The sequence below is a fragment of the Lichenostomus cassidix genome, chromosome 1Aa, assembly GCF_008360975.1.
Source record: "Lichenostomus cassidix isolate B80296 chromosome 1Aa, HeHo_3.0, whole genome shotgun sequence".
In the NCBI taxonomy this organism is placed as follows: Eukaryota; Metazoa; Chordata; class Aves; order Passeriformes; family Meliphagidae; genus Lichenostomus; species Lichenostomus cassidix.
In genome coordinates, this window is record NC_139480.1 from 53440140 (window position 1) to 53509035 (window position 68896).

Here is a 68896-nt window from a genome sequence, read left to right on the forward strand (position 1 = left end):
CAGCAGGTCTCACTGAGCCTCTGGCAGGGAGGGAGGCTTTGATGAGTGAGGCTCTCTGGGGGAACGGAGACTCCTTGAAGGTGCTGGTTTTCCAAGGGCTGAAGGTTCTCAGAAACGGGGAGGCTTTCGGACAGAGGGAGGCTTTTAGAGGGCCGGAAACTGTCAGAGGGCGTGGAAGCTCAAGTCCAGTGTCTCCTCCAGGTGCCACAGATGACCAACAGGCACTCCAAGACTGATTCCCCTTGGACTTCCCCTAGCACAGACACACCAGCAGGAACTGGAGCCCAAGAGCACATGGCAACAATTGTCTTCCCACTCACCACTCTCTCCACATTTTCCCTTCCCAGGGGGATGCAGGTGCCATCCTCAGAGGCAGGAAAACTGCCCTGCAATCCAGTACCAAACCTGCCCGGAAAGCCCAGGATGCCAGCAGCCATTTCTCTTGCATTTCCTCCGTACAGGCATTTTAAGCCTGCTTTGCCTCACAGATGCCTTTCTGACAAGGGCATCCCCAGCTGTTTTTATCCTGAATCAAGGCTTGGAAGCTGAATTTCGTGAGAACTGGTTCATATTTCGATGATTCTTAACTTGGAGTTTCCCTTGGAACCAAAAGCAGTGGATAAACCCAACATGGACTTGAAGGGCCATAAGATCCCAGATTTGCAATCCCCAATTCCCTCCGGAGTTGTTCACGGAAGCTTTTCAGGGCTCGTTTAGCAAACTGAAGGTATTGGCAGTTTCACGATCAATGCAACAAGAAATCTGTGAAAAAGAAACTTCACTAAAGCTGGCTTAAAGCGATCCCTGCTGACAACTAATTAAAACAACTCCTTCAAAAGGAGGTAGGACTGATGAAACACTCAGCAATTAAACATTCACCATCTTGCCAAGATCAGAGTTCTCGGCCCACCAAGGACACAGCAAGCAGGAGCGACATTTCCCCCACTCTCCAGCAGAGACCTCCTCCCTGCGCATCCAGGGAGTTGCCGTTTCACTCGGGCTGAACCCAAGTGGCCACGTCACTTTGAGAGGGCAGCTGCTGTTTCACTGCTGCATTTCTCCGCTTGTTAAAGCCCCTCCTACCTGTGCTACAGCCCGTGCTTAAAGACACCAAACTACCGTCCTGGAGGTAAGGCTTCAAAAGCTTGATAAAGGCTGAAAGGAACACTGTGATTACCCCTTGGCCAAAGAGGTTTCTTTAGCTGAACTTGCTAACAGGAACTGCACTTGACACTGCCGAATGCTTCTGTCATTGTTTTATTTTTCGGGTCCTCAGTCCTGGGAGGGACTGAGGAAGTGGGTGCTGCAGAGGCTCTGGCAAGGCATCAAAGACGCCTGCCCAGCACCCAAGGGTGGCACGAGATCTCCTCCAGAGCTGGCCTGTCCTCAGGGTGCTTGGACAGACACCAGCGGATCAGCTGCTGGCACTCTGCGGAGAGAAGCCAGAAAGTGCCGGTCACTTGCCAAAGGCTCCTGCCCGGCCAGTGCTGCGTGTGCTCAGAGCTGCGCCAGCCTCCCAGCGCGCTCTGTACTTGGCGGGAGAGCGGCACGGCAGGAAGCAGCGCCACCTCCTTCAGCCCGGCGTGCCACACTGAGCGGCCCCGTCACGGGCCACCTCCCGCGGCACATCCAGCCCTTGACGGCACATCCACCTGCCGCGGAGCTGCGTGAGCTGGGCCACGCTGGGCTGTGCGCAGCCACGTGCCAAAGCCTGCCTTCTTCAGGCCGCATACCTACCTGGAGAGACCTGCTGCCTGAAGCAGAGCTGCCCCGACACGATTTCACGGTCGTCGTGGAAGGGGATGTTCCCACAGACCATGACGTACAGCAGCACGCCCAGGGACCAGATGGTTGCCGAATGGCCGTGGTAGCGGCCGTGGCGGATCCACTCGGGCGGGCTGTACACTAGTGTTCCTAGGGGAGACAGGCGGCGCTGTCAGGGCGCAGGCTGTTGGCTTCCAGAGCCTGGGCCCAGCCTCGTGGCCGAGGCAGGGGCTGCAGCGGTGGCCGTAGCTTCCCCGCAAGGCCGCAGCCCCTGCTCCAGCACCCTGGCCAAAGCCAAGAACCGATTCTGCCAATAGGCAAAGAAGGGCAGCGGTGCAGCCCAAGCCCTGGTGGGCCGGCCAAGCCGAGCAGCTGGGGCCTGCCTGGCTTTTGCAGCCGTGCTCTGTCGGCAGGGCTGGCAGCACAGCATCCTGGGGCACAGCATGCGCCCCGTGCCAAAGGGCAGCAGGCTGACTGCCGCAGCCCGGGAGGGAAGGAATGGGGCCGTGCAATGCCTGACGCTGGGAGCACGGCCCCGGCTGTGGGCTCACCGGCAAAGTAGTTGAAGGGCTGCTCCTGGAGGAAGGTGCCGCAACCGAAGTCGATGAGCTTCAGCTCGCCGCTCTCCGGGTCCACGAGGAGGTTGGAGGGCTTGATGTCCCGGTGCAGGACGCCGCAGGCAGTGCAGTGCCGCACGGCCTCCAGCACCTGGCGGAAAAGCCAGCGCGCCACCTCCTCGCACAGGAACTCCCGCTCCGTCAGGAAGTGCAGGAGATCCTGCGATGGCTCCGGACGCTCCATGACCAGCAGGAAGCTGTCAGGCAGCTCAAACCAGTCAAGGAGCTGGATGACGTTGCGGCAGCCGGAGCCCACCTTCTCCATCAGCACGATCTCCATTGGAACACGTGTGCCGTCGGGCTGTGAGGAGGAGAAAACGCCTCCAGCAGGCCTGATGCTGCCCTGGGACTCTGCTGTCCCCTGCCTGCCGTGCCCCAGTGCTCCCTCGGGCAGCCTCCCTGGGCTTTGGGCTTCCTCCCGCCCAGGGCACACTCAGGGGTTCCCCCCTGCCCGGCCACTCCACCGCTGTCCGGCATCCCCGGCATCCCCGGGCCCGCCGTGCTCCCTCCGGCTGGCTCGCCGAGCCCGCGCCCGCTCCCCCCGCCATCTCCCGCCTCCCAGCCTCGGGGCCCCGCGCTTAGCCCTGCCCGCCGCGCCCCGCTCCGTCCCGCTGGCCCCGCTCGCTCACCAGCTCGTGCCACCGCGCCACGCTGTCCCGGGGCACGCGTTTGATGGCCACCTGCAAGCCCACGAGAGAGGCGGGCTGAGCTCCAGCCCCGGGTGCCCGGCCCCGGCCCGGCCCTCCTGCCACGCCCGCCCGTCCCGCCCGCTTACCGGGCTCCCGTCCGAGAGGCGGCTCCCCGAGAAGACGGTGCCGAAGCCGCCCTGCCCCAGCTGCGGGCCCAGCCGGTACAGCTCCTGCAGCTGCTTCTTTCGCCCTGCGGCCGAGAGCGAGCCATCAGCCTTCCGCCCGGGGCACCCCAGCCCTGAGTGCCCGCCAGCGAAGCACGCCGGGCCACCGCGGGCCACCTCGCTCTCACCTGCTTCCCGCTGCGGCCACCGCCTGGCAGCCGTGGGGCTGGCGAGCGGCACAGCTGGGCCAGGGCAGCGCGCCCGGGTGGCTGCAGGAGCCGCAGAGCAGCGGGGCGGGGCGGCACCGTCGCTGTCCCCGGCGTCGTGAGCTGGACGCTGCTCTTGAGGACGGCCGGGGCTCCAGCCCGAGGCTTCTTCGCACAGGGGCGTCCCAGGAGCGGCTGCAAAGCAGAGAGGCGTTTTTGGAAGCCCAAAAGCAGCCCGTCAGAGGCGCTGGAAGCAGCCAGGGACTAGGCTGCTCTCGGGGGCCCTGGCCTGGCCTGGGGCTGCCCCTCAAGAGCCCCGGGGGAGCCTCAGAGAGCTGCTCAGAAGATCTCACCTGCTACCGGAAAGGCCTTTGCTAGACGCGGTGGCCGCCTGGGAGCAGCTTCCTGCAGACGGAGGAACCTCCAGGGTCTCTTGGGGATCGTCTCCGCCACCAAGCACGGGCTGTTGCCAGCTGGCACAGCCGGCACAGCGTCCTGGCTGCTGCGGGCCGGCAGCTGCTGGCTCAGCCGGCATGCTTGCTGCTCCGCCACCTGCTCCTGAGAAGGCTCCTGTGCCTCGGGCTGGGCTCCCACTTGGACTTGGGGGCTTTCCCTGGTCACAGCAGTGCTCAGGGATGTGCCCGTGCTGGTCAAGTCCAGGAGTCCAGGGGAGCTGGGAGACCTGCCCACGGGCTCTGCACCTTGTGCAGGCTGACAGGTCTCACTGAGCCTCTGGCTGGGATGGAGGCTGTCAGAGATAGCAGAGGCTCCCAGAAGGATGGAGGGTCTCTGACAGCCGGAGGCTCTTGCATGGATGGCAGATGTCTGATGGTGTGCCATCCTTGCAAGGGCTGAGGCTCTCCCAGAGATGGAGGTTCTTGCTGGGAGCAGCCTCTTGGAGGGATGGAGGCCCCTGGAAGAGCTGGACGAGCCACAGCAGGGCACGTGGCCTCGCTTCAGCAGCTCCTCCAGCTCTTTCAACAGTGCCTGCCACATCCCTGAGTAAAGCGGCTGGCGTGTCCCATTGCGAGCCCACAGCAGCAGCATGAGTTCCTGCAGCTCCTGGGCCACAGCCAGGCAGGGGCCACAGCTGCAGGGGCTGTGCAGGGGGCTCGCAGGAGCACGTGGCCGCTTGCGAGGGGTCGCCAGAGGCCTGGAGCACCTGGGAGCCACAGGGGCTCCTCGGCTTTTCCGTGAGCCTCTGGGTTGGACCCCGGGGCACTTGCCTCTTGTTGTTGTTCCTGCGTGCTGCCTCCGTGGTATCCAGTGGCCAAGAGCCCACCAGACAACCACAGAGGCCAGCAGCAGGAAAAGCACAGGCGCGAGGACACCAACGGCGCTCATGGCTCCAGTGCGTTCCGTCGCGACTGCACTGGCAGGTGCGGCTGCTGGCCCCTCTTATATAGCTAGCCACGGCACTGTGAGCTCACAGTGCTGTGGGCCAGCAGAGCCCTGTGACATGCCAGCCCTGCCTGGCGCCAGTGCTCAGCCCCTTTGTGCCGTCACAGCCCCGCCTCAGCCCAGTGCTCAGCAGTGTGGCAGTGGGGGAAAGGGGCTTCCCGTGGGCACTTGAGGGCCCTCCGGAGCAGGGTGGGTGGAAGATTCTTGGCTAAGTAGCACACAGAGATGAGGAGGGGAATGATGATGGTGTCACCTCCTTGTTGGCAGAGCACAGGACGTGGATTGTCCAACGGGACATTGCCAAGTCCTGAAAGAGGGCAAGCCCTGCTCAGCAGCAATGAAACCCTCCTCGCGCTATTCCCCACATTCCCTCCCTGAATCCAAACCCAGCTCTGCGCCGCTTACTGGCAAGCAAATGGATCCTATCCCATTGAAAACCAGCACATGGACCAGTTCTTCAGCCAGCACACCCTGCCCCTGCACATCTCACAGCTGGACACCTGCTCCAGAGAGATTCTTTGAGGGACAGCATCCAAACTCCTCTTCAAATCCTGAAATGGAACCTGCACTGCCCTCCCATCACCCAGGAGCTGCGTGACCTAATGGCAGCAGAATAATCCATCGTTGAGACAGGAATTTCGCTCTGGTATCTCATGCTGCCCATGGCTGATGCTGTCTCTGTCTTTGAAGCACTTCCCAGGAGTGCCAAGTAGGACCATCTGCAGCATTTTTCCTGCTACTGAGATTAGATGAACAGGGCTAGAGTTTCCTGGCAGGTCCAAGCCCTTCCTGTCAATTGGGAAACCGCTGGAGAAGACTGAGCCAGCATGCACCTCCTTGGGCTTTCAGGAGCTTGGGTAGAGGCGGCATCAGAGGAGAATCATGAAACCTTTAGGTGAGAGCCAGAGGGGCTGGGGCACTGGCATTTGGCATCCCGCCACGCATCCAGGATCCCACTCCCTCTCCTTGGCAACTTCCAGATATCCTGGGGCCCCATGGTGGTCTCCATCCACGAGCTGGCTTCCAGCACGGGTGACAGGATGTCCTGGCAGTGCCACAGTGCTGGGAATGCCCCCCTCAATGAAGGTGGGTGGCCCAGGGTGGGGGGGCACCTACAAACCACCCGCTGGGGAGCACATCCAGGCCACCTGCAGCTCCTGCTGATGCCACTGAAAGACGCTGGGAGCCACCACGGAGCAATAAATTGCCGTTCCAGCATATCTCTGGTATCTCTCTGTGTGTCCCTGGGAGCGGCAGACAGGGCTAAAGTAGGAGACCCATTGTATCCCCAGCCTTCAGGACAGGCTGTTCCCACAGTCCTGCCCCGGGGTAACTAGAGGAGGAAGCCAGCAGAAGACACCAAGAGCCCCTAGGGCACAGGAGACAGGGATCCAGCAGGGGACCCTGCGGCAGGTTCCCTGGTGGGGCCAGGGTGGAGGATTTGGGTTATAAACCCCAGGAACCAAGGGGACCCCCAGGACGCAGGCAATGGGGTTGGCGGCACCGAGCAGAGCCGAGCAACACCGCGATGGGGAAGGGATCAGTGCCATCGGCAGGCCACAAGGACGCTGGAAGCAGGACTGACTGCAAAGCGACCCGCTGATGAAATGGATTGTTAGGGGTGTAAGGGGCTCCCATTAGAGCAGGGACTCACCACACTGGGGCCCTTGAGAACAGGCAGGATGGGTCCAGAGCGAGAGCAAGTGTGTTCCCTGGGACACACGGCGCCTCTCGATCCTCTCTGAACTTTGTGCCTGATGGGGGAGAAACTGTCCAAAAGTTCTTTGATTATTCAGGGGGTGAGCGGGACAGAGGAGCAGGTGGATTTTATTCAACCGTTATTGGTAAATGTGGGGGATAAATTTGAAAAGCATGAATTTCTGTTTGTTCCTACTCATGCCTGTAATTTCGTGGGAAGGGATTTGATGGCTAAACTGGAAATGGAGATTACTGTTGCGAAAGTTGATAAGGAAGCTACCGCCATGGTAACTTTGTGTCAAATATCTGAGAAGGCCTATGTTGAAGTAAACCCAGAAATAGGGGCAGTCCCAGGGAGATGTGGACAATCAGGGACGGAACCTCTCCCAACCACTTTGATGCTACCAGGACAAGTGGTGTCTAAAGAGCAATAGCGTATTTTAAGGGAAGGGAGGAAGGAAGGAAGGAAGGGGTTACATACAGCCTGTTCCTGAGTCCCTGCTAAAGGGAGGTCTTTTGGAGCCACGGATGTCTCCCTGTAACACTGCTATCCTGCCGGTTAAGAAGCCAGCAGAATTTAGAAGTGGTAACAAACAGGTGAACTGAGTTCAGGTTCCCGCAGTGAGGGACACTCTCCACACAGAGCCTGCTTCTGATTCCTTGCATCCACAGCACTGGTTTTCCTGGATTTTAGCCAGGGCTTGGCCTGTGTAAGGGACTGGGATGAGCAGGAGGACTGTGTTGGGCTGCTCCCCGCCATCGTTAGTGGTTTTCAGGCCCTCAAAAGCTCCCGCGTCTCTCTTTTTTCCGACAACAGCCCTCTGTCTCCTCTTCCCCGACGTTTCCCCTCAGCGGTGCGGAGCCTTTTCCCGCCCTTTTTCCCCTCAGCGCTAGCCCCGCCCCTTCAGACCACGCCCCGCCCCGCCGAGGCACAGACCACGCCCACCGCCCTGGCCACGCCCCCTCGGCTGCCAGCGGCTCCCCGCCCTCCCCTCCGTCATTAGTGCCCGTTAATTGCTCCCTCGTTAATAGCTCACTAATGAACCGCTGGAGGCCAGGAGCAGGGCTTTGGAGGAGCTCTGTGGGACACCCTGGCTGCGTGGGGCAGGGCGGACATGCCCAGTGCTGCCCCCCGCCATGCAGGGTTCCCATCCGGGCCATTGCAGCCGCCTGGGAAAGATTCTCCATCCCGGCGCGCAGCTACACGAAAGGGAGAGGAGGAAAGCAGGGTGCCAGGGACAGAGAGCCCCGCAAGAGTCCCCCAGCCGTGTGCTCTTCCGCCCCTTGCAGCACAACGCCACGTTTGTAGAGGCTCAGAAAGCGGAAAAAAGAGAAACCCGCTCCGCAGGGAATTGCTGGAAGAAAGTCTGTCAAGGAGCACAAGGCTCCTGGATCTCCTTCCTGAATAGGGGGGCTGTGGTGAGCACGGGAGTGGGGAGGGGCAGCCTTGGGGACAAAAGAGCTGCACACCGCTCCCTCCTGGATCTCCTTGGCACCCCTGTCCCAGCCAGGGATGGTTGTGAATATCCTCCTGGGTCTGTCCCAGGAAGCCCCCTGCTCCCTGCTGCGGGATGGAAGGGCTAGAGGCGACCCTCTCATACTCATCCTGTTCCTTCCCCCCTGTGCTGGCTTTGTCCCGAGAGTGCTGAGCTTCAGTTTTAGGGCGTCCAGCCCTGCTCCCATGGGGAGGGAGGGAGGGAGGGAGGGATCCTGGCAGCAGCCGTGGGCACAACCAGCCTTTGTGGGAGGTTGGGAGCACAGATGAGGGAGGGGGCTGTTCCTGATGACCTGAAACTTGGCTCCTGCAGTGTGCCGGGGGCTTTCAGGCTGCTGGGCTGGGGGGACACCCTCTCTGAGCTCTGTGACACCCCCAGCCCCACGTCCCCTCCTTCGCACAGCACCTCCCAGACAGCATCCGCTACAGACGCGTCCCCTGCTACAGTCCCTTGGCCAGGGGCCTCGTGGCTCATGCCAGAGCCTTCTTCCTCCCCAGAGAGCCTCCTCCCAGGTGAGGGGGGAGCTCCCCACAAGCCAGAACTCTCCAACACAGCCCCTCGAGCCAGGCCTCCATCTGAGTCCCAGGTGCCCTTAGCTGAGTGGGGATTGGCGGCCGTTTTGGCCACCGTGACCACAAATAAATGGAGTATCAAAGCTGTGACAAGAGGAAAAGTGTCAGCAAAACCTCAGCTCTGGGAATGAGGAGAGCACAGTGCAGGCTGCTCAGGGAAATGGGAAGCAAGGTGCCCAGGGAAAATGTTTTTTGCGCGTGCTGGGGTCCACCAGTGCTGCTCACTTTGGAAACGTCACCTCCTAAGGGTATAGGAGCAGGCAATTCCCAGATGTCAGAAGCCAAGCAGGCCAGGCAGAAGGCTGGCTTGTGTGAACAAATGTCTTGTGTAGGAAAGAGGATGGAAAAGGAAGCTGTGCGCCCAGTGCAATCAAGGGCGGGAGAAGAATACAGAGATGCTGATTGCAACTGTAGGGAGCAATTGATTGTGGTGAAAGCTCAGCTGGAGATGAAGGTGGCCAGAAATGTGGGGCACAATAAAAGAGTATTCTTTAACATATTAATGACAAAATCTCTGTGGAAATAACATCAGCTCCTTCCAGGGTGCGGAGGGTCACCTCACCAACAGGGACAGAGACACGCTACAGGTGTTTCATGCGTTCTTTGCCTCTGTCTTCAACACTCACTCCACCCTCCCCGGTGAAAAACACGGATTAACCCACTTGAGAGCCCAGAAGAGGGCAAGCCCTGCTCAGCAACAACCAAAGCCTCCCTGTACTATCCACCACATCCCATCCTGAATCCAAACCCAGCTCTGTGCCACTTCCTGGCTAGAAAGGAACCATATCCCACTCATATACAGAGCAGTGGAAACACTCAGACAGCTCTTGGGGAAAATCCTAGTTTATTTAACACCTTCTGCTCCTCAGATCTGACCTGCTACCACATAGACATGCCTCGTATTTGGTGGCCGTCTTGGGGCAGCTTCCCGGAGATGGAGGAACCTCCTGGCTCTCTTGGGGCTCGTCTCTGCCACCAAGCAAGGAGTGTTCCCAGTTGGCACAGCCGGCACAGCATCCTGGCAGCCGTGGGGTGACAGCTGGGGGCTCCAGGATACTTGCTGCTGCACCACTTGCTCCTCCTGAGAATGCTGCGCAGGATCGGGCCGCGCTGCCATTTCTGCTTCTGGCCTTTCCCTGGCCACGTCAGCGCTGAGGAATGCGCCGGTGTGGTTGAGATCCTTGGCTCCAAGGGAGCTGGGAGAGCTGCCCATGGGGTCACGGCTGTCCTCAGGCCAGCAGGTCTCACTGAGCCTCTGGCAGGGAGGGAGGCTTTGATGAGTGAGGCTCTCTGGGGGAACGGAGACTCCTTGAAGGTGCTGGTTTTCCAAGGGCTGAAGGTTCTCAGAAACGGGGAGGCTTTCGGACAGAGGGAGGCTTCTAGAGGGCCGGAAACTGTCAGAGGGCGTGGAAGCTCAAGTCCAGTGTCTCCTCCAGGTGCCACAGATGACCAACAGGCACTCCAAGACTGATTCCCCTTGGACTTCCCCTAGCACAGACACACCAGCAGGAACTGGAACCCAAGGACACATGGCAACAATTGTCTTCCCACTCACCACTCTCTCCACATTTTCCCTTCCCAGGGGGATGCAGGTGCCATCCTCAGAGGCAGGAAAACTGCCCTGCAATCCAGTACCAAACCTGCCCGGAAAGCCCAGGATGCCAGCAGCCATTTCTCTTGCATTTCCTCCATACAGGCATTTTAAGCCTGCTTTGCCTCACAGATGCCTTTCTGACAAGGGCATCCCCAGCATTTTTTATCCTGAATCAAGGCTTGGAAAGCTGAATTTCGTGTGAACTGGTTCATATTTAGATGATTCTTAACTTGGAGTTTCCCTTGGAACCAAAAGCAGTGGATAAACCCAACATGGACTTGAAGGGCCATAAGATCCCAGATTTGCAATCCCCAATTCCCTCCGGAGTTGTTCACAGAAGCTTTTCAGGGCTCGTTTAGCAAACTGAAGGTATTGGCAGTTTCACGATCAATGCAACAAGAAATCTGTGAAAAAGAAACTTCACTAAAGCTGGCTTAAAGCGATCCCTGCTGACAACTAATTAAAACAACTCCTTCAAAAGGAGGTAGGACTGATGAAACACTCAGCAATTAAACATTCACCATCTTGCCAAGATCAGAGTTCTCGGCCCACCAAGGACACAGCAAGCAGGAGCGACATTTCCCCCACTCTCCAGCAGAGACCTCCTCCCTGCGCATCCAGGGAGTTGCCGTTTCACTCGGGCTGAACCCAAGTGGCCACGTCACTTTGAGAGGGCAGCTGTTGTTTCACTGCTGCATTTCTCCGCTTGTTAAAGCCCCTCCTACCTGTGCTACAGCCCGTGCTTAAAGACACCAAACTACCGTCCTGGAGGTAAGGCTTCAAAAGCTTGATAAAGGCTGAAAGGAACACTGTGATTACCCCTTGGCCAAAGAGGTTTCTTTAGCTGAACTTGCTAGCAGGAACTGCACTTGACACTGCCGAATGCTTCTGTCATTGTTTTATTTTTCGGGTCCTCAGTCCTGGGAGGGACTGAGGAAGTGGGTGCTGCAGAGGCTCTGGCAAGGCATCAAAGACGCCTGCCCAGCACCCAGGGGTGGCACGAGATCTCCTCCAGAGCTGGCCTGTCCGCGGGGTGCTTGGACAGACACCAGCGGATCAGCTGCTGGCACTCTGCGGAGAGAAGCCAGAAAGTGCCGGTCACTTGCCAAAGGCTCCTGCCCGGCCAGTGCTGCGTGTGCTCAGAGCTGCGCCAGCCTCCCAGCGCACTCTGTACTTGGCGGGAGAGCGGCACGGCAGGAAGCAGCGCCACCTCCTTCAGCCCGGCGTGCCACACTGAGCGGCCCCGTCACGGGCCACCTCCCGCGGCACATCCAGCCCTTGACGGCACATCCACCTGCCGCGGAGCTGCGTGAGCTGGGCCACGCTGGGCTGTGCGCAGCCACGTGCCAAAGCCTGCCTTCTTCAGGCCGCATACCTACCTGGAGAGACCTTCTGCCTGAAGCAGAGCTGCCCCGACACGATTTCACGGTCGTCGTGGAAGGGGATGTTCCCACAGACCATGACGTACAGCAGCACGCCCAGGGACCAGATGGTTGCCGAATGGCCGTGGTAGCGGCCGTGGCGGATCCACTCGGGCGGGCTGTACACTAGTGTTCCTAGGGGAGACAGGCGGCGCTGTCAGGGCGCAGGCTGTTGGCTTCCAGAGCCTGGGCCCAGCCTCGTGGCCGAGGCAGGGGCTGCAGCGGTGGCCGTAGCTTCCCCGCAAGGCCGCAGCCCCTGCTCCAGCACCCTGGCCAAAGCCATGAACCCATTCTGCCAGCAGGCAAAGAAGGGCAGCGGTGCAGCCCAAGCCCTAGCGGGCCGGCCAAGCCGAGCGGCTGGGGCCTGCCTGGCTTTTGCAGCCGTGCTCTGTCAGCAGGGCTGGCAGCACAGCATCCTGGGGCACAGCATGCGCCCCGTGCCAAAGGGCAGCAGGCTGAATGCCGCAGCCCAGGAGGGAAGGAATGGGGCCGTGCAATGCCTGACGCTGGGAGCACAGCCCCGGCTGTGGGCTCACCGGCAAAGTAGTTGAAGGGCTGCTCCTGGAGGAAGGTGCCGCAGCCGAAGTCGATGAGCTTCAGCTCGCCGCTCTCCGGGTCCACGAGGAGGTTGGAGGGCTTGATGTCCCGGTGCAGGACGCCGCAGGCAGTGCAGTGCCGCACGGCCTCCAGCACCTGGCGGAAAAGCCAGCGCGCCACCTCCTCGCACAGGAACTCCCGCTCCGTCAGGAAGTGCAGGAGATCCTGCGATGGCTCCGGACGCTCCATGACCAGCAGGAAGCTGTCAGGCAGCTCAAACCAGTCAAGGAGCTGGATGACGTTGCGGCAGCTGGAGCCCACCTTCTCCATCAGCACGATCTCCATTGGAACACGTGTGCCGTCGGGCTGTGAGGAGGAGAAAACACCTCCAGCAGGCCTGATGCTGCCCTGGGACTCTGCTGTCCCCTGCCTGCCGTGCCCCAGTGCTCCCTCGTGCAGCCTCCCTGGGCTTTGGGCTTCCTCCCGCCCAGGGCACGTTCAGGGGTTCCCTCCTGCCCGGCCACTCCACCGCTGTCCGGCATCCCCGGCATCCCCGGCATCCCCGGGCCCACCGTGCTCCCTCCGGCTGGCTCGCCGAGCCCGCGCCCGCTCCCCCCGCCATCTCCCGCCTCCCAGCCTCGGGGCCCCGCGCTTAGCCCTGCCCGCCGCGCCCCGCTCCGTCCCGCTGGCGCCGCTCGCTCACCAGCTCGTGCCACCGCGCCACGCTGTCCCGGGGCACGCGTTTGATGGCCACCTGCAAGCCCACGAGAGAGGCGGGCTGAGCTCCAGCCCCGGGTGCCCGGCCCCGGCCCGGCCCTCCTGCCACGCCCGCCCGTCCCGCCCGCTTACCGGGCTCCCGTCCGAGAGGCGGCTCCCCGAGAAGACGGTGCCGAAGCCGCCCTGCCCCAGCTGCGGGCCCAGCCGGTACAGCTCCTGCAGCTGCTTCTTTCGCCCTGCGGCCGAGAGCGAGCCATCAGCCTTCCGCCCGGGGCACCCCAGCCCCGAGTGCCCGCCAGCGAAGCACGCCGGGCCACCGCGGGCCACCTCGCTCTCACCTGCTTCCCGCTGCGGCCACCGCCTGGCAGCCGTGGGGCTGGCGAGCGGCACAGCTGGGCCAGGGCAGCGCGCCCGGGTGGCTGCAGGAGCCGCAGAGCAGCGGGGCGGGGCGGCACCGTCGCTGTCCCCGGCGTCGTGAGCTGGACGCTGCTCTTGAGGACGGCCGGGGCTACAGCCCGAGGCTTCTTGGCACAGGGGCGTCCCAGGAGCGGCTGCAAAGCAGAGAGGCGTTTTTGGAAGCCCAAAAGCAGCCCGTCAGAGGCGCTGGAAGCAGCCAGGGACTAGGCTGCTCTCGGGGGCCCTGGCCTGGCCTGGGGCTGCCCCTCAAGAGCCCCGGGGGAGCCTCAGAGAGCTGCTCAGAAGATCTCACCTGCTACCGGAAAGGCCTTTGCTAGACGCGGTGGCCGCCTGGGAGCAGCTTCCTGCAGACGGAGGAACCTCCAGGGTCTCTTGGGGATCGTCTCCGCCACCAAGCACGGGCTGTTGCCAGCTGGCACAGCCGGCACAGCGTCCTGGCTGCTGCGGGCCGGCAGCTGCTGGCTCAGCCGGCATGCTTGCTGCTCCGCCACCTGCTCCTGAGAAGGCTCCTGTGCCTCGGGCTGGGCTCCCACTTGGACTTGGGGGCTTTCCCTGGCCACGGCAGTGCTCAGGGATGTGCCCGTGTTGGTCAAGTCCAGGAGTCCAGGGGAGCTGGGAGACCTGCCCACGGGCTCTGCACCTTGTGCAGGCTGACAGGTCTCACTGAGCCTCTGGCTGGGATGGAGGCTGTCAGAGACAGCAGAGGCTCCCGGAAGGATGGAGGGTCTCTGACAGCCGGAGGCTCTTGCATGGATGGCAGATGTCTGATGGTGTGCCATCCTTGCAAGGGCTGAGGCTCTCCCAGAGATGGAGGTTCTTGCTGGGAGCAGCCTCTTGGAGGGATGGAGGCCCCTGGAAGAGCTGGACGAGCCACAGCAGGGCACGTGGCCTCGCTTCACCAGCTCCTCCAGCTCTTTCAACAGTGCCTGCCACATCCCTGAGTAAAGCGGCTGGCGTGTCCCATTGCGAGCCCACAGCAGCAGCATGAGTTCCTGCAGCTCCTGGGCCACAGCCAGGCAGGGGCCACAGCTGCAGGGGCTGTGCAGGGGGCTCGCGGGAGCACGTGGCCGCTTGCGAGGGGTGGCCAGAGGCCTGGAGCACCTGGGAGCCACAGGGGCTCCTCGGCTTTTCCGTGAGCCTCTGGGTTGGACCCCGGGGCACTTGCCTCTTGTCGTTGTTCCTGCGTGCTGCCTCCGTGGTATCCAGTGGCCAAGAGCCCACCAGACAGCCACAGAGGCCAGCAGCAGGAAAAGCACAGGCGCGAGGACACCAACGGCGCTCATGGCTCCAGTGCGTTCCGTCGCGACTGCACTGGCAGGTGCGGCTGCTGGACCCTCTTATATAGCTAGCCACGGCACTGTGAGCTCACAGTGCTGTGGGCCAGCAGAGGCCTGTGACATGCCAGCCCTGCCTGGCGCCAGCGCTCAGCCCCTTTGTGCCGTCACAGCCCCGCCTCAGCCCAGTGCTCAGCAGTGCGGCAGTGGGGGAAAGGGGCTTCCCGTGGGCACTTGAGGGCCCTCCGGAGCAGGGTGGGTGGAAGATTCTTGGCTAAGTAGCACACAGAGATGAGGAGGGGAATGATGATGGTGTCACCTCCTTGTTGGCAGAGCACAGGACGTGGATTGTCCAACGGGACATTGCCAAGTCCTGAAAGAGGGCAAGCCCTGCTCAGCAGCAATGAAACCCTCCTCGCGCTATTCCCCACATTCCCTCCCTGAATCCAAACCCAGCTCTGCGCCGCTTACTGGCAAGCAAATGGATCCTATCCCATTGAAAACCAGCACATGGACCAGTTCTTCAGCCAGCACACCCTGCCCCTGCACATCTCACAGCTGGACACCTGCTCCAGAGAGCTTCTTTGAGGGACAGCATCCAAACTCCTCTTCAAATCCTGAAATGGAACCTGCACTGCCCTCCCATCACCCAGGAGCTGCGTGACCTAATGGCAGCAGAATAATCCATCGTTGAGACAGGAATTTTGCTCTGGTATCTCATGCTGCCCATGGCTGATGCTGTCTCTGTCTTTGAAGCACTTCCCAGGAGTGCCAAGTAGGACCATCTGCAGCATTTTTCCTGCTACTGAGATTAGATGAACAGGGCTAGAGTTTCCTGGCAGGTCCAAGCCCTTCCTGTCAATTGGGAAACTGCTGGAGAAGACTGAGCCAGCATGGACCTCCTTGGGCTTTCAGGAGCTTGGGTAGAGGCGGCATCAGAGGAGAATCATGAAACCTTTAGGTGAGAGCCAGAGGGGCTGGGGCACTGGCATTTGGCATCCCGCCACCCATCCAGGATCCCACTCCCTCTCCTTGGCAACTTCCAGATATCCTGGGGCCCCATGGTGGTCTCCATCCACGAGCTGGCTTCCAGCACGGGTGACAGGATGTCCTGGCAGTGCCACAGTGCTGGGAATGCCCCCCTCAATGAAGGTGGGTGGCCCAGGGTGGGGGGGCACCTACAAACCACCTGCTGGGGAGCACATCCAGGCCACCTGCAGCTCCTGCTGATGCCACTGAAAGACGCTGGGAGCCACCACGGAGCAATAAATTGCCGTTCCAGCATATCTCTGGTATCTCTCTGCGTGTCCCTGGGAGCGGCAGACAGGGCTAAAGTAGGAGACCCATTGTATCCCCAGCCTTCAGGACAGGCTGTTCCCACAGTCCTGCCCTGGGGTAACTAGAGGAGGAAGCCAGCAGAAGACACCAAGAGCCCCTAGGGCACAGGAGACAGGGATCCAGCAGGGGACCCTGCGGCAGGTTCCCTGGTGGGGCCAGGGTGGAGGATTTGGGTTATAAACCCCAGGAACCAAGGGGACCCCCAGGACGCAGGCAATGGGGTCGGCGGCACCGAGCAGAGCCGAGCAACACCGCGATGGGGAAGGGATCAGTGCCATCGGCAGGCCACAAGGACACTGGAAGCAGGACTGACTGCAAAGTGACCCGCTGATGAAATGGATTGTTAGGGGTGTAAGGGGCTCCCATTAGAGCAGGGACTCACCACACTGGGGCCCTTGAGAACAGGCAGGATGGGTCCAGAGCGAGAGCAAGTGTGTTCCCTGGGACACACGGCGCCTCTCGATCCTCTCTGAACTTTATGCCTGATGGGGGAGAAACTGTCCAAAAGTTCTTTGACTGTTCAGGGGGTGAGCGGGACAGAGGAGCAGGTGGATTTTATTCAACCGTTATTGGTAAATGTGGGGTATAAATTTGAAATGCACAAATTTCTGTTTGTTCCTACTCATGCCTGTAATTTCGTGGGAAGGGATTTGATGGCTAAACTGGAAATGGAGATTACTGTTGCGAAAGGTGGTAAGGAAGCTACCGCCATGGTAACTTTGTGTCAAATATCTGAGAAGGCCTATGTTGAAGTAAACCCAGAAATAGGGGCAGTCCCAGGGAGATGTGGACAATCAGGGATGGAACCTCTCCCAACCACTTTGATGCTACCAGGACAAGTGGTGTCTAAAGAGCAATAGCGTATTTTAAGGGAAGGGAGGAAGGAAGGAAGGGGTTACATACAGCCTGTTCCTGAGTCTCTGTTAAAGGCAGGTCTTTTGGAGCCACGGATGTCTCCCTGTAACACTGCTATCCTGCCGGTTAAGAAGCCAGCAGAATTTAGAAGTGGTAACAAACAGGTGAACTGAGTTCAGGTTCCCGCAGTGAGGGACACTCTCCACACAGAGCCTGCTTCTGATTCCTTGCATCCACAGCACTGGTTTTCCTGGATTTTAGCCAGGGCTTGGCCTGTGTAAGGGACTGGGATGAGCAGGAGGACTGTGTTGGGCTGCTCCCCGCCATAGTTAGTGGTTTTCAGGCCCTCAAGAGCTCCCGCGTCTCTCTTTTTCCCGACAACAGCCCTCTGTCTCCTCTTCCCCAACGTTTCCCCTCAGCGGTGCGGAGCCTTCTCCCGCCCTTTTTCCCCTCAGCGCTAGCCCCGCCCCTTCAGACCACGCCCCGCCCCGCCGAGGCACAGACCACGCCCACCGCCCTGGCCACGCCCCCGCGGCTGCCAGCGGCTCCCCGCCCTCCCCTCCGTCATTAGTGCCCGTTAATTGCTCCCTCGTTAATAGCTCACTAATGAACCGCTGGAGGCCAGGAGCAGGGCTTTGGAGGAGCTCTGCGGGACACCCTGGCTGCGTGGGGCAGGGCGGACATGCCCAGTGCTGCCCCCCGCCGTGCAGGGCTCCCATCCGGGCCATTGCAGCCGCCTGGGAAAGATTCTCCATCCCGGCGCGCAGCTACACGAAAGGGAGAGGAGGAAAGCAGGGTGCCAGGGACAGAGAGCCCCGCAAGAGTCCCCCAGCCGTGTGCTCTTCCGCCCCTTCCAGCACAACGCCACGTTTGTAGAGGCTCAGAAAGCGGAAAAAAGAGAAACCCGCTCTGCAGGGAATTGCTGGAAGAAAGTCTGTCAAGGAGCACAAGGCTCCTGGATCTCCTTCCTGAAAAGGGGGGCTGTGGTGAGCACGGGAGTGGGGAGGGGCAGCCTTCGGGACAGAAGAGCTGCACACCGCTCCCTCCTGGATCTCCTTGGCACCCCTGTCCCAGCCAGGGATGGTGGTGAATATTCTCCTGGGTCTGTCCCAGGAAGCCCCCTGCTCCCTGCTGCGGGATGGAAGGGCTAGAGGCGACCCTCTCACACTCATCCTGTTCCTTCCCCCCTGTGCTGGCTTTGTCCCGAGAGTGCTGAGCTTCAGTTTTAGGGCGTCCAGCCCTGCTCCCATGGGGAGGGAGGGAGGGAGGGAGGGACCCTGGCAGCAGCCGTGGGCACAACCAGCCTTTGTGGGAGGTTGGGAGCACAGATGAGGGAGGGGGCTGTTCCTGATGACCTGAAACTTGGCTCCTGCAGTGTGCCGGGGGCTTTCAGGCTGCTGGGCTGGGGGGACACCCTCTCTGAGCTCTGTGACACCCCCAGCCCCACGTCCCCTCCTTCGCACAGCACCTCCCAGACAGCATCCGCTACAGACGCGTCCCCTGCTACAGTCCCTTGGCCAGGGGCCTCGTGGCTCATGCCAGAGCCTTCTTCCTCCCCAGAGAGCCTCCTCCCAGGTGAGTGGGGAGCCCCCCACATGCCAGAACTCTCCAACACAGCTCCTCGAGCCAGGCCTCCGTCTGAGTCCCAGGTGCCCTTAGCTGAGTGGGGATTGGCGGCCGTTTTGGCCACCGTGACCACAAATAAGTGGATTTTCAAAGCTGTGACAAGAGGAAAAGTGTCAGCAAAACCTCAGCTCTGGGAATGAGGAGAGCACAGTGCAGGCTGCTCAGGGAAATGGGAAGCAAGGTGCCCAGGGAAAATGTTTTTTGCACGTGCTGGGGTCCACCAGTGCTGCTCACTTTTGAAACGTCACCTCCTGCAGGCATAGGAGCAGGCAATTCCCAGATGTCAGAAGCCAAGCAGGCAAGGCAGAAGGCTGGCTTGTGTGAACAAACGTCTTGTGTAGGAAAGAGGATGGAAAAGGAAGCTGTGTGCCCAGTGCAATCAAGGGCGGGAGAAGAATACAGAGATGCTGATTGCAACTGTAGGGAGCAATTGATTGTGGTGAAAGCTCAGCTGGAGATGAAGGTGGCCAGAAATGTGGGGCACAATAAAAGAGTATTCTTAAACATATTAATGGCAAAATCACTGTGGAAATAACATCAGCTCCTTCCAGGGTGCGGAGGGTCACCTCACCAACAGGGACAGAGACACGCTACAGGTGTTTCATGCGTTCTTTGCCTCTGTCTTCAACACTCACTCCACCCTCCCTGGTGAAAAACACGGATTAACCCACTTGAGAGCCCAGAAGAGGGCAAGCCCTGCTCAGCAACAACCAAAGCCTCCCTGTACTATCCACCACATCCCATCCTGAATCCAAACCCAGCTCTGTGCCACTTCCTGGCTAGAAAGGAACCGTATCCCACTCATATACAGAGCAGTGGAAACACTCAGACAGCTCTTGGGGAAAATCCTCGTTTATTTAACACCTTCTGCTCCTCAGATCCGACCTGCTACCACATAGACATGCCTCGTATTTGGTGGCCGTCTTGGGGCAGCTTCCCGGAGATGGAGGAACCTCCTGGCTCTCTTGGGGCTCGTCTCTGCCACCAAGCAAGGAGTGTTCCCAGTTGGCACAGCCGGCACAGCATCCTGGCAGCCGTGGGGTGACAGCTGGGGGCTCCAGGATACTTGCTGCTGCACCACTTGCTCCTCCTGAGAATGCTGCGCAGGATCGGGCCGCGCTGCCATTTCTACTTCTGGCCTTTCCCTGGCCAGCCTCCTGAGGAGAGGGCTCATCCTGACCCTCGTGCCCCCCTGGGGAACCCCCAGTGTTGTCCCAGCCCGTGTCGGGGCTCCAGCGAGGGTGGGGGTTCCGGGCTCCACCCTCTGGGTTTTTTTCTCCGGCGCCCCCAGCCCCGCGGGTGCTGGGAAAATAGGGAGAGAGGGGGATGGAGGAAGGGATTAGCGGTCAGAGGGGGTGGTCAGGGTGGGACAAGGACGGAGGCAGGTGGGGAGAGGAGGAGATGGGAAGACGGGGAATGAGGAGGAATAGCAGAAGATTAGGAGGGGTAGGGAGAGGGGTTGGCGTACGGAGTGAAACTGGAGGGGACCGGAAAGGTCCGGTTGGGAAAATAGGGAGGGTGGAAAGAGGAGGGGGAGTAAAAGGGGTAGAGGAGTAGGGACAGGAGAGGACGGAGTGGTGGGGGTGGGTTGTGTTTGGGGAAAAAAGGTTTGAGGGGAGAGGGAAGGGGAGTGTCCTAGGTTGCAACATAGATGTAGTTAAGTATTCTATTACCACCAGCTGTGGGCCGTTAGCTGCTATCACCTGCTAATGACCCACTCCGGATGACAGGCAATGGGCCATCCGTTAGCTGTTACCAGCTGCTAATGACCCACCCCGCATGACAGGCAATGGGCCATCAGGGACCCACCGTGTGACTCATGGACTTATCTCATCCCATTGTGGGATGCTCTGCCCAGGAGGGAGGAACCAGGTGTTCCCACCTGGATATAACCTGGCCTTGGAACTGCCTGAGCTAGCCCTGTCTACTGGGTTCCCAGAGGACGAGAGCTACCACTGGATCTTCAGCTGGAGACTAGACCTTCACAGGATCACCACTTCAACTGGACTACTTCAATTGGACTGCTACTACCACCCTAACAGGGTGTTAGGTTGTATCTGACTTTGTCAGTGCTTTTTCCTTGTATTATTTCACTTATTTTTAATTTCAATCTTGACTTGTGATCTCCCACTGGTTTGTTTTCAAACGAATACATATTTTGGCGCCCAATGTGGGGCCCGACCTGGGGAAACTCAGAAATCCTATCACCATGATGCTCAGCTTATCTATATGGGTGCTTTATCTCGCTCTCTATATCTTTCCTCAAATGGGAAACTATCTGCCCGTCGTATTGCTCTTGTTACGATCAGGGCATAGCATGAAAATTGCTCTATTGGTTTATTATGCCTATGGCATGGTAACCTGTGAGGCAATGAATGCCACTCGATATATATACTCGACTTTGTCTGCCTGGCCTAATCTGAGCTGCTCCGTCTGGGCCCTCCTCAGCAATTGCACCCAGCCTCTGGGGCTAGGAGGAGAGAGCGGTTTCTTCCAGCATTTCAGGCCGGGCACAGCCGTCTTTGACAATATTGAGTTCTCTCTGGATGCTAAAGATGGCATAATCTTCCTGTCAGTTCTGTTTTCCTTTTTCTCTGCAACCAGCACCGTGTACCTCATGCTGAAGAACAGAACAATACTTTGTCTTCTTGAGGAGAAGAAACGAAGCAAATCAGCAGGCAAGAGGAAAAGAACCAAAGGAGCAGTCGACGTCTCAACACAGACCATCGCCAAATCAGAACAGTTGAAGCCGGTAGCAGTTGCCCCTTTCCAGAAAAAGAAATCCAAGAGCAAATCAGTCCGCATAGCGACTGATGAGGATGCGGCAGGACCATCTCACCCAGCAGAAGAGACAGAGCCGGAGATCATCACTCGCTCTCTATCCCTGGGGGAGCTGCGGGACCTACGGAGGGAATTCACCCGGCAGGCAAACGAGTCCATCTTAACCTGGCTGCTCCGCATCTGGGATGCCGCCGCTAATGACACCATTCTGGATGGAAGTGAGGCCAGGCAACTGGGATCCCTGTCTCAGGATGTGGTCATTGACCAGGGGATTGGGAAAACCCAGGAAACTCTCAGCCTCTGGCGGCGATTGCTGCTGAGTGTACGAGACAGATACCTGTGCAAAGAAGACCTCCAGATGCACCAAAGAAAATGGAACACCATAGAACAAGGTATCCGATGCCTGAGGGAATTGGCCGTGCTGGAGATCATTTTCTCGGACAACGAGAGATTCCCCAAGAACCCAGATAACGTCCAGTGCACTTCACAAATGTGGCTAAGATTCGCGCGGCTCGGACCAGAGATATACTCTCGTTACCTGGCAACACTGCAGTGGAGGGAAGGCGAAGACCAGGTGGGCGTGTTAACAAACAAACTGAGAATTTATGAGGACACTGTCACCGCTCCACTACGCACCCAGGTCTCATCAGTGGAAACAAACCTGGCTGAGCAAGTCCGGAGCTTGATTGAAGAGAGCCTCCAGAAACTAAGGAAGGAGTTCAAAGAAGGGTTTTTCCATGTCCCACCGAAACCAACCAGAGTCTCTGCCATCAGGAGCAGACGTCCCCCAGCCAGGGAAAGAAGACAAACTCCACGACGTGACCTCTGGTTTTTCCTGCAGAAGCATGGGGAAGACATGAGAAAGTGGGATAGGAAACCCACCTCCTCCTTAGCAGCCCGGGTACGTGAATTAAAAAAAGAAACATCCACTTCAGGAGGCTCATCTAGGTACAACACTGCCCCAGTCTCTTGTGGACAGAACTGAATGGAAGACAGAATGGAAGTGATAATATGACTGATCCTCTTGAAGGGACCTCAGGAACACATTTACAAGAGAAGAACATCGTGCACCAAAAACAGGATTAGAGGAGCCCTGCCTCTAGCCAGGTAGAGGAAAGGGATAATCGGATCTATTGGACTGTGTGGATCCGATGGCCTGGCACGTCTGACCCACAAAGATACACGGCTTTGGTTGATACCGGCGCTCAGTGCACCCTGATGCCATCCAGGTATGTGGGGACTGAATCCATTTCTATTTCTGGGGTGACAGGAGGATCCCAGCAGCTGACTGTACTGGAAGCTGAAGTGAGTTTAACTGGGAATGAGTGGCAGAAACACCCCATCGTGACTGGTCCAGACGCCCCATGCATCCTCGGCATAGATTATCTCAGGAGTGGATATTTCAAAGACCCAAAGGGACATCGCTGGGCTTTTGGGATAGCAGCCGTAGAGACAGAAGACATAAGACAACTGAATAGCCTGCCTGGTCTCTCAGACAACCCATCTGCTGTGGGACTACTGAGAATTGAAGAACAGCGTGTACCAATTGCTACAGCTACAGTGCACCGCCGGCAATACCGCACTGACAGAGACTCTGTGGCCCCCATCCATAAGATGATTCGGGATCTGGAGAGCCAAGGGGTGGTCAGCAAGGCTCACTCACCCTTTAACAGCCCCATATGGCCGGTGCGTAAGTCCAGTGAAGAATGGAGACTGACAGTGGATTACCGTGTCCTGAATGAAGTCACACCACCACTGAGTGCTGCTGTACCGGACATGTTGGAACTTCAGTACGAGCTGGAATCCAAGGCAGCAAAGTGGTATGCGACCATCGACATTGCCAATGCCTTTTTCTCCATTCCTCTGGCAGCAGAGTGCAGGCCTCAGTTTGCTTTCACCTGGAGAGGTGTGCAGTACACGTGGAACCGACTGCCCCAGGGGTGGAAGCACAGTCCTACCATCTGCCATGGACTGATCCAGGCTGCACTGGAAAAGGGTGAGGCTCCAGAACATCTGCAGTATATTGATGACATCATTGTGTGGGGGGACACAGCAATGGAAGTATTTGGGAAAGGAGAGAAAATCATCAGAATTCTCCTGGAAGCTGGTTTCGCCATCAAGAAGAGTAAAGTCAAGGGACCTGCCTGAGAGATCCAGTTCCTGGGAGTAAAGTGGCAAGACGGACGGCGTCAGATTCCTTCTGAGGTCATTAATAAGATCACCGCGATGTCTTCACCAACCAACAAGAAGGAGACGCAAGCTTTCCTAGGCGCCATAGGCTTTTGGAGAATGCACATCCCTGAGTACAGCCAGATCGTGAGTCCTCTCTACCTCATAACCCGCAAGAAGAACGATTTCCACTGGGGCCCTGAACAGCAGCAAGCCTTCACCCAGATCAAACAAGAGATCGCTCATGCGGTAGCCCTTGGACCAGTCAGGACAGGACCAGAGGTAAAGAATGTGCTTTACTCTGCAGCCGGGAGCCATGGTCTGTCCTGGAGCCTTTGGCAGAAGGAGCCTGGCGAGACCCGAGGTCGACCACTGGGATTCTGGAGTCGAAGTTACAGAGGGTCTGAAGTCAACTACACTCCCACCGAGAAAGAAATCTTGGCAGCTTACGAAAGAGTCCAAGCCGCCTCAGAGGTGATCGGCACAGAAACACAACTTCTCCTTGCACCCCGACTGCCAGTGCTGCGGTGGATGTTCAAGGGAAGGGTTCCCTCTACCCACCATGCCACTGATGCCACGTGGAGCAAATGGATTGCCCTCATCACACAGCGCGCCCGTATTGGAAACCCGAATCACCCTGGGATTCTGGAAATCATAACAAACTGGCCTGAAGGTGAGACTTTTAAATTATCTTCAGAAGAAGCAGAGGAGCAAGTAGCACGTGCTGAGGAAGCACCCCCGTATAACGAGCTGCCGGAGAGTGAAAGACGCTATGCCCTCTTCACCGATGGTTCCTGCCGAATTGTAGGCGCAGATCGGAAATGGAAAGCTGCAGTATGGAGCCCCACACGACAAGCTGTACAGGCTACCGAGGGACAAGGTGAATCGAGTCAGGTCGCGGAGCTTAAAGCCATCCAACTGGCTTTGGATATTGCCGAACGAGAGAAATGGCCAAGGCTCTATCTCTACACTGACTCCTGGATGGTAGCCAATGCGCTGTGGGGATGGTTAGATCGCTGGAGAAAGGCCAACTGGCAGCGCAGAGGAAAACCCATCTGGGCCGCTGAGATTTGGCAGGACATTGCCACCCGGGCAGAAAAGCTGACCGTGAAAGTTCGACACGTGGATGCACATGTACCCAAGAGTCGGGCTAATGAAGAGCATCGTAACAACGAGCAGGTGGACCGAGCTGCCAAGGTGGAAGTGTCACAGGTGGATCTGCACTGGCAGCACAAAGGAGAATTATTTCTAGCTCGTTGGGCCCATGATGCCTCTGGTCATCAAGGGAGAGATGCGACATACAGGTGGGCTCGTGACCGAGGGGTGGACTTGACCATGGACAACATCTCACAGGTCATCCACAGCTGTGAAACCTGCGCTGCAATCAAACAGGCCAAGCGGGTGAAGCCTCTGTGGTATGGTGGACGATGATCAAAATACAGGTATGGGGAAGTATGGCAAGTTGACTACATCACACTTCCCCAAACCCGCCAAGGAAAGCGCTACGTGTTGACCATGGTGGAAGCAACCACAGGATGGTTAGAGACCTACCCTGTGCCTCATGCTACTGCCCGGAACACCATCTTGGGTCTGGAAAAGCAAGTTCTTTGGAGACATGGTACCCCTGAGAGAATCGAGTCTGACAATGGAACCCATTTCAAGAATGGCCTCATAAGCACCTGGGCTAGAGAACACGGAATTGAATGGATATACCACATCCCCTATCATGCACCAGCTGCCGGGAAAGTTGAACGGTGCAACGGAATACTTAAGACAACTTTGAACGCACTTGGCGGGGGAACCTTCAAAAATTGGGAACTGAACTTAGCAAAGGCCACCTGGATGGTTAACACAAGGGGTTCTGTCAATCGAGCCGGTCCTGCCGAGTCCGAACCTTTGCACACAGTGGATGGAGATAAAGTCCCTGTGGTACATGTAAGAGGTTTCTTAGGAAAGACTGTTTGGATTAGTCCCACCTCAGGCAAAGGCAAACCCATCCGTGGAGTGGTTTTTGCCCAAGGACCTGGTTATACTTGGTGGGTGATGAAGGCAGATGGGGAAACCGTTGTGTACCACAAGGAGACCTTTTCTTAAGTGAGAACTCTGTAGATGGTAATAGAATAAGGGGTGGATAATGTCCTAGGTTGCAATATAGATGTAGTTAAGTATTCTATTACCACCAGCTGTGGGCCGTTAGCTGTTATCACCTGCTAATGACCCACTCCCCCGCATGACAGGCAATGGGCCATCAGGGACCCACCGTGTGACTCATGGACTTATCTCATCCCATTGTGGGATGCTCTGCCCAGGAGGGAGGAACCAGGTGTTCCCACCTGGATATAACCTGGCCTTGGGACTGCCTGAGCTAGCCCTGTCTACTGGGTTCCCAGAGGACGAGAGCTACCACTGGATCTTCAGCTGGAGACTAGACCTTCACAGGATCACCACTTCAACTGGACTACTTCAGTTGGACTGCTACTACCACCCTAACAGGGTGTTAGGTTGTATCTGACTTTGTCAGTGCTTTTTCCTTGTATTACTTCACTTATTTTTAATTTCAATCTTGACTTGTGATGTCCCACTGGTTTGTTTTCAAACGAATACAGGGAGAAAGTAGGGGAATAGGTAGAAGAGAACGAAGGGGTGGGGGCGGGTTGTTTTTGGGGAAAGAAGAGGTTTGAACGTAGAGGGAAGAGGGAGGAAGAAGGGGAATAGGTAGAAGTGGATGGAGGGGTGGGGGAGGTCATGTCTGGGGAATGAAGGGAAGGTTTGAGGGGAGAGGGAAGGGAAGAGGGAGGAAGAAGGGCAATAGGTAGAAGAGGAAGGAGGGGCAGAGGGGGAGGCAGAAGCCCCCGCGCCTCACCCGGGCAGCGCGGACAGGGAGCTCCTGCCTGCACCTTGCCCTGAGAGCAAATGGAGGCCGAGGCGATTCCCGGGGTTTAAATGACCTCGGCCCCGCCCCGAGCAGCCCCGCACACCTGAGCCAGGTCCATCCCCGCCCCGCAGCCCCGCACACCTGAGCCAGGTCCATCCCCGCCCCGCCCAGCCCCGCACACCTGAGCCAGGTCCATCCCCGCCCCGCAGCCCCGCACACCTGAGCCAGGTCCCGCCCCGCCCCGCAGCCCCGCACACCTGAGCCAGGTCCATCCCCGCCCCGCAGCCCCGCACACCTGAGCCAGGTCCATCCCCGCCCTGCAGCTCCGCACACCTGAGCCAGGTCCATCCCCGCCCTGCAGCCCCGCACACCTGAGCCAGGTCCATCCCCGCCCCGCAGCCCCGCACACCTGAGCCAGGTCCCGCCCCGCCCCGCCGGTACCGCCCCGAGCCCCGGCCCGCCCTGCCCGCACGGTGCAGGACCATCGCCCGCCGCCCCGCCCTGCTCACCTGGGCCGCACCGGGGCCGCTCCCGGCACCGGCACGGGGGCTGCGGGGTTCGGGTCCTGCCGGTGTCCGCTGGGGGTCCCGGGCCGGAGCACCGGGGCGGCAGTGGGGCTGGCACGGGCCGGGATCGCCGCGGGCGGGAGGAGCCTCTGCGGGACGGGCGCTGGGCTGAGCCCGGCGGGTGCCGCTCCGGCTGCGGCCCCGGGACCCTCCAAACCCCGACCGTCCCTGCAGCACCGGGGCAATTTTGAAAAATTATTTTATCCGGCATAGGCAGATCATTCTCACAGAGAAAGCCCAAAAATAAAGGCAATGGGGTCGGGGATAGTGAGTGGGGTTGGGGTGGGCAGTGGTCTGCTTTGAATTAAAAACACGTTGGGAAAAACCGTGGTGCAGCTCTTTTCCAATCCTGGACTGTGTGATCGGTTGTGATTCCAACTGCTCCCATGGGACTTTCAGCCTGTGGGACTCAAGGAACTGCCAGGTGCTGAGTACATGAGAAAACTCTCTGGATCAGGCAGTGCCCCAGGGAGCTGACACTGCCCAGCACTCCTGGCTGAATCTGGGGGGTCCCAGCACAGCCCTTGCATGGTGTCCCCAGGGAGCTGACACTGCCCAGCACTCCTGGCTGGAATCTGTTGGGTTCCAGCACAGCCCTTTGTTGTGTCCCTGTGCATCTGGCACTGCCCACCATCCCTGAGCAGGGTTTGGGGACTCCAGCACAGCCCCCCAGCACGTCCTGTTCCTTCCTCAAGGCCCCTTCAACCAGGATCATTTTTTGGGGTGGAGGCACCCAAACCCAGCAGAATTGGCTTTAACCAGTTTGGGGAATCTCCCCTCTCCCTTCACTGAATTCCCAATACCAGAACCCAGCCTGAGGCTCAGCTCCCCACCCCTCAATCTCTCCAAGGAATGGGACTTGGGTTTCCCAATCCAGCCGGGCAGGAATGCTGTTCTCATTGTGTACCTTAATTGCTGTAATTGCTTAAGAAACAATTCAAAGAAATTAAAAAATGAAGAGACAACAAAGAAGAGCTGCCAGCTCCAACCAAGGGGTGCTGAACCCCCTTCTCAGTCATTTCCTTTTATTAACCACTGCAAATGGACCAATTAAAACCACATTGACACGGTTTTACTATTTTTAATCGAGTCATAAATACTTCAGGATAAAAAAGAACCTCTTTAACTCCAAAAACTCTTCCAGGAGATATTCAAGGTTTTCAAGATTTTAAGGCATTGCAGCCTCAACGGTGTCCAGACCTGGGAGAAAGCACTTCTCCCACCACTCCTGGAATTTCCTTCCCTGTCCCTCGCAGCTCTGGAAGGTCTCTGTGGGAACCTGAATCGTTTCTGCGCTTCAGCACACGACTTTGAGAGGAGCGGGGTCCGCTCTACCCAAGGCGCATGCGCACAATGCCGCCATATTTGGAAGGACAAGCAAGCCACCACAGGCTCGCCATCTTTGGTGTGGCGCTATATACTTCTTCCCTTCGTCGCCATCTTGTGTGCTGGCAGAAGCCACTTCCTGCTGAGTCGCCATCTTTGGTGTGGCACCATTGAGGCTACGCTCCTTATAGAAGCGTCTGTCGGAGTGCCTGACCCTGACCCGGGACAGGCTGCCGTTCTACCTGACCCTGACCCGGGACAGGCTGCCGTTCTGCCTGACCCTGACCCGGGACAGGCTGCCGTTCTACCTGACCCTGACCCGGGACAGGCTGCCGTTCTACCTGACCCTGACCCGGGACAGGCTGCCGTTCTACCTGACCCTGACCCGGGACAGGCTGCCGTTCTACCTGACCCTGACCCGGGACAGGCTGCCGTTCTGCCTGACCCTGACCCTGACCCGGGACAGGCTGCCGTTCTGCCTGACCCTGACCCGGGACAGGCTGCCGTTCTGCCTGACCCTGACCCGGGACAGGCTGCCGTTCTGCCCCGATCCTGCCTGCCGTTGTACCTCCCGCAGCCGTACAAAAACTATCACTTTAGAAAAGACTGCAAGACAGCCAACGGCTTCAGAAACAACCGTGAAATTCGAGGGAAAGGCCATTTCCAAGAGAGATGCGTGGAGGAGGGAAGGCAGCGGGTGCTGCTCTGAGCTGAGCTGCTCACACCAAACCTCTGATCTGCAGCTTCCCACCTGAGACCAAAACTCCCCTTAGACCTCTGACGGCTACTCACAGTTCACCCTCGTCTTCCCTGACTGAGCAGGGAGGTGATGAAGGTTCTGCCAATGCCAGTTTTTGTTTCGTAGTGCAGGCAAATGCACGTTCAGCGCGGTTCTGTGTGTGGTCTCTGTGTTATACGAGTTGTTTGTAAATATGTGGGTTGTGGTCTGTGTGTGCGGCTGAGGAGGAGATTTCTGAGTTGAAATTTAGGTTCCCTGTACTGTACTTGAGACTATAACATAAATCACCACTTGCAGAGCCCTTTGCAAACACAGCCTTCCCACAGAGCCAGCAGCTGGCTGGCATCCAGTCTTTTAAATGGTAAATAAACAAAGATCTGGGAGCAAGCCAGTGTGACTGCCACGACACAATTCAGTGCTCCAGCGAGCCAATTCTTGTCTTGATAAGGTGCTTCCAGCTATACTTTGTTAGAACACCACCTACCGTGCATTTGCCTTGTGTCACCTGAACCCCTAGAAGGACACGAGGAGCCTTGGCAGGAGCAGGGATACATAGGAGCATCCAGGGAACAGGAGGGGACAGGGCTGACCCCACTTGTCAGGATAAGGTGCAGCCAGGGACTGCCCAGCTGACCTCTGACTGAGCCCAAGATCAGCTTCAGCAGGCAATGTCAAACTCCCTCCTCAGTTTCTTCAGTAGAACTCGTATTTGCATGGTAGTACAATCATATCTCTGAGCCTTGTTAGTTCCTAGTTTTTGACACAGTCAGAATCTGATAAAAAACTTTGTAGATGTACATCCAGCAAAAGAGTTTTTCCCTTTACTGACTGTTGCTCAGGTCCTTAATCTCTTAGCAAACAAACCATCATCATCATTATCATAATGATCATCATCACTTTTTTTCCAATTTCACGTCTTTCATCACCTCTTTTCCAGTCTCATGTCTATCAGCTCTGGCCTGGAATCAGATTATTCTTATATCACAGACTGCCAGGTGGTGAACATTAATTTGCTCAAAAGTTTTTCCTGTGTCTTGCAGCACACAAATCCTGATGGCAGACCATTTTGCCTGAAATTATTGACTAATGTGATCTCAATTCACAGAATTCTCTCAAATTGTCCACTGGAAATTTTATTTCCCAGGTTCAACACTTTCCCAGATCACCTTCCACAGCTTTCTTGGGAAATATGTCCTTTACTTGCCTCATGCCTTACTCTGAAGCATTTGGTAGCCAAGACAGGATGGTGGAGCAGCATTTTGCATGATTGCTGTACCCTGCAAATATTTAATCTATTGAGCATTTTGATTCCTATTAGATGAAAGGATTTACAACACTGATTAGACTTTCCATTAAAGTCAGCATCAGGTTTTGGGTTTTTCCCCCTTAATGAAAGTCTTCAAAAACTGCCCAACCCTGAAACAACTTGGTAGATTTTGTAAAACTGCCTTCATTCCAGTATGAAAGATGTTACCTGAGTAGCTCTTGACCATATGACATAATATATATTACACACTATATATGCTTCATATTACATATATATATATTTATTATTTATATTTATATATTATTACGTATGTATCATACACACACACACACATATATATAAACATCTATATGCAATATAAAATGACAAAATAGAAGTAATTATGATCAATCATTCCTCTACATTTTAGATCAATTTCTACTCTTAGTTTCATACACATACAATTTTTCCACTGACTTGGTGGATCAAGTGCAACATTTTTTTGTTTATGATTCTCTGACTTTTTCAACTTGCTTTTTAAGTTTTGATAAGGAAGGTAAGCAGAGAGTTTAAACTATCTGCCTGTGGTAGATCATTGTATTATCAATTTTATGACTGTTAACACAGGCATAGCCTGCAGCAAGGAGAAGATCCCAGTTACAACAGGGTTTCTATAAAAGGACACTAAAGAACCATTGAGAAAGTGAAGAATTCATATTTTAAATTCATGGTTAAGGGCCAATAAGTCTCCTAGTTGTCCAGTTACACCTGGGAAGACCAGGGTTTTTCATTTTGGAGGAAATTCTGTAGCTTTAAATGTCTCTCTTTTTCAAAAACTGTAAGAAAAATAAGTCTTTCTAGATGTATTTTGTAAAATACATCCCTGAGAGAATACTGATTACTGTAGAGAAAAAAAAAAAGAATTGAGCATGTTTTTTTAATAGGTGAAATAATTTCAGTACATGTAAGTATTTGGAAATGCTGTGTTGAAATGTTTGTTTCTGCAGTTGTTGGAACAGAATCTTTCTTCCCTATTGAAAGCTGTTATTGCTGTTTTTTTTTCCAAGAAATGCAATTACAGAAATTGATTTGTATATGCAAAATGTTTATGTTTTGATGAACACCCTTTTTCTAATTACAAAATAGGTGACATTTTGCATATCACCTACCATGTAAAACCTCCAAGAATCCTGATTTTCCCCCTCAGATTTCTCAGTAGAGCCCGAGGCCCCTGAAGAGACACCTTATAAATAGAAAAAGTTATTCATATCCATAAATCACCAAAGAAATTCTACCTGCAGGATCTAGAACTCTTAGGGGATACTTTTGCCAGTTCCTAGCACTCCAAATTCACTGGGGCTGGTTTAAACAATGAAATTATTAGAACAATGATGGATTTTAGTTTTTCTGATCAGTGTTTAAGCCTTGAACAGTACATTTCAAGATCTTTTCTGCAGCCAGCATGGAGTGAGCTGGTTCTGCACAGAGAAAGGGAAGCACAGATTTTCAGGTCATAGCAGAACTCCAGAGGCTAAGGATTGTAAAAGACAGCCCTTCAGGACTCATAGCTTGTAAAAACAGCAAGTTTCCTGAAAAAGAAACACATGTATGTTCAAGGTAGCTACCCATAATCAGCAGATACTTGAAAACAGTAGCATTAATCCCTTTTTGCCTCCAGAATGGAGATGATAATCCCAGCTGTTGCATGATGGATAAAATACGAATGTATTCATCAGTGCTTGTGATCCATGGGCATGTAACAGTAAAAGCTCCACAGGATCCTGAAGAAAGTAGGGAATGAACTATTCTGCATCTAGGATTAGGGTTACATGATTTTTTGAATAATTGCACGTGATGCAATTATTGTGAAGGATGAAAGAGACTATTGAAAACCAGATCACTTGCTGAGAAAAAGGCAGGATCTTGTGAGAAGTGGAATTTGTGATCATCTAATTAAGAAATACTATCCCTACACTGAAGGGGTCTGTGCTTCAAGTTTGCAAGTAACCTAATTCCTAGTATTTCTGAACTTGTCCTTGTTTAGTCCAGGAGATCACTGATGGCAAATTCCTGAGCCAAGTGAGAGAGGAGCCAGTGAGAACAGAGGCTCCACTGGACTCCCCACTCCTGGACAAGGAAGGGCTCCCTGGGCCTTTGCTGCAGTGACCATGAGATGATGGAGACCCTGAGAGCAGTGAGAGGGACAAAATGCAACCTCACCACCCTGAAGAGAGACTGGGCTTGGACTTCTTCGAGGATTTTCCCAGAACAGTTCCACGGGATAAGGCTCTGGAGGGAAGATGGCTCAAGAAAGCTGGCTAGTGTTCAGCAATCACCTCCTCCAAACTTGAGTTGTCCATTCTGACAAGGCAAAAGATAGGCAAAAATACATGGATAAACGAGGGGATCCATGGAGAAACTAGAGGGTTCTAGAGCAGAAGAAGGAAAGTTCATTTCCTTCTAAAAAGGAAGCATAGGGAGGGTGGAAGCAAAGGTGTGTAATTTGGGGGGAATAAAAAGACACTGTCCAATCACTCAGGGATTATGTAAGGAAAACCAAAGGAAATGCCAAAAGGAAATGAATCTGGTGAAGGGTGTCAAAGGCAAAAAGGAGCACTTGTGTAAGTAAATGGGTGACAAAAAGGATCATTAGGGAAAATGGGAGCCCACTGCCAAATGATACAGAGGATGTGGTGACACAGGATGTGAAAAAGACTGAGGTAGCAAATCCACCTTTCCCTCAGCCTTCAGGGATCCCAGAGCCCTGAGCCCGAGAGAAAGGCTGTAACACAGAAGATGTAGCCTTGGTGGAACAGGACCTGGCCAAGGAATACTCAGGCAAACTGGACATGCACGAGTCCAGGGGCTTTGATGGGATGCATCCATAAGGGCTGAGGGAGCTGGCAGATGTCACTGCAAGGCAACTCTTGATACACTTTGATCGTGGCAAATGGGAGAAGGCTTGGAGGGAAGCAAGTGTCACTCCTGTCCTCAGTGTGGGCAAGAAGAAAGACCAAAGGAATTAGGGGCCAGTCAGCCTCACCCAGATCCATGGGAAAGTTATGGAGCAACTAATCTTGGATTTCCAGACACGTGAAGGACAAGAAGGTGGGTGGGAGCAGCCAGGGTGGATTCACCCATGGCATCTCTCCCAGGAGGAAAGGCAAAGAGAGCTGGGATTGTTGAGAAGGCTCAGGAAAATCATCTGAAGGGAGAGTGCAAAGAGGACAGAGCCAGGCTTTCTCCTGTGGTGTCCAGTGAGAGGACCAGAGGCAGTGGCCACAAATTGGAATTATTTTGGAAATTGCTTTTTTACAGTGAGGCTGACTCCCAGTAAAAACAGAGAGGCTGTGGAGTCTCCATCCTTGGAGCAGATTGCCTCCAGCAATCCCTGCCAATCCCAACCAACCCGTGATTCTGTACTGTTCTAAGTTCTATAAAATAGTCATTTATAACTAGGTCATAGTAAGTATTCAGAAAATGTAGACAGGCAGAAATTACTTTCCACATGCAACAGGTAAAATTTTTATGAGTTGGTGGATTACTTTCTTCCAATATAATTTTTGAAAATACTTTGAACACTGAAGCAGAGGAAATGTATTATAAATTGTCAGCAAGAAAAGGAAAAATTGTCACTGTTGAGCAGCTAGCAGAGTAATGAAGGCACCAGTTCTCAGTGGCAAGAAGGAATGACCTTTATTGTTTTGATTTCATCACATATATAGAGTTCTCAAAAGTCACCCAGATTGGTCAGTCAGAAGCCTTCCCCCAGGCCTGATTGGCCAGGCCTGCACTGCCCAAGTTCTGGGACACTGTTCCAACAACATCCAAACTTTATTTATAAAACACAAGAAAATTTCTCATGGGAAAAACCTGTGCTAGCCACAAAAAATGATATAACTCTACAATTCTTACATTTTTTCATATTAAAATAAAAGAAGACCTTCACTTTAATTGTAAGAGCTACCAAAGAATTGTTCAGAAGTGGAGATCAGGAGGGTGGATAAAGTGAAAAACAAAGAGGACCATGGCCTTGAGAGTTCAGGTATACAGCGAAGTAAGGCAAAACTTTGTGTGTGGAGAAACACAGGTTTTTTTCTTACCTGTGGAGAAAATGGAGAAGTCCATGTGCCTGATGCTCCATTTCAGACATCAATCTCGTAGAAAATGATGGATACAAGCAAGAAGTGATATGGGGGGAATGTTGAATAAGGATGGGCTGCTGGAACTGCAAAAGAGAGCAGAAGCATCACCAAAATGACACTTGTGGAGGCTGCACAGAAACCGGGAGAAGGACAGGGAAAAGGAAGAAGACACAGACAAGAAGCCGAGAGATCCACGGGCAGTGGCAGAGAAATGAGACAGCAGGGGTGAAAGCTAAACACCCTGGGGGGTGCGAACTGCAGGGAATGAAAGTGCCGGCCTGTGAGCAGTGGAAAGCAATAGGAGTGACCACACCAAATCACGCACCGCACACCCCGTCAGAAACACCGCAGACCCGCTCAGAGAGGTTCGCACTCCCCCGGAGCACCCGCCCCACGAACCCGCCGGGGCACCCGCCCGCCTGCGCGCCCCCGCGCACCCCCGGCGCCGCGCACACGCACGCGGGGCCGCGCACACGGACAGACGGGCACGGACAGGCGGCCGGGGAGCGCCCGGGCTATGCCGGGCTATGCCGTGCTCCCGAACCGCAGAATGAGCCGCGGTGGAACGGGGCCACAAGGATCGCCGAGTCAGCTCCTGGCTCTGCACAGGATCGCTCCCAACAATGCCACCTGTGCCTCAGAGCGGTGTCCAAGCGCTCCCGGAGCTCCGGCAGCCTTGGGGCCGAGGCCACCTCCTTGAGGAGCCTGTTCAGTGTCCCACCTTCCCCCGATATCCAGCCCGACCCTCCTCTGACACAGCTCCAGCCATTCCCTCGTGTCCTGTCCCTGGTCACCACAGAGCAGAGATAGGAGCTGTCCCTCCGCTTCCCCTCACGAAGAAGTTGTAGACGGCGATGAGTTGTAGACTGTAGATTCTCGTGCCGAGCCGAGCCGAGCCGAGCCGAGCCGAGCCGAGCCGAGCCGAGCCGAGCCGAGCCGAGCCGACACTGGACGCGCACCCGACACCGCCCGCCCGCTGCCGGCGCGGCGCCTTTAAATGCTAATGAGGCGGCGCGCGTGCCGCGCCGGCCCCCGCTGACAGTGTTAAAACTTCGGCGGGGCCATTTTGGGGGCAGTAAGACCGAGCGCGGCCGAGCACCCAACACCTCCGCCCGGCACCATGAGCGAGGCGCCGGAGACCAGCGCCGCCAGCCCCGCGCCCGCCGCACCGCCTGCCCCGGCCGCGGCTCCCGCGCCGCCCGCGCCCGCCGCCCCGGACGCCGGTCCCAAGAGCCCCGTCAGCGCCGCCGCTCCGGGTGCGGCTGTTGCCGAAGCGGCCCCCGGCGCCGCCGCCACCGCCACAACCGCGGCGGCTGAGTCGGAGAAGAAAGTGCTGGGTGAGTAGCGGCCCCGCTCCCAACTCGGAGGCGCACCTGCGGCGGGGCAGGGGGTTCGCCCACGGCCGCCGCCCGCTGCCCGGCCCGGCGCTCGCCCCCCCGCCCCCGGCGGTGAGTCAAGCCGGGCCTCCTCCTCCTCCCCCCGGGCCGGGGCAGCCGCGCGGCGCCGGTCGTGACGCGCTGGGGAGCTGGGCGGGAGCGCGGGTGCGCCTTGTCGCCCCGGAGCGTGCGGGACAGCGAGTGCGGCTCGGCCGGGCTCAGCCTCCTCCCGGCACCTGCCGGCGGCATGTACCCCGGGAAGGGCTGCTGCTAAACCTTCTGTGCCTCTTGAGTATTAAGGTCCTGGCACAACTTTTCTATCTGTAGAGAATGTTGCTTCAATAACGCTTCCAGGCTTAGTGGCGTTTGTTTTGGTTGAGTTTTTTTGGGGGGCGGGGTTTAGTTTCTACTTTACTATCAGTAAAAAAGGCAAACAAAATGCTATGTTGCTATTTCTGTGCTCGAGCCCGGTGCGGAGCAATTGTGGCTCTGTTTCATTGTGCTTAAATAGGATCAACCTGTTGAAAAGGACAAGACTTCAATGTACAGGCTGCTGCAGATAGGCATCTACTGTTTATAGCTGTGTAACTTCCGAGAGTTTGATAAAGGCAGAGTTGAAGCTGGCTAATAGTGTAGAGTCCCAGACTTCCCTGAGGATAAACAGGACCTTGTCTTCTGAAGGGTAAGAGTGAGATCTTGCTGCAACAGAGAGAGGAGCCAGGTAGAGGATCTCTCTAGAGTGGTGTTAGGAAGAATTCTAGAAGAAAAGATTAGAGGCACAGCTTATGTGATTCTTTTCCCCCCATTACCTCATTTGTCAGTAAATTAGTACACAGGAATCAGCACATCCATATCTGCTGGTATAAATGGCTGCTTCTTGCCCTAATGTAGCTTGTTTCATTCTTGGTAGTGTTTTTACCTTGTTCACCTGTTCCTTTTGCTTGGAGAGAAGGGGTGGGAGGAAGTGAAGGTAGAAGTGCCTTTCCTGAACTAGCAGGAAAATGAAAACCACCATGGTGATGGCTTTACACAATGGCCCTATTGCTAGGCAAGCTTTTTATTGGGAATTATGTGGAAGATAATTGTAAATGCTAACTGTAAATGGACTTACATTCAAGTCCACCTCAAATGTCCCTGCTAGTGGTCAGCTGTGTAATTATGTTCACATAAGCCTCCTTTTGCAAAGATCCCATTAGAAGCAAAGTCTTACGCTTGCTCGGGACATTCAGATGTCTGACTTCTAGGAATATGGGTAAAGGTTACTCAGCTTTGTCTTTTCTCCTGGTCACAGGAAGCCTGGCTCTCCTTGTTAAAAGGCTATTTTGTCATGGGTAGGAGTGGCTCACGATTGTTTCCTCTGATAGCATCAGAGTACAGCATTTTGTAGAAATATGTGGGCTTCCACTTGCTGGTGGGATGCACGTCAGCACATCAACTGCCTTCTGTGACTCCTCAGTTTAACTGGTTACTGTGCTTCTCTCTGGGGTTGTCCTCCTCCTTGCCTGGTTTCCCAGTGCCATGGCCTCGTGGATGTTCAGTGTCATGCTGTTGTCTGAGGTTATTTTGGCCTATAGTAATACTTAGGGGAGACTGTAAATGTTTGCAGGGCATAGTATTTCTCTGATACACTGTCTTAGGGGAATATATTGGAGTGTCCCCCCTGGAAAAATGTTGTTTTTAAACTCTGTGCATACTCATGCATTCAGCAGCAGCCAGCTGGCCACATGGTGAGTTTTGACTGCCTCTCCTTCCACCAGCCTCTTGACCCCTCTGAGGGTTTTTGTCATGCTTCCTAGGCTTCTTCCTAATCTGGTTCAAGTAGACAAACAGATTCCAAAGCTATTTTGCAGGGGAGGGAAAGTGAGATGTTGATGAAAACAGTGCTGCTGGCATTGTTTCTTAAAGCAGCTGAAACCTGCAGGCACCTGTTGCTGTGCTCCCCCAGCCCCTCCTGTTGAGTTGTGTGAGTGCAGGGAGCTCTAGTAGCCAATGCCTTTATGGTAGCAGGATGTGTCTGTATGTGGTGATGTCCCTATGAAACTAAACCCAAAAGCACAGCTATAAATACTGATGCTTAAGACTGTGTACTGAATCAGTATTGGGCAGTGGAATGATGTTTTTCTGTCCCTGTAAACAAGAATTCTTGGCAATGTATGTTGTATTAAGCAGAGCCCTTTTTTCTAGGTAATGTTTCAGGCTTAACATGACTTTGCTGCTTCTAAATAAGAATATTTTCTTCTAAAAAGTGTATGAATGAAGACCAAATCCTTCACTCCTAAAAGTGCCACGAGAGATGGCCTGTTATTGAAAGTAATCACAGCAGCAGTGCTACATGGGCTGCTGCTGTCAGACATTCTTACTTGAGAGATGTATGAGAATGGCATGGCTGCATGAGACCAAAGGTCTGTCTGGCCCTGTCATCTTCTTGTGAATATTTAGGGAAGAATACAGGGATAGAGCAGACGAAGGTAACAATTTACAGTGTGGTCTTGCCTCTAGCAGAGTGGCTTGGACTTCTAAACTGGAGATTCTCTACTCTGTTTTCCTTTTAATTGCCTCTTGGTTTCCTGCCACCCCCAAAACATGTATGTGAGTTTTTAGCAAACTGTAGGTGACTAAACCCTTTTCAAGTAAGTGTTGCAGAGGTTGCTTAGGTAGTTGTCATCAAGCTGTGTTAACAACTGTTAACTTGTAGAGGCCAAAACTCTCCCTTTTTACAAGAGGTTTGAAAAGTACAAGTTTGTGGTGTCCACCCAGTTGCTGTGAGGTAAGGAGGGGTTGAACTGCCTCCATAACTGAGTTCCTCCTACACATTCCTGTAAGTTGGGGGAACAGGTTTTGCCAGATCCTGTAGGACTCTGCAGTGTGGCTTCTAAGTGGGTGCTGTTTTAGTATGGAGACAGGAGCTTGCCTTGATCCTGGAAGTCATGGAACATGAAGTTGGTCACTTTGTAACTAAGCAATCACAGATCATCTTAGAAGTAGGAATATCTTAAAAAGAGTATTGTGTGATCTTACATGGTTAGTGTGATGCTGGCAATGCAAGAAAGAGCTTTTACAGAATAAGGATGTGTTGCCTTTCCACTTGAGAGGGTTGCATAGTACTTGATACTGCTTCTTTGGGCAGTTCTGGTTTCCAAGGAAGAAAGAAGGGTAACTGTAAGAGAGGAATTTTAAACAGCTTCCTTCAGTTATGTCTCATGTCTAGCTACTAAGCTAAAGAGAACTGATGAATGGCAGTGGGATTTTCAGCTTTGATGCTCATTTCTGGGATAAGGAATAAAATAAAGGGATTGGATGGTCAGTTGTGGAAAAAGAGCTAGGCTTTGTGCTGTGTGGTAAGCTCTTGGCTGAAGAACAGTGTAGTAAAGCACTGCATTAGAATAAACAGAACTGGGAGATGAAGGCACACTTTGAATGCTAAGAGAACAGACTAAGTCTGGTTGCGACTTCCTATGCAATTATAGAAGTATTTTTATAACATTATTGCAGGTTATGTTTTAGATTAACTTCTTTAACTTTCTTTGCAGCCACCAAAGTTCTTGGCACAGTCAAGTGGTTCAATGTCAGAAATGGATATGGCTTTATCAACAGGTATGTTTAAATTCTGATAGTTGTATTAATGCTGTACTAAGCTTCATGGTACAGGTGACAGGCCATGTATTACTAATTGCAACAGAGGCCTGAGGACCTGACTACAAGTTTATGCAGTTGATAGTCACCTTAGGCCAGACACTCAAACTTCCTTGAACACCTCAGCCCCCAATCAAATGTTATGTGTATGAGGAGAAAACAGAAAGGGTCAAACTCATTACTCAGACTGGGTCTGTTTTCTGTTTCATATGCTTACTTCTACTACTCTCTTAATGAGCTGCATATTTAGTGACTGCCTGGCTTTTTTTGAAGGCCTGAGAAAGGTAGAAAGATGAGGGGAAATATTTTCAGGTGAACTTTTAAGTGTTAACTGAGGGATCCACAGAATCCCTCCTGTGGATACTCAGTGAGATTCTCTGATAGTTTCTCACTGAAAATCTGCCAGGCCTGGGTTTCACAGAAATTCTCTTTGTATCTCTTGGTTTTTTTCCTCTTCTCTGGGCACAAGTCTCTGAATGACATTGAGAATCCAAACAGCTGTAGGTGAGATTGATCACACTGCAACCTTAGGTGCAGAAGACCCATGCTTCCAAGTTATTGGAGGAAACTGGCTTTTGAGGATGGATATCTTTAGGGTTGAGTGGCTTAAATGTCTTGCGTGCTTCTTGAGGAATGAAACTTTTGCATGCTGAGCTCTTGTCTTCCAAGAAATATACCTGGCAAGTTATTTCACTCTGCAAATCCTTGAGCTGTTGCACATCAGGTAGATTTGGGTAAGTTGGACAGTGCAGAAAGGGGCAGAAGACCCCATCTTCATAGATCTGAAGACAGTTGTGGTGTGCTGTTAGTCTCTGGTGCTTATTATCCAGTTTTACATAAGCTTAGAAGAAAAGTTTTAATTAGAAAGTACTCTTAAAATCTCTAATAGCAGTTGCTGTAAGAGCCTTCAGCTGGTTATGGTGTAGTAACTTGTTAGCTTTCTTCCTAACATGAAGCCTACTGTTGCTTCAGTTCAGGACAAGAAGTTTTGGATTATGTGTTATCTTCACAAACTCTTTGACCCACCTGTTCTGTTTGCAGAGAAGGAATTGAGTGAACAGATGGCAGGCTTAGGCTCTTTCTTATTGTATGGGAACAGAGATTCAAGGTCTCAGACTTATCTTTACATTTTGCATGTGGAAGCCTGAGCTCTCTGGCGTAATCCAGAAAACCTCACATTCATGTCTGGGTCCTCCTCCTGTGGACTCTCGTAACACCTCTTGTGCCTGGTTGCTTTGAGTTTCACTGAAAGGAGATCTCTGTTAACAGCTGTGGCCAGTCCTTTTGATAGTCTTGTTTGACCTCTGGGGTAACAGCTCAGATTGCAGTCCCTCTGGAAGTGTTTTTGGGGAGTTAAAATAATGAAAAACAAGCAGTCAAGTCATCAACTCTGCTCTGCATAAAAAGAAAACACTGAATGTTTGCCAGAATGTTGCAGAGAACCTCCCCCGTCCTCTCATGCTTTTGAAGGCTAGGGAGTCCTTTCTGTCCTCAAGCAAGTGACCACAGAATTTCAGAGCAGGGTTTTGGTAGCATAGGCTGAGACAGAATGTATGGAATTCAGGGCATGTGCTAGAGGCTGAGAGAAGGAGGGTTTCACTTGAAAATCCAGGAATTTCTAGTTAAGTCTCTTTAGTCTAAACTCTTACGACTTCTCACTTTCTTTTCACAGAAATGATACCAAAGAAGATGTGTTTGTTCATCAGGTAAGATAGCAGTAATTGTGGTTAGAGATGTGTACTATGATAGGTTTCTAATGCAGCTTCCTGCAATAGCTACCCAACCTTATCCTAGCTTCTTCTTATAATATTTACTGCAGATAACTTGAGTGGATGTATGTTGAAATTTTCAGGGAGAGATATTAGATTGTTTTCCTTCTCTCTGAAGAGCTAGGTATTTTAACCCTTCTTAACCCTTTTTTGTCTGCTCCAATTTGAGCACTAAAGGTGTTTTCTTGGTGTGGTTTTAGTTTTGTTTGGCTGTCTCCCCTTGGTGAGGTGACTCCTCTGTTTGTGAATACCTTGCTACTTGTTGTCTGTCCTTCCCCCATTTCCTCACGCTCCTTGTCTTTTGTTTCTTCCTACCCTCTTCACTTGCAGGTCTATTCTGTCTGCCCTCCCTGGTATTGGAGAGAAAGTGATCTAGTCTGGCTCTTGACCAGCCTGGGTTGCCATCAGCTGTTTCTGCACGAGGCAGCTGCTCTTAGGAAGAAGAGGAGGAAGGCTGTGTGCCAAGCGTGCCCAAGCATAGAGAGCTTGCCTAGAGGCTTGTTATTGGTTAACTTTCCTTGAGCTGTCAGGAGGAGGCTGTTCTAAGTTTATACTGTGACTCTCAGGTTGCAGGCAAATAATGGCAAGACAGAGGATGCTGTCTCTGTGCTGATGTCAAGTGATCAGTTGGCTTAGATCTGGTTTTGCATCATTCACCAGGAAATGCAGCCTCACCTCTAGAGTTTGTCCCGTCTAAAATGTCTGCAGGCTCATGTGATCCTTGAAAGCATGAACCTTCTCTGTGGCATAAGTGACAGCATTTTGTCAAATATAAGTAGGAAACAACTACCCAGAGCTGGTTGCAGAGGATCAGGATACGTGCATGTGTCCTCAGTTGATGAGTCAACACTGAGAGTTAGTTTAGTTCCTGTGTCTAGATGACTCAATAGGCTGTGGTAACTGCGGTAACAGTGGTAACTGTTTCTCTGCCTCATAGGGTGTGCACCCATTATCTGAAACTGGCTGAAGCTGGGAGGGAATGAGTCTAGTGCCTGTAATGAGTGAAGATGATGTTGGGAAGTATTCACAGTATACATTCCTGGTTCAGTTGGTGGACTTGAGAACAAGAGCTGTTAACACATACATTAATTTTTAATAGTCCTTTTCCTTCCTTAGCGACCTGTGCTGTGTGTGTGCTGACACATCTGTGGTCTGATGGGATTGTGTCCAGAGGAGGGTGGAGAGAGTTCTAGTAAGAGAAACATGTTCTGGATAGGCAGCACTGTAAAACTGCCCCAAAGACAAATGAGGTCTCCTTGATACCTGTGAGACAATGTCCTGGAAATTGTGCTGATGACAGATAACAAGGATCAGTGTTGTTCTGCTTGGGAAGGCTGCCAGCTGAGACCCAAACAGAAAGCTAGTGTTATCTGTGCTGTTTGGTCTCCTTCACCTGTAGAGAAGATTATTCACCTAAATGTAAGCTGGTGGGTGTGGGTGGAGGTGGGCACTTTACATCTCCTGTGGCTAAAGTCCTTTTGGGGTGAGCACAGAGCAAAACTGGCTTTGTATCAGAAATACCACATCACGTGCAGGCCTGTATGGGATTAACCCTCTTGGCAGGCTGAGTGTGGCAGAGTAGATGCTTCTAGTGCTGCTCTGGTTTGGCTGCAGTTGAATGTTCCTCATCTTGTACATGGAGGTGCTCACTCCCAGAGCCTGGGACGTTCTGGCCAGAGCTCCTGATGGGGCCATCTGATGAGGGAGGCAAATCCATGCTGTGAGCAAACATTCTGCCTCTGCACTGATAGTGCCTGCTCTGCCCCTCCTTCCTGCCTGGGAGGGGCTGGATTACAGGCCTAATCCCTTCAGAATAAGGCTGACCTAGTTGAATAGACACAGCTTCCTCCCTGCCTCCCCTGCATGCATCTGCACGGGGAGGGAACGGGAACGGGCCGATCTCATGATTGGAATGGGGGTTAGTACTTGGTGTCCAGCTATTGGATGCTATTTATAACTAGTACAGATTAAAATGCTTTTCTTTTTAGGGCATGCATGGCTTGCTTTGAGTTAACCCTTTGTCTTGCAGGGGCCCCGGCCAATGTTTTTGGGAAGGGCACTTCTTCACCTTGCATCCCTGTCTGGTTGGTTGGTGCAAGGTGCTGTCCAGGGCACTGTGTCAGTCAGCTACAGGTGCAGTGAGCAAAGGGATCCATCTGCCTCACAGGCTGGAGTGTGTTTTGCAATTTAACACCAGGAAATGTGTCAGCAGCCGGAGAAGTTCCATTTAATTAGGTAGAGTTTAAACCAAGAAGCAGTGAGGAGGAGTTACTCTCTCTTTCTCTTCACTTCACTGGATGGTGTTGATTGTGCACTGCCTGGAGTACCTGCACCAGTAATGGGTTTAACAGATTCTGGCTATTACTGTGACAGTGCTGGATGTGCTGTTGATGTGCTGGTATGAGTGTACAGAAAGAACTCTTTCCAAAAAAACCCCTCAACAAGCTCTTGTAGCTGCCTGTTCATCAGTGTCCCCTTGGGAAAGGAAAGGCTTTGTTGATGAGTGCTCTCTGTTAATATGAAACATCTGTCTTCTTAACCAGAGAAGCTGGAGCCTGCAGGATGCTGGTAAACAGTAACAGGGAGAATAGTGCTCTCTCCCTTCTGGGTACACAGAGTAAAAGTCTTCATCAAGCTTAGAGCTTAGGCTTGTTAGAGGCTTATTTCAGCGATGTTTATCTGCAGCTGAAGTAGTAAAGCTGTATAGTTCCTGCTTGGATTTCTAGGATTTACTCGAAATTGTCCTGATTGCCTTTATAAAACAAGCTCCAGAGTAGTGCAGCCTCTATCTCCTATTGGGAATTACAGATCTGGATTCATAAGTTTCTGCCCATAAAGCTGGGAACATAACATATGGAATACTTTTGCTTTTATCTTCTCTTATGCTTTTTGAAGGATATTTGAGGAGCTTCATCAATCTTAAGTACACTCTCTGCTGAAAAGAAATTTGTTTGTCCTTTTTTCCTCTGCACTTACAAAGAAGGGGACGCAGTTTGAAATACACCTTATTGGCATCTCTGTCATATGCAAAGCACAAATCTTATGAGTTTTAGTCAGTTCTTTCAGTACAAATAGTACTAAACCATTAACTAAATCCTTAACTTCACTGCAGATTAAAGGTTTTAGCATTGGTATATAACCTTTATGGAAAAGCAAACACTTCTATCTGATTTTTAGAAATGGGACAGTTACACTAAAAGGTCAGCAGAAAGCAAACAAAGTTATATGACCTAATTGTGGAGTCTCTGCTTGCTAAAGTAATTCCCAAAGGAATTCACTTGAACAGCTCATTCTGTTTCTGTTTTGAAAAAAACCCAACCCCCTTGGGTTGTTTTTGCTTTGCTAGTAATAGTATGTACGTGCTTGCATCCTTCCTTAAGCTGATCAGGGATATTGCAGGTTATAGGGGAAGGTGTGGCAAGAAGCACATGCTGGTCTGTTGCCTGAAACACAAGAGATTGTATTCAGCAGCAAGGAAAATGTGTTTCCTAAACTAGTCAAGGTTAGTTTTAAACTGAATAAATTTTTCTTTTAGCTGGAAATACTTTTGGGCTGTTGTTGACTGAAAGAATATTGTTGCTATGCAAAATTAACAGCTCCACTGATGGTCCCTGTTTTTATTAAACTGCAGACAGATAAGACAACTGGCTCTTCTGTTTCTGCCCTACATCCCATTTCTTAAGCTGGATTTATGCCCTATGCTTCTCTGTACTGGTTCTGCTCCTCCCTCCTTCCTGCTACCTAAAGATTCCAGATCAGGAAACATAAAGTGAATTGGGCTTTAATGATCTAACATAAGTTAATCTTTCAGTAAGAAAATAGCTACTGGATTAGCTTGTACAATGCATGTCTTGGTCTTTTCTCCCTGGTATCTGGCAGTTTGTGAAGCCTTGCCTAATGAACAGACTGTAGGCTTGTCTTGCTGACAGCCTTTTGTGGAATCCTAGAAATACTCCAGAGTAGAAGTATCTGTAGCTGACAGACTGAAAATTGCTCCAGGAGGTTTGAGTGTTCCTGTGAGTCTGAGGAGGTGTACAACCAGTTTCAATCCAAACCCCTATTGTTATTTTTCTATAACTATAATAAAAGTATTGTTATTTATAGCTGTTATTGTACTTTGGCGTTTCTATCCAGGAGATGGCTAAGATTGCATTTGTCTGTTCTGGTACTATTCCTGTGTTTTTTACAGACTCACCTAATGTTTGGGGTCTCCTTTAAAATGCTTAAGTAAAATGCTAATTTATGTTACACTAGAGTTATAGTAAGTCTTTTCTATGAATTTACTATGAATTCTTTTCTATGAAGTTATTATGATTTGCTGTGTTACCATATAGTTAATGCTTCTTCTACAAAAATGCTCTGGGTCTTGAGTTCTCTTTAGATGGTCTACAGGTTTCTTAATGGCTGAAGGCAGAGGTCACACTTGCTCCTAGAGCTGCCTTGGTACAGCTTGGAGGAGATCGAACACTCAGTATGAATTCCATTCATGCAGAGATTTGTAATAATTTCCATATTTAGTGCACTGGACAGAGCAGATCCTGGGGCAGCAGCTGATTTATTAATTCATAAATAATGAGAAAAGAGTAAACCTTGAACTGAGTATTGGTGGGCCTGTGAAATAAAAGACATCTGTGTATTTGAAATATCTCAGTGTGGTGACCACTCTGGTGCACAAAATTGCAATTGTAGCAGAAAAATACTGCCCTTCCCTCATCCATGGAGCTGTAAATTTGTAAGATAAGTAACATAAAATAATATATTATGTATCTTTTTCCTTTCAAGACGGCGATAAAGAAAAACAATCCGCGGAAGTACCTGCGCAGCGTTGGTGATGGAGAGACTGTAGAATTTGATGTGGTTGAGGGAGAGAAGGTGAGAGATTATGGAACCTCAGGGTGTGGTCCAATAGAGTTAACATCACACATAACCTTAGCTGTATCTCTGGTGTCTGTCTGATGTGTTAATCCCTGGGTAGGTGGCATTCATACTGCTTTTTTGGGGGAGATCTGCTTCATTAATGCATATTTCTAGATATGTATCAAAACTCTACAAATAAATTGCATCCTAGTGCTTCTAGAATCTGTAGTTGTTACTTGATAGAATATTGAAGCCTACAGCCTACCCAGTCATTATTAACTGAGGCATATATTGCCCTGAAGAATTTGTCATGGAGTCTAGTAGCTTAATAACTGTAAGAACTTTCAAGTTCTTTACACTTCTACTTTCTTGAACGTTTTTTTGAGGGGTATGAGGTTTTCTTTTTTTTTGTCTCTGTATTCAGTTACTTCTTTCTTCCTCCTCTGAACTCAGCCTGTTGGATAGTATTCTAGTATCTTAACTCATGATGGTATCTCTTGCTTAAGTGGTTGGAATAACAGACCTGCTTTTGCACTATGTGGGTGAAAGGAATCACTGTATCTTGAAACTTACGCAAAAAAGCCTTGTTCCTGTTTCATCGTCTCCCTGTGGCTGGTTGTTCTTCTCACACCACCCTGGCTGCCTTTCTTTTGTCCTTTTAGGGTGCAGAAGCAGCTAATGTCACTGGTCCAGACGGAGTCCCCGTGGAAGGCAGCCGCTACGCTGCAGACCGGCGCCGCTATCGGCGGGGCTATTTTGGCCGACGCAGAGGACCACCTCGGAGTGTGAGTTCAGTTTGCCTTAACTGCTGCTGCCACACACGATACTGGCAGGGCTGTTTCTCACCTGACTGTCTGAAACACTTCTGACCATGCAGCATAGTTCTAATAAACTTTCAAGTTATGAAGTACAAAGCATCTTGACAAAAACAGAACAGATTGGTATTGCAAAGTGGATAAGTAGTATAAAGCTGTCATAAACTGAGAAGTGTAATTTTTCTTCTGAGTCTCTCGATTATACCTCAGATGCTACCTGTTACTACTTTCTATCCTAGTTCCTCTGCATATTTAGTTATTCTGATCAGTTTTATACATGAGAAAGCATCACAGGTGATTGTGTGGTTTTTTAATTGAATATGATGGTGGTGGTGGTTGAAATGGCTGTGTAGAATGGAAAGGATACCTGTCAAACTTAATGTAGAACACTAAGGGCTACAGCTTATGTTTCCTACTGGATCAGATGCAGAAGATGCACTTCTGTTTCTAGATTTCTTATTAAATTCCTTCTTCTAAAGGGAAGCGTAGTACACTGGGAACTGTAAGTGATACAACATTTTATAAAACAGACATTACTGATGGCTGGCATTTAAAACCCAAACCACAAAACAGAAAACCCAAACTGACATACAACTTTATCAATTAACAACTAAAGGGGAAAGATAACCATCTCTGCATCTCTGAAAGGATGAAAAGGCTGGGTGTGTAGAAAGTGTTTGCCATGAGGTAATATAGCTTTTCTGTCTTAAAATGTCTTTGGTTTTGTGGGGGTGCTCTGTGGAGTGGGGCTTTGTGTAGAATGTGAAGTGGTCTGTGGCAAGTTTCTGTCTGTCTGTGTTAGTTTTCCAAATTCAGAATTGTCCTGATCAATAGCTGCCTCTCCATAACGCCCCTTACAGTGCATTGTTGTGTATTGAAATGCACTAAATATGCACCAGAGAGGACTGTTGAGATCTCCACCTTTTTTTGGCAGACAGGGAGGAGGCATCATGAGGTAGCTTCTTAGTCTGTGAGGAATGGGGCAGCACTGTTGGGTCTTGTTTTGTCCTCATCTTTAATTCACCCAAATTAAAGCCTTTTGAGAATCTGCTGCTTCTTTTTACCCAATATGCTGGGGTTTCTGTACTGATACAGTGGGTTTGTGTTCAGGCCATTTGGGTTTATGGTTAATATACTGCCTGTCAAATATACCACTTCTGTTTTCTTTTGGTAACAGGGTGGTGAGGGAGAAATTAAGGATGGGGTCACAGAAGGAGGACAACTTCAGCAAGTGCACAGGACTCCTACCTATCGTCCCCGCTATCGCAGGTCTGTACATTACCTTTCCTCAGTTATTTGGATGCTTTTGTGTTCTACACAGGCTGTTAAGTGTGGGAACACCTATGCAAATGGTAGGAACAGTGAGAAGCATTTTAATTACTAGGAGAAATTTATTTCATGTGCTTGTATGTTTGGAGACATACTGCTTCAGAAAGGGCAAAGAATTCTTCGTATCCCATTTCTTCTCCTAACTGAGCATAAGTGAGTTGCAGGGTCCATGTCCTCCCAGCTTAACACTCATAATTTCCTGGACAAGTAATAATCCAAATCCTTGATCTGGGACAGTACTGGGGCTGCTGGTGTGGGAAAACTGTGTGTGAGCCGGTAATATGGACTTGCAGCCCAGGATGTGGGTGGCTTTCTGGGCTGCAGCATGGCCAGCGGGCTATGGGAGGTGACTGCCCAATACTCAAACAGGGCTTATAAGAAAGATGGGGATAAACAGTTTAGCAGGGCCTGTTGTGTTAGCATGAGGGGTAATGGTTTTAAGCTAAAAGAGGGTAGATTTAGAATAAAGGAAGGAAGGCATTTTTTTACTGTGAGTGTGGTAAGATGCTGAAACAGGTTGCCCAGAGAAGTGGTAGATGCTTCTTTCAAGGTTAGGTTGGATGGGGCTCTGAGCAATGTGATCTAGTTGAGGGGGGGTTGGATAAATGACCTGATTTGTCTGCCATTCACTCAGTTGCCTCTCTTAATCTTGGCCTCGTCTATCAAGTAGTTTATGAAGTTAAATTCCAACACTGAATTTAGAGATGAACTATGAAAATTATGTAATCCCCATGTTTTTCATGTGTATGTTCATTCAAAAACAAAAAGTAAGAGGTAAATAACAATGAAAGAGCAGGAACAAGCTGCATTTGATAGGGATAACAAGATTGTTCTTAATTGTAATGGCTGCCTGTTTCATGCAGGATCCATCCGCTTGGAATCTGGGTCTAGAACCACAAGCTTTCCACTTCTACTTTGAGCTGTTCTGTTTACAAATATTTGTATTCAATTTTGCTCTTTTATCTAGGGAAATGGGATACCACTGATGCTTGCTGCTTGTTGGCATCTGAGCTGAATAAATTTAATTCCGGGAAATCTTCATTAGCTTTGAGCAGTCAGAGATAGTACCATAGCAAGTACAGTGAGGCTTTTCCATGTCATGTGGTTGAATCACAGAGTGAGTAAGTTGTCCATGACTAATGGAAACTTGTGAATTTCTGATACATTTTTTCCTACAAGAGGAATGGTATATCCTATCAGTGCAACATGCTTCTGTTTGAGTTCACAGGTATTGCTTTTGTTTACAGACACTAGATCCAGTGACACTGGTGCTTTGTTAGGTTCCTTTGGAACAACTTACTGGCTTTTGGGACTAGGTAACTGTGGATTAGTTAACATGAATTTAGCTGTGTTTGGACAGTTTTCAAACATTATTTATACTGGAAATGAGGTGAAATACTCTTGTATACATCAAGAACATGGACTTGATAACTTAGTGTTGATGAGGTCCAGCTCACCTGTGATAGGTGCTGTGCTTTCCTAGATGGTTAAAGGGGAAACGTGAGGCAAAGGGCCAAGATCCAGGAATGGTTTGCAGGTAGAAGTGAGGAGGATTGCAAGGGCTGTACCATTAATAAGGAGTAAGACTGGACTTTTATGCAGTCATGCTAAAAGCTAACTTATCACAATCGGCCTGTGTGGCCACTAATGCCTTGTTTCTTCTCCTAGACAGCAATTCAAAGGGGCTAACTGCATTTTCATTGTGGGATAGACAGTAGAATATGGTGATGTAGCTTTAGCAATGAAGAGACACTCCCCCTTCCTTTCCTTTTCAACCATATGCCAGCCAAACCCCAAAGGGGTGGTTTGCTAACACTCAAAACTGTTGAGGATGATACTTGGTTATGGAAGGTTTTGCTGGGCTAAAATTACTTCAGTTACCCTTTTTTGGGCTTCTTTCATACTTAACTCCTCTTCCTGCCCGTCTGCAGAGGGCCCCCTCGCCCACGCCCTGCCCCAGCGACTGGAGAGGCTGAAAACAAGGAGAACCACCACGAGGCCAATGCCATGAGCCAGCAGCCGCTGCGCCGCGGCTATCGGCGCCCCTACAACTACCGGCGCCGACCGCGCTCAGCCAGCGCTCCAGCACAGGATGGCAAAGAGGTAGGGCCACCAAGCTGCTCAGAGCCATGAAGCACCTCTCCTGGGAGGAAAGCCTGGGGAAGCAAAGGCTTCGGGGTGACTTTAGTGTGGCCTTGCAGTGCCTGAAGGGAGCCTGCAGGAAGGATGGAGAGAGACTGTTGACAAGGGCCTGGAGTGACAGGACAAGGGGCAATGGCTTCACATTGACAGAGTATTGATTTGGATTGGATATTAGGAAGAAATTCTCCCCTGTGAGGGTGCTGAGGCCCTGGCACAGTTTGCCCAGAGAAGCTGTGGCTGCACCTGGATCCCTGGCAGTGTCCAAGGCCAGGCTGGATGGGACTCTGAGCAACCTGGGATAGTGGAAAGTGTCCCTGCCCATGGCAGGGGATTGCAACTGGATGATCTTCAAGGTTCCCTTCCAACCCAGACCATTTTGTGATTCTGTGTGGCAGAAACTGAGGTTTTAATGGCATGAATGCTGAAGACCTTAAGCCCTGTGTGAGCATTTATTAATTGTATTGTTTATGTGCTGAATAAGTCTGATGACCAAATCTGATGTGCTGATTTCCTTGCTTCTTCTGACCTTGGAGAATAAGCACCTTATCTTAAAAGGAACCAGCAGTGGGATAGGGATTGCTTCTGGATAGTTGTTAACTGAGGTCAGACTGTAACAACTGTTTTTGAAGTGGAAACAGTTGTGTTTTCCTTGCTTTCTCAAACCTTAACTCTGTATGAAGCATAAGAGATGCATTTGAAAGCTCTAGATCCCTTTTCTCAACTTTTTGAACCACAATTTCAGGAAGCTGTTTGCAAACACAGATTCTACTTTAATAAGGAAAGATTTTCTCATTCAGTGCCTCCTTCAGGTGTTCCCTTGACAGAATCTGCTGTGTAATACTCAGTTACAAGAAATACACTAAAATATAATGCTTTCTGGAAATTAATTTTTCTTGATTGTTTCAAACCCTGGGTTATGCTGGCTGTGCCACTGAATAGAGGAAGGGTGTAGAGGTCAGCCTTTGCCAATAACAAGAATTTGTTGTGTCTCAGACAAAGGTAACTGAAACACCTGCTGAAAATCCTGCTCCAGTGACAGAGCAGAGTGGTGCTGAGTAATGTCCGGCTCCCCAGGCACCTTTACCATTGCTCAGGTAAGGAATACAGATAGTTCCTGTTTTCCAGTGGAAGCAGTGTGTGTATGCTTCTAGGATTTTGGCTACATCCATCCCCTTATGTATGACTTGATATTTGTGATAAGTTCTGAGAATGCTGTATAGGCAAACCAAGATGTCGCTTTTCTCTTTTCTCCTCTGCCTCTGTGTCCATATTTGTCACTAAGTAAGTTTTGCTTGATAATTGATTTTCTTTTTCAGGAAGCTCTCTGTTCAAAATAGTAATAGCATCTGCTGATGCATTGTTTCACTTTAGGAAGATTCTGATTATGGACAGGATAAGTCAGTTGTGCTTATCCTGTCTAACTCTCTTTTTATCTTGCCCATTTAATGAGAAAATGAAACCTAAACTGCTTCTTTTTTTTAAATTTGGCTCTTCAACAGGTGTCGTAAAATTCAACTCAAAAGTAACACCAAAGAAACACACAAGCAATAAATTGTCAACAGTGATGATGAAAGCAAAGATTTGAAATACCAAAATGTAAAAGAAAACAAAATTTACCAGCAGCTGAGATCCAGGGAACGCCTACAAGATAGATGCATGAAGAGAGAAAGAGAGCGAGATTGAGAAAGAACAACCTCCCTAGTTTCAACAGCAACTGTGGGGCTTTTTGTTTTTTGGGTTTTTTTTCCCTAGAATTTCACTGTTTTGCTAGTATTGGTTTTTATTCAGTTTTTCTTTTGGTATCAAACTGAAAAGGGAAAAAAACCCAACCAAAGAACTAAAATTGAAATAAAATGCTTTTTTTTTATTGGATGCTGGTGCTAAACCTCCCAAGTGTGAGTTTTTTTTTCTTTCTGTGCCAGTCCTGTTCACTGCAGGACATGGGGAGGACAAACTTCCGCTTTCCTTGTTAAGATCTATTTGAAATGTGCAGCATGGGTGACGTTCCTCACAAATAAAAGTGATTTCAACTACCAAAAAAATCTGGGTTGGTATGTTTTTTCATGTTTGCTTTGAAAATAATTCATTATTTTAAATCTTGTTACTTCAACATTTATACATGAAAGAGAGCTGCCTCTTTGGTGTGTCTTGCTGGGAGGTACGTGACCATGGTTAGGTGGATATACTTCAGTACAAAACAACTTCTGCAAAGAAACTACACAACAAAAGCTATAAATTAACTGTCCCCTCTGCTCTCCTCGCTCAAATGATGTTTAATAGTTGGATCTTCCTGTTAGTGTCTTGTGGCAGGAGTTTGGACGATGTGGAGTGAGTTCCTGGAATGTTTTATTTCCCTCATCTGTTTTGTTAGGCTTTTGTGTTATGTAAACAGTAGAATCCAAATTTCGAGACGACTCTGCTCAAAAAGGACACTGGCTTAGTAACTACCACTTTATCCAAGCTTCTGTTCTGAGTAATGGCAGCATGTTTGACTGGCTTCTCCACTCTTTCTTATTTCAAACCAGTAAAATCTGTGCCTGTGCCATCTCATGTTAATGAGCAAAGTACTGAGCTGTCTTACTAACATCAGTGATTTTTCTAATGTTCCTCCCCTAAAACTTCGCTGTCTTCCAGGTATTATCAGTTGTACTTCCAGCTGCTGAATATGGGTGCATATCTTGTGTCCTTCATTGTCTAGTCCGGAATTTCTCACGTTCCTGTCTTGCAGCTGCTGTTACCCAAACCTTAGATAAGCATATTTGTTTCTCAATCAAATATTCCTGTTATTCTTCAGGAAATAAGCAAAGAGTGCAGGGCATAATTGCACTTGAAAGCCTTTTGCTTCCAGCTTCTGGGAAGGTGAGGAATGGCCCTTGCACCCTATTGCCTTTGCCTTGGAGAGAAGGGTAGGAAAAGGCACCAAATCTGGTGTGCTGTAGACTGGGAAAGATGTGGAGATGGACAGTGTTATCCTGTGTCCTTCCTTGAAAGATGAAGAAATATGTCTGTTTTGACACAAAATAAATTGTAATAATGTGAGAAAATATAAGTAGTGTACCTTTTAAAATTTAAGCAGGATAAATCTTACCAGACTTAATTTTTTTGTTTAGAACTAAATGTTCAGGCACATTGGGAAGAGGTTGACAATTTCATCATAACAAACAGATGCAAGATACTCATAAATAGTTAAATGTTACTGTAGAATTTGTTATAAAAAACTACTTGAACTGCTTTCAGTTGTTCTAAAGTAGGTGTTTTTTCTTGAAGTGAGAGTTGACAGGCCAAAGAATTTTCTTAATCTCTGCAAAAATGTAGGTTAGATTGAATCAGGTTAACACAACTACCTAACTAGCCTTTTTTTTTTTTTTTTTTTTTTTTTTTAATGAAAGGAGAAACTGAAGGAGAGATGCAAGGAGTGTCCTAGCATTGAGCTGTATATGTTACTTCTGTCCTGCCTCTATAATAAGAATGTTAGCATAAAACAGAAGCTAATGACTGACATAACCTTCTTCATTGCTGAATTCCCTGGTTATGAAAGTATAAACTTAATTATAGCAAAGTTTAAAGCACTTACTGAAATTACATTTTTAGATGTATGTGCAGTCTTGGGCTGGGCATAAATTGTTCCTTTACTGGGCCACTTGTGCTCTTGTAGGCTGAATTTGGCAGAAAAAAAACAAACAACTGGTGCTCAGAAATGAGGGTCATTTCTCTTGTGTAAATAAGGCTATGGGTTATTTGCCTCAAGCAGAATTTCAAATGAGAGCTTAGTTTGTGTTTTGTTGCTTTGGTTTCTTAAAAAGACATTTAGCTCCATGGGTTTTGAATTTGCAGAGTAGTTAACATGCTGCAAAAACATTCCCTGTGGCTTGTGAACTTTTGAGGAGGATAAAGAAAGGAAGAAGAAAGTTTTGTAGGCCTTTGTGCACTGTTTCATTTGAACATAATTGCAATACAAGGCATTCACAGTCTGGAGAGATACATGTCCTGCAAGCTTCTGTACTGGACAGTGTTGCTGCCATGGGAGGACTACATAGGTGCAACAAATGCCTTGGAAGTGAAACATTTTCTGTTGCAAAAAGCTTTGGAAATAAAGCATAGCTTGCTACAAGGGCTGTGAAATCAGCTGTGCATGTCTCACAGTTATTTGTTGTGGCTTTTTTAGAAAGTCTGTTTGCAGATCCTGAGTTCCAAGCCATGGCCTTAGATGTTATTATGCTTTCTGCTGGTTTGGCTTTTTGGAGAACCAACAAACCTTCAGCTCCACTGTGATTCTGTAGGGAGAAAGTGCATGCTCTGAAATGGTCAGAGTTGTAGGGAAAAGCAGCTGCATGACCCAAGTGGCAGTGGATGCTTCCTCAAATGTAAGGGGATGAGAAGATTTTGGAGGCCACGTCAAACAAGTGGTAGCTTGAGCTTTCTATTTTGTGCTGTTTGCAATAGTGGAGCAATGCTGCTGTGATGTGATTTTGAGTGCTAGAGCAGGGCAGTGATTCATGGAGCAGAAAATTGATCTTGATGACTTAATACCACCAGCTGATGAGATGAATAATTACTTTTAATATCTTAAAGTTTTTAAATGTGGTAGAGAACACTCAGAGCTTCATCATATTTCCTGACTGATGTCAAAATACATTATTTTTCAATGCTTGACTGTAAGTTTTGACTTGCAAATTATGGCTTTAGTAGGAGCTCAAAGGACCTTAGAATGAATCAAATATGCACTGCCATTTTCTCGTGATACAGTTCTTGTTCAGAAAAAAACCATTATTTTAATAGTATGTGTAAATAGAGGTGTTACAGGTTCAGTTTCAGGAAAAATTGCTGCAAGAATCTGGACTGAAATTTTGAAACAATTTGTGCAAAAAGATAAAACAGCTAATATGAGTTCTTGAGCCTTTCTGAGATAACCTGAATCGGGGCTATAATAAAGAATCAGAGAGCAGTAGTAGTAAATAAAGTAAATATTCTAAACAGAGCTCTAGGTCATGTTCTGACAAGGTCAAGATGCCTGAGTGGATGTGTGAAATGTTCATGTTTCAGCCCCCTTTCAGTTGTTTTATACCAGAGAGAAGGGCAGAGTTTCAACCATCAGAATTTCTATTGGAATTATACAGGATGCTCTATATAAGTCTCATCTAAGAAACTGTTTGTGGAGACTCTGTTTTAGAGTATTGAGAATATGTATGGCTCCATTTGATGGCTCTTGGATAGGTTATTCTTGGGCATCAGCCTCTTGACTTGCCAACAGGTGCAGTGCGTAACAGAGCAGTAAATTTTGCTGTGCCATGGATAGTAAAAGCATTGCAGCATTACACACCACCCTGCTGCTGCCACTTCATCACAGCAAATGGGTGCTGGGGAGTTAAGAGATGTCAGCAATCCAGTTTAGTGGCACATGAGCACTAGATGGGGCTGTTAATCCACAGAGTTTTTTCTGAAAATTTATAGACACACCCCTGTGACAGGAAATAAAGGTGTTGCTCTCTGGGGTCTGACGCAGGCTGTAGGGGGGCTGGAATGTGGGAGATGGTGAGTAATAACCCAGTAAATGAAGAAATCCAACCTAAAATTAAAAAAAAAAAGAGTAGCAGTATAAATATCCTGCTGTATAGTTTTTCAAGAAGTGAACATTCCTGCCTATCCCTGACTTTCCTCTGATACTCATCACACATCTGGGAAGAAAATCCTGGGGGAGAAAGAAGCTCACAGGTGCTCCCAGCCATACCCTTTGGTTACTTCTTGCCAACTTCTCTCCCTCGCTTGTCACCATTAGGTGTTCAAGGCTCTGTGTGTGAGAATCTTCAAGAGTAAGAAAAAGAGCAGCAGAGGGTGACAAATGTTCAGCAGTATCTTCAACACCCCTGCTGTGATGCCATCTGTTGATGGTGCTGTACTGCCTTTTGCCTCAGTAGCTCTACAGAAGAAAAAAAGAAAAGCCATTTTCCAAAATTCAGAAAAGAAAAGTCGTAAAGTGCTGAGATTTGAGGGCTGAAAAAGCATTACCAGTCTCTGTTCATAGAATCACAGACTGATCATGGCCCTTTGCTCTGGAGAAACAATATTCTGACAGACTCAGTGTTGTGGAAGGTGTCCCAGCCCATGGCAGGGGCTTGGAACATGATGGTCCTTAAAGTCCCTTCCATCCCAAACCAGTCTCTGATTCTATGATTGTAGCCTTCCAATCACAGGAGATAGATTTCAACTTTACATAAAACATACAACTTCACTGGATGTCACAATTAAAGGGTGTGTTTTTTGGAAGTGTTGTTTTTGAGCAGTATTCTATATTTTCAGAAGGACTCCTGGATTAAAAAAAAAGTTTAAGCACTGGCCATCTGGTTTAAGCGTCTAAATAAAAACTGATCTTTCTGGAAACCTACAGTCAATCCATACTTAGCATTTTATGGCCAAAAGATTCCAGAAAATTACAAAATTCAGTATATTACTACACAATGTTAAAATAGTGCCTCATCAAAGAATTTAATTTTTAATATACAATTAAAAAGTGAAGACAATGTGGTCAAAGGTATCCAAGTGACAACAAGCCATTAAAAACCCTCCAGAGCTTAATCCAAGTGAAAGGTTTCTCATGCTGCTCTGCCAGTTTGCCGTACCTTCGCTGGAATGAAAACCTATCCACGGGAAAGTCAAGCGCAGAGTTCAACATTTGTTCTTTACCATTTTTACCTATAGAAATACTTGATAGCATTAAAAAAAATAAAAGTTAAATTGCTTACATATTTCTTACATATTTTTCACTTCAGTGGATAAACATTCTGTCTGAATTTAGATCACCCAATCTCAAAGAAATACATAGTCTAAAAATTAGCAAATTTTTGAGAGATCATTTAGATGTGATTTAAGTCTCTTCAGAGGAGGTGGAGATGCTCTTGCTACATGGTACTTACTCTCTAATTAAAAGAGAATGATTTTAATGAAGATCCTTCTTAAAACTTGTTGCACTGACATCCATCTCAGATAAAATACTCATTTATCTACAACCACAAGCCACGAGGTGGTGCTCTTAATCCACATCTTAACTAAAGAAGTAATTTTTTTTTTTGGCCTTTTCTAATATTGCACAGTAAGAACATATGGAGAGAAGCATGTTTTATAACATGGTTAGTTTGGTTTCTGCAGCAATGCCACCACACACACTGCAGTCTATAATGGTAAAAATTTTTATTTAAATAAGTCATGCCACCTTGAGGAGGTTTGAGAAGAACAGTCTTTCTGGGGAAACCCATTCAAAGAAATAGTTAAAATTCCAATGGAATAAAATGAAACAACTACAGATGACCTATCAATAATGAAACTCTGTAATTGAACACTTAGATGACAATCCCATATAAAACCAACTCAATCTATTTGCAAATCTAGAATTTCACCTGCTTCTCATTTGGAAAAATAAGCAATTTTTCAGTTTTCTTTGCAAGGCATGGGGTGGTGCAATGCCACTGTGATGGTCCATTACAGTGCCCCTACCACCCAGTTTGTTCAGGTCTCAAAGAATTCCAGTTACATTGACAATGGAGGGAGTTTGATCTCCCAGGGAGAAAGAACATGTGTAAATTGCGTGTGCAAACACCACAGGGATTCCTGATGGGCATCACATAAATACACACATTGCTGCCTTTTACCTTCAACAACACAAAGCTCTATGTGTAATCTCATTAAAATACTTCCACAGATGTACACAAATAAGTAGTTCTTAGCAAGATGAAAGCCAACCCATTTCCGACAGTGGCTGTGAAACCTCCTCAGCTGGAAGAAAAATTAAGACCAGAGTGATTTCCTAAGGGATGTTGTTCTGCCAGCATGACTGAGTTCTGAATCCAATTCATTCCTTTTTTTGCCCTCCACCTCTAGATTCCATTACCACCTCTTCCCATTTCTTCTCCAACTGCTCTTTGCACCTCAGGAAGGCATCTTCCAAGCGCTTCATGGCATTGGTCAGGTCGGGGTTGGTCCGGATGGCTACCAAGTTGTAGGCCAAGCAGTTTGCTTGCACTGCAAACACAAGTATTGCTGAACTAGGAATTCTGGCCAGGAAAAAGCAATGGCTAATTCAATAAATGAATAAAATGAATTATGGTTGGATCTCAGAGAGGACTGGAAGATAAAATGGAAACTGCAGAGAGTAATACTCAAGATTAAATGGACTGTTCTGTATTACTTCTTTAAAAATGGCTCAAAATACTTCATAATGGAAGTACACTGATGTAAATTATGAAAGGGAGATGGACACTTCACCTAAAAACTACAACAAAACAGGTAATCAAATAGGTTCAAGAGACTGTTTTAAAATATATGAATAGGATATAAGGAAACCTCTCTCCAGACTAGTTGCAGCTCATGTTAGGTGAGGAAGAGCAAGATCAAGGAGACTGCAGCATAGAAATGAAAGGTTTAAAGAACAACTTAAATAATGAAACTGATCTTGAAATAATGAGTATCTGATACAGCTGAGCAATTCCCTTTTATTTTACCAAGAATTCACTGTAGTGCACTGACCTCAGAGGTGGTATGTATCCTGCCATTTTTCAGAATTAAGTCTCATTTTATGTACTGTATTTTAATAATTGTATGTTAAACACCTTGGTAGTATTTCTCTTTTTAACCAAAGCTCTGAACTAAGCATCCATCACCTATTGATTTTTAATTCTGAGCCATCTGAACTGTCTAAATTATTTGCATGCTTTTTCACAATTAAGAACATGAGGGCATTAGTTGATGGTGATTGCTTTCATTTACATTTCTATCACAGAAGTTTACAGAATAAATATAAATAATAAATCTTCAGTGTCTTTAGTACAAAAATCTGTATCATTCTTAATGAAGACCTGTACCTGTATTTTTTTCCATTTGGTCCAGAAGTTCTTCCAATTCCCTTGTGTGCTCCATCATCTTTTCCATGTTATTGTGGTTTCTTTCCTGAGATTCTGATTCAGCCATCTAAAAGGAAACCAGGAATTTCCTACTTTATTTTACTCTAAAGAGAGTTGATTTTTACAGCTGAGACAAAGTAGCAATGCAATAAAAAATAAAGATATACATTTTAGATTGAAATGTAAATTCAGAAAAAAACTGACATTAGGGTTACTGGTATGCTGCATATTATTTTCAATCCACTTTAAGTAGAAAGTGTTTGTGCCAAATAAAGATTTTTGGTATCAGCAATAGCAGAGATCATTGTGTCAAACCCTTCATTAGCAAACTTCATTACCCTGTTACAGTTTTCACCGGGCTTCTCTCCCAAATATTCTGATGCAGGGCAACTCCTAATTTGCAAAGTTAGCTTTAAAATGCCCATTCGTAACCTGTGTTTATTTCACAATTGTATGCTCCAGCCAGCTAAGTACGAACACTCATTTCTGTCACTTTAGAGGAAGCTGAATGGTTATGATTTCCTGACCTCTGCTTAGTTGTAGGAGTGAAATTCTAGGATGTAAAAATGCTTGGGGCAAAACCAGAGGTACAGTTTTAGAACCTCAGTGTTGCTGTGACACAAAGCATTGCCTTTAATTTCATTTTCTGCAAACCACCAATGCACGGGACGGAACCACGAAGAAAGAGACAAGAGCTTCACTATAAGTGACTTTCTACATCACACTGCATAGTTTTTGTCCCATGATTTCTCAGGCTCGGCAGGGATCTGTTTCCCGGGGTTTATCGCCGCTATGCGCGGAAGGGGCGCGACGGGTGGTTTGTAATGGCCTTGCAGCCTTTTCAAACGGTGCCAAACCTCAGCCGCTGGGTGTTCCGAGTGTCTGTGCACACGGCGAGGCACAACTGCGGCTAGGCGGGCAGCTCCCGTGGCCCGGAGCGCTGCCGGAGCCCAAGCCGCCCTGCCGTCCCGCATCACGGGCACCTCTGCCCGCCGCCAGCGCCGGCCGCCTCACGGACAGGGCGGGCGGCCACGGCACACCGAAACCCTCCCGCCCGCTCGGCCCGCGGGCTCGCGAGCTCGGTTGATTCTGTGGTTCACAACAACAACCGCTTGGGACAGTTCGGCGGCGGGGAGAGGCGCGGTTGGCTGTGTCCCGCTCCGTGTCCCGCTCCGTGTCCCGCTCCGCGTCCCGCTCCGTGTCCCGCCTGCCTCTCGCTCCCAGCACCGCCGCGGCCGGCTCCGTGCGGCATCCCGGGCCGAACCGTATGTGTGCTTTGGGTGGTTTCGACGTGTGCCGTAGCTGTCCCGGAGAGAAAGGGCATGGTTATGTTAATAAGACTGCCAGTCTGCTGCTTTTCAGTGTGCTTAATCCTAAAGAAAAAGCAGAGAAGGACAGAGGACGTTAAACAGGACCGGCGCCTCGCCCCTTCGTCCCTTGTCCCTTGTCCCTTGTCCCTTGTCCCTTGTCCCTTGTCCCTTGTCCGTGCCCCGGCACAGCCCGCCCTCCTCCGCCTGCCCCAGCCCCGGGCGCGGCCCGCTGCCGGAACTGCAGCCGTGGGCAGAGCGATCGCTCCGGATGGCCTGTGGTGGTTTCAGGAGCTTTCCTGGAAGTAACCCAGAAGGTACATCTTAACTCCGAGACTTGGGTGGTGCCTCTGCTGCTTTTCTCAGGGAGTCTCTCCCCGCCTGTGGGATGGAGGGAGACGTCAGGCCAGGGCTGGCAGTGACAGCGCAAGGAGCAGCGGGGTCACAGCAGAAGAGAGTAGGTTTATATTGAATAGAAGGAAAAAATGCTTGACCATGAGGGTGGTAAGATACTGGAACAGGTTGCCCTGAGAAAGCTGTGGATGTCCATCCCTGGAAGTGTGCAGGGTTAGGCTGTAGGGACTAATGGAAAATTCCTGCCGACAACAGGAAGTTTGGAACTGGATGGTCTTTGAAGATCCCTTCTCAAACTGTTCTGTGATTCTATGATCTTTGCCTCCATAAAAAAACAGAAACAAAACAGCAGAAAATCTGGAGTAGGTGCTTGCAGGACTAGGCAAAATCAGGTTAGAAGTTTTCTGGAGAAAGAGCAACAAGACTCAAAGTTTGTCAAGAGTTTGCTGATACTATGAATTAGCTCTTTTATAGCAGAGTGAGAAGCAAGTCCTGGCTCTGAATCGTCCATGCCCCCAAGTGATGTCCCATTCCAGATCAACGTCCAAACTTTGAATGGTTTGGGCTGTGTCTTGTTCTCCTTTTTCATCCACACAAACTCAAACTTGGTCCTGTTTTTAAATTATTTGTTATATTAGTATTCTCGTTATGCAGCAGAGTTGCTCATCTCTTGGAACCACCACTCAGTCCACTGCCAGCTGAGTGGCTGGTTTGAAGATGAGAATCCATCTCTAAAATAAAGTATTTATTCACCCAAGTTGCATTAATTCTGTATAATTTATCACAGAGCATTGTGTTGCTAAACTTTTGCAGGGGTTCCAAAGCAGCTGAGTAAAATCCTTGAATAGAGGAAGTGCCAGCAAATTACTGGACCTTCGAGTGGCTGATGAAGATTGATGTCTAATCATTCAGTCATTTCAGTTTTCTGCTTTATTTCTTTTCATATGGTGCTACCTTTGGAAATTTTAAATGACAAATACTGCAGGGCTGAACTGAAAATCACACTAGAATTGCCATTTTAAAAAAGTGAAATACACTTGTAATTTTTCTCTGTTAAGAAGACCTGCTGTCTTGAGAGGCAAAGCTCATGAGGCAGAACAGAAACTTGGGATAATGATGGGAGGTTTTTTTCACTTTGAGATCATGCCTTTGCTGTGCCATGTTGTACTTATTTCCAGGAACTACATCCAGGGTGTTTGTCCCAGAAAAGTGCTGCCATTCCTCCACATGGCCCCTTCTCCAGCCACATCTTGTTCTTTCTCACAGTGTGTTAGTACCAACAATCCTTGGTTATTACCAACAATCGTTGGCTGGCTCTGCAGCCATCTGGCTCTTGCTGTTTGAGACACACACATTAGCTCCTTATCTTCTGGGTTGCTACACCTCTGTGGGCTTAGGCTGACCAAAAGATCAGTCACAGTCTATCAGCTGTAAGCCACAGTTTTAAGTTAGAATGTGAAAGTAAGTCAGAGACCTTACTGCTTAGTCCCAGAACCCCATCTTGAGGCTATGGTGCAGCAGCTGTGTGTGGTTTGGGTGGTTTCTAGGTGTGCTGTTGCTGTCCTGGAAATGAAGGGGTGGTTATGTTAATAACCAGTGTGCTTAATCATAAGGAAAAAGTAGAGAAGGATAGAGGATGTTAAACAGGCAATGTTTTCTTTGTGGATGCATGTACAATACAAGACATAGCAGGAAAAGTCTGTTTTTCACAGGACAATAAATGATTTCAGTCACTTCACTAAAAAGGGGAAAAGGCTTGTTGAAGAATGAGGAAGATTATATAGGCTGAAGCCTGAACTCTGAACCATTAAATACCTTATCCAACCAGTCAGACTGGGAGCACAACAGAGACTGGTGGGGGGAATTAAAAGCAGCAGCCATTGCTGCTTTTACATATGCTTACCTTGAGTATTTAACCCTTTGTCTTTCACTCTCTTCCACAGTAGGGAGGTGTAGAAACTAAAAGAAGGAGGAAGATTTTCAATTGTCGTCTTTTTAAACAAGAATCTGAATTGGTTTTCCAAGGTGCCCTTGAGGAAGGCGCCTGTGGAACCTAACTTATTTCAGTAAAGAATTAATTTAAATGAGGAACTGTTACTTGCATTTTACCTCCTATTTAGTGGAGAATGAGGTATAAGACAGATCCTCTGCTACTTCACGGAGAAAATACTGTGGAAAGTCAATGCCAGTTAGTACCAGAATGAGAGGAAAGTTGAAATCAGAGTCTAAGCCTATACTCTGCAACTGTAGTGATTATCCTAACTCAAGAAAATTTTTGGTCTAGATATGTCTCTTGTGGTTTCTCAGGGCATGAAAGTCCACAGCACAGGACTATTCAACTAAAACTATTTTGCCCACTCCTGATGGCAGGGCTCCAGCCATTTTCCAAAATGCTGGAAGAATGCATGGACAGCCTGAGCAGGAGGGACACAAAGGGGCAAAGCAGAATGTGAGAAAACTCTGTGTTCCTGCTGTCTGCTGTAACATGTTTTGATATTATTAATCTTTTATTTCTTTCTTCATTTGCAGACTGATAGAACACTTTTTCAGCCTCTGGAGTCTTGGGGGTTTTGTACAGATTTTCTGTTCCAAGAGTCCATTTTTTATAAACACCAACCTGTAACCAGAAGCGTATGAATTCTGTTTATTACATAACCTATCCCTCTTGATCTGTATTGGTCTGCCTTTCAAATTCCACTGCAGGTCCCTGCCTGAGGGCTCTTTGCTGTGCCTGTTTTTGTAGTCAGTGCATGAGCAGCTGGTGTGTGGAAGCCAGGCAGACCCGTTTTGCAAGTGTGTGCCTTCCTGTCAGCTGTGTGTTGGACATCCCTGGGGAGACAGCTGAGAGGACCTAGAGAAGCAGAGAACTGAAGGTGGGCGGGACTGGAGTAGAAAAATCAGTGAGGAGGAACTTAGTCATAAGAATTACAACCATACCAAGGTAATCATCAGGGTTATTGGGAGTGGCCTCACGAACTGGGAACAGGCAGCAGGAGAGCTTCAGGAAAAGACAACCGCAGGGCAAGGGAAGTGGTGTCATTCAGGTAAGTGAGACAAAACACTTCTGGAAGATCAGTCCATGAATATCTATTTTTTTAAAGACTTTATGTTTTAAAAACAGAAACGTGACCTGAATTAGAAGTTAGCTGTGCTGTAAAGTCTGTATGTCTGTGTATGCATGTGCATGTGCTTACTGCTTGTAGTGAAGCTACTTACAAATTTCTTTGATCATAATGGTGTTGGGGTTTGGGAAAAAACTAAAAGAGGGATGTCCTCTGCACCCTGGTTGAATTGAATGAAATAGCTTATAGGCATTTTTTAAAGAGGAAGAAATTAACAAGGCAATTAAGTTTTGTATAAAATTAGTCTCAGTTCACTGAAACAGGGTGATGCTAGGCATGTGTGTATAAATATGGCCAGTCTTTAGTTAAGTAATACATGCCTAGGGCTGAATTCAGAACTAATTGCCATTCTACTCCCATCACTGTTGCTTGATTGCAAGGCAGTGAACTCTAACCCAAAGTGGTGCAGATATCTAGATTTTCCTGTGTTTACCTATTTTCATGTACCTGTATGTGAATGAGCTACTGATTAAATTATAAACAAAATCTTGGTGTTAAATCCACCAAGAAACATACAGAACTTGGGAGGCTGAAACTAAAGTTGTCTACACAGCTTCAGGTGGCTGTGCATTTATGAAAGCAGGTTCATGTTCCTTTTCTTAAGCCAATAAGCAGCAATTTGATGTCATGCAGTATTTTTATCACACTGTAGGTTTGTTATAACAAGCGCTATATGTATGCATGGTCCTTTGAAAAGAAAAAATCCTTCATTCTTCCCATGTTCTGTTACAGCTTTTGCTGTCACCATTTTTCAGAATTTCTGTATTTGTACCGGGGTTTGATACACAATTATTACAGGCACCTGCCAGCAAAATCAGAAATCAGTCAGCAAGGAGACAGTTTCAAAAGTAGGATATGATTTTGACTTCATAAAAGGAAGTCAGAGGTGAGAGTGTGCTGTTGAAAGTTTGGCCTCTAGACTTTTAATAGCCTGCTTATTAAGGGCTTCAGCTTAACATATTCCTCAGGGCTTTTTTTAATCCTTTTAGCTTATTTTGCAGATTGCGTGTGAGGAATTACTTTTGGTGTCCTTAATTCAGTGGGAGTGATCAAGAGATATGCCAATTTTCCAGAAACAGTAGTAGGCCATGCCCACATTAGAAAAAAATATTTTTTTCTTAATCCCCATTCAGGTTCTATAGCATTTCACACTTCTGTGACTTAAATTTCCTTGTGCAGCACAAATAAATTAAGTTTTGTAGATGATCTGAGTTTAAGCAAAACCTAGCACTGTAAGAACTTGAATATCTCCACTGATTTCCAACTCCAAACTGGGCCAGTTAGGACTAAAATTTTTAGCTTGAAAGCATAGCAGCACTGAGTTCTCCTGACTAATTTTTCAACGCAGTAGTGACTTAACTTTGCCTGTTGTTTCTGCTATATTGAAAAGAAGCCAAGTTTGCCCTAAGTAACCACCTGCTCAAATAGCAGCATGGGCCTCATTAATTGTTGTTTTCTCCATGGGCTAGCTCTTCAGAAGTGTTCGCCCTAATTTTCTTTCACTCCCTTAATATGCTTCTGTAGCAGCTAGCCTAGGTTTGATATTCAAGTATTGCTTCAAGAGAAAATCTAGTGTCTCTGTATGTGATTTTTGAAACACTTTGTTTTCTTACCGGGTGTTACACCTATCAGCTGTTTCAGAAGTGAGTTATACTACTAAAAAATCTTTATAGCCCAGACAGTGTTAGAGCAAGCCACAGCATATTACTAGTAATCCTTGCTCACAAGGACAGAAGTGACTCTGGTGTGTTACAATCCAGGTTGGCTGGTCAGAATTTCCCATTCTACACAGTTAAAGATGCTGCTTGGTAACCCACAGGTGCCTTGCAGTGAGAGATGAGATGACTCCATGGGCCAGGGAAACCTTGCAAAGATGTCATGGTCAGCCAGGCTGTTGGAAATATTCGCTAAGGTCTTCTGAAGGCAGAAGAGACAGAATATGTAGTCTAACAAATGCATGGCTGAAGCCTGTCAGGCTCATTTTTTATTTGTTTTGGATGCTGCTTTTAGTAAATGGCAGACAGGACGGGGGAAAACAAAATCTGTGTTTCACTGCTTGCTTTACAGTGGTGCTTTGCTTCTCCCTCTTCTCTCACATTCAATGTCCACAACTGCCCACACAGGGTGGTTTCCTGCTTTTTTAGTTCCTGCAGTTCCCTGGTAGCTCCTCTCCCTTCCAGCTGCACAGCCAGGACAGTGCGCTTGTGCAGAACAGTTGCCAAAGCCTTGACTGTTGACCGTGTTCAAAGGTCAGATAAAAGAGGAGGGAAATAATAGAAGCAGCAGCAAAATGGTGACTGGAAAAGCTAGAGAGCAACGTTCTGCCACTGTAGAAATGAAATGTAAGGCATCATGTTTAAGGATTTATTGTCTTTTGTTATTGTCTTTTATCTCTCAGGCAGTGTCTGGAGTAAAGTTACTGAATTGCTCAGCTGTTCTTTATGTGCCTGTAGTCATATTACAGTTGATCCTCACAATTAATAGATGAAAAACAAGTGTGAGAATATTTTTACAATAAAGGGGTATGCAGTTAATGTGGGTCAGGATGTCTGGAGAAATAACTGCATTAATTCCTTATCAGCCCATAGCACTTTTTAAAGGGTCTGATGAAGATCCAAATGAATCTTGGCCTTTACTTCTGTTGTATTAAAATAAACAGCTGTTTCTTTAGACCTTTAGCTAATCATTACAAAAGGATTTACATGTTGCACTGATGATGGGAACTGCTGTTGGTTCACAAGACACACATACTCAGTGGCAATACTGTATATGTGCTGCGAATATGGACAATTTACTCTCCTGAACATGGCAGGAGCAAGCAGCAATTTCTGTGTGGGCAGTGTTCAAGCTGTCTGTTCCCATATATTCCATGGGCATATGAGTCTGGATATTTTTCAGTCTTCATCACAGTATTTGTCACTCAGGCTTCTAAACTCTTAGTCCTGGCACTTCAAGTAGCATAATGAGCCTGATGAGAATTTTAAGGCCATAAAATATGAGAGAGGATGGATTATTTTAGGGCAGATCACTTTCCTGATTCAGTTTACCACACTGCCATGTGAATTCTTCTGCTGTCACTATGGGGACAGTATGCATGTAGGAATGAATGACAGGGGACTGGAAAAATCATGGTAAGGCTTCTGCTGGCACACAGTGCCTGTGGATGTGTGCTGACACAGGGAATGGTTTCACAATGCTGCTTTAGATGAATTAGCCATTTACTGCCGACTCATGCTAATCACTAAAATAGCAGGAAATCACCATGGCAGAAGAGCAGTGAATTTTTCCTGCTAGGTTAGTGGTTTGAATCGGTTTACCATGTGATCAGTTGCACAACTAAGAGCAAATCAAACAATGACAAGAAAGCAGAGAGAAGAGATAATCCTTTTGGCACTGGTGAGCATTTAAATCAGCTCAGCTACATTCACATTCAATATTTGGGCTTCCTGTACTGGTTTAAACAGCTCCCACAGTTGCCATCTTCTACCTGGTTATGCCTGTCCCTCTGTTTTCCTCTGTGCTTTGTCTAAATTGCCAGGACAGCTAAACAGCTTGGCAAACAACCATGGCTGAAAACAAAACGCCACTTTTCCCCAGGTGTTCATCCTGTTGGCAAATGTGCATGGAGAAGCAGTGTCAGTGTAGGGCAGGTATGGGGGGGTAATTAACCTGTCACTGCTGCCAGGCTGTGCCACATGCACTCCACCAAGTGCTGGTGATTGTAGTTTAACTTCTGCTAAGGTTTTGCCTTGGATTTCCCATTGTCTAAGAGTAGCTGCTTCTGCTATTTTTAGGTACCGTGGTCTTTATTGTGTATTTAGCTTGCACATCAGGCTTTGGGTTCAGGTGGATCTGCTGGAGGGCAGGAAGGCTCTGCAGAGGGATCTGGACAGGCTGGATCCCTGGGCTGAGACAAATTGTATGGGGGTCAACAAGGCCAGGTCCTGGGTCCTGCTCTTGGGTCACACCAAGCCCTGCAGCTCCAGGCTGGGCTGGAAAGCTGGGAAAGGCCCTGGGGGTGCTGGGGACAGTGGCTGGACTGAGCCCAGGTGTGCCCAGCTGGACAAGAGGCCAGTGGCACTTGGGCTGATCCAGCCATGGGGTGGCAGCAGGGCCAGGGCAGTGACTGTCCCCTGTGCTGGCACTGCTGAGGCCACACCTCGAGTGCTGTGTCCAGTTCTGGAACCTCAGGACAGACATGAGGGGCTGGAGAGTGTCCAGGGAAGGGAACAGAGCTGGGGAAGGGTCTGGAGAGCCAGGAGGGGCTGAGGGAGCTGGGAAAGGAGCTCAGCCTGGAGCAAAGGAGGCTCAGGGGGACCTTGTGGCTCTGCACAGCTCCTGACAGGAGGGGACAGCCAGGGGGTCAGGCTGTGCTCCAGGGAACAGGCATAAGAGGAAATGGCCTCAAGTTTTCTCAAGGGATGTTTCTATTAGATTTGGGAAAATTTCTTTGCTGAGGGTTGCCTAGTGAAGTTGGTGGAGTAACCATCCCTGGAAATCTACAGAAAAACTGTGGATGTGGCACATGATTTAGTGGTTTAGTGGTGAACATGGTGGTTGTGCTGAATTGACTGTTGGACTTGATAAATTTAAGGGTCATTTCCAACTTCCAACATTTCCAACTTAATGATTCTATGATTCTATGAATTCCAGTGAGTAGAATTCAGTCTGTGTAAAAGAATATAAAAAAACCCCAGTGGAATAAATAAGCTGACATTTAGTTGAAGAAATTGCACAAATTCTCTCATGCAAATTCTAAATTGAAGTAACACAGTGGATGTGTGCACATGATCTAGACAGCACTGATCTTGGTACAGTGTAATACATAGGCAAGGAAAATCAGAATGCCAGCGAGGTACAGGTTTTGAACCTTTTATGGTATTTTTGTCCCCTTTATCCTGGCTTTGTACTGGAAAACTGTCTCCATCTGAAAAAATAAGTAGCTGAGCACTGTCAGTAGTCCTGTTATGTGTTGAGTATGCACCTGTACCTTGCATATGATAATTCCACATAACTTTCATGTGTCCCCTACTGGTACTGCAAAAAATATTAAATGTATAATGTGAATTCTGTGGATTTCTGAGTTACCATTCTTCTTGTGAGAATAGGAATGTCAGAACTGCAATAA

General features: G+C 49.6%; 5 protein-coding genes and 1 long non-coding RNA gene across 9 annotated transcripts in view; 2 read left to right on the plus strand and 4 right to left on the minus strand.

Moving 5' to 3' along the window:
* Positions 1–1171: 1171 nt before the first annotated feature.
* Positions 1172–3300, minus strand: LOC146443884 (serine/threonine-protein kinase pim-1-like; the record flags this gene model as incomplete). The annotated part of the gene is made up of 5 exons (XM_085049223.1): positions 1172–1429; positions 1738–1914; positions 2316–2682; positions 3011–3061; positions 3157–3300. Coding segments are annotated over 5 exons (843 nt in total), but the record flags the coding sequence as incomplete, so codon positions are not given.
* Positions 3301–10967: 7667 nt separating this feature from the next.
* On the minus strand, positions 10968–15113 carry LOC146443885 (uncharacterized). The gene is made up of 6 exons (XM_085049224.1): positions 13526–15113; positions 12949–13367; positions 12803–12853; positions 12099–12465; positions 11521–11697; positions 10968–11212 (listed from the first exon to the last, which is right to left on the minus strand). Exons 1-6 carry the CDS (start codon positions 14514–14516, stop codon positions 11109–11111), a joined length of 2109 nt encoding a protein of 702 aa, XP_084905350.1. The 5' UTR covers positions 14517–15113; the 3' UTR covers positions 10968–11108.
* Positions 15114–30370: 15257 nt separating this feature from the next.
* LOC146443886 (uncharacterized) lies at positions 30371–35078 on the minus strand. The gene is made up of 3 exons (XR_014849355.1): positions 34895–35078; positions 34132–34256; positions 30371–32389 (listed from the first exon to the last, which is right to left on the minus strand). It is a non-coding gene; the product is annotated as an uncharacterized LOC146443886 (long non-coding RNA).
* Positions 35079–35225: 147 nt separating this feature from the next.
* Positions 35226–52136, plus strand: YBX3 (Y-box binding protein 3). Its single transcript, XM_085049021.1, has 9 exons — positions 35226–35510; positions 39080–39143; positions 40855–40888; positions 45734–45823; positions 46471–46593; positions 47801–47892; positions 49884–50055; positions 51088–51188; positions 51594–52136. The coding sequence occupies exons 1-8, from the start codon at positions 35294–35296 to the stop codon at positions 51151–51153; spliced, it is 858 nt and encodes a 285-aa protein (XP_084905147.1). The 5' UTR covers positions 35226–35293; the 3' UTR covers positions 51154–51188; positions 51594–52136.
* Positions 52137–56498: 4362 nt separating this feature from the next.
* On the minus strand, positions 56499–62616 carry SYCE3 (synaptonemal complex central element protein 3). Its single transcript, XM_085049023.1, has 4 exons — positions 62550–62616; positions 59843–60287; positions 58947–59052; positions 56499–58107 (listed from the first exon to the last, which is right to left on the minus strand). The coding sequence occupies exons 2-4, from the start codon at positions 59957–59959 to the stop codon at positions 57938–57940; spliced, it is 393 nt and encodes a 130-aa protein (XP_084905149.1). The 5' UTR covers positions 59960–60287; positions 62550–62616; the 3' UTR covers positions 56499–57937.
* The window catches only part of STYK1 (STY kinase 1), an 18593-nt gene continuing 10282 nt past the window's right edge, over positions 60586–68896 (plus strand). The window contains exon 1 of one of the 4 annotated variants that reach the window (XM_085049020.1): positions 60586–60609. The gene's annotated coding sequence lies outside the window, so the exon portion shown is untranslated. The other 3 variants (XM_085049019.1, XM_085049018.1, XM_085049017.1) reach the window with 3 other exon arrangements.

Coding starts and splice junctions, on each gene's coding strand:
- SYCE3 (XM_085049023.1), bottom strand. CDS start 59,959: ATGCGGGACGGCAGGGCGGCTTGGGCTCCGGCAGCGCTCCGGGCCACG. Junction 59,053..59,842: donor CGGAACACCCAGCGGCTGAG/GTTTGGCACCGT, acceptor GTTTCCTTTTAG/ATGGCTGAATCAGAATCTCA. Junction 58,108..58,946: donor CCAAATGGAAAAAAATACAG/GTACAGGTCTTC, acceptor TTGTGTTTGCAG/TGCAAGCAAACTGCTTGGCC.
- LOC146443885 (XM_085049224.1), bottom strand. CDS start 14,516: ATGAGCGCCGTTGGTGTCCTCGCGCCTGTGCTTTTCCTGCTGCTGGCC. Junction 11,698..12,098: donor GCCCTTCAACTACTTTGCCG/GTGAGCCCACAG, acceptor TGTCTCCCCTAG/GAACACTAGTGTACAGCCCG. Junction 11,213..11,520: donor CAGGCAGAAGGTCTCTCCAG/GTAGGTATGCGG, acceptor TTCTCTCCGCAG/AGTGCCAGCAGCTGATCCGC.
- YBX3 (XM_085049021.1), top strand. CDS start 35,294: ATGAGCGAGGCGCCGGAGACCAGCGCCGCCAGCCCCGCGCCCGCCGCA. Junction 46,594..47,800: donor GCAGAGGACCACCTCGGAGT/GTGAGTTCAGTT, acceptor TTTTGGTAACAG/GGTGGTGAGGGAGAAATTAA. Junction 47,893..49,883: donor TATCGTCCCCGCTATCGCAG/GTCTGTACATTA, acceptor GCCCGTCTGCAG/AGGGCCCCCTCGCCCACGCC.